Source organism: Amphibalanus amphitrite, unplaced genomic scaffold, assembly GCF_019059575.1.
Source record: "Amphibalanus amphitrite isolate SeventyFive unplaced genomic scaffold, NRLGWU_Aamphi_draft 001048F_arrow, whole genome shotgun sequence".
Lineage (NCBI taxonomy): Eukaryota > Metazoa > Arthropoda > Thecostraca > Balanomorpha > Balanidae > Amphibalanus > Amphibalanus amphitrite.
In genome coordinates this window covers 18,483-89,219 of record NW_024882542.1, presented here as the reverse complement: position 1 = coordinate 89,219, position 70,737 = coordinate 18,483, and the positions used below count along the sequence as shown (strand labels likewise).

Genomic DNA, 70,737 nt, shown 5'->3' with positions numbered 1-70,737 from the left:
GGCCAATATGACGTCACTCTGACGTCATTTCCGGCCAAACTATGGCATCTAGAAAGTTGAACTTTTAACGCTAGGTGTCAAATTAAAGGGACCCTCCCACCTTAACATTAGATTTGAGTTGAGATAGCCAAAATGGGGTCCCTGGCTCACAATACCGGTTTCGGCACTCACAACATCGAGAAATGCCTTAACTCGGAAATATTGAATTTCAAAATTGCAGCATTTTGATTCTGAGGGGCTAATGCTTAGGAATACCCCTCTGAATGTGTGACGTCAGCGCAAATATCTAACGATTTTTAAATGTTTGACTAAAACGTTTTGTAGCACGCGGTGGTATATGCTATTTGCGCGCAACATCTGCCGCAAACGCCGCACTTCTAAAATAAAGTCGCTAGAAACAGCGGAGATCCCAAAAAAGTAAACAAAAGTAAAAGTCTAATATCTTTAAAACCGGTGAATATTTTTCGGTGAAATTTGGTAGATATTCGTTTTCGCTCTTTCTGAACCGAGCGACATCACTTTCATGCCAATTCATAAACTTTTTTGAAGGTGGGAGGGTCCCTTTAATACCGCTGAAGGTGCCGCAAATTACGTGTTGATCCGTCAAACGGTTTAGAAGATATTGCCGAAAAGCGGTAGGGGGGCTTTGTAGAGACCCCCCCAGTCCTCAGTCATGCGTGAGTTAAGCAATAAACAGGTCAGATTAGGTTAGGTTATGTTATTTTTGGTTCGGCTTGGTTACAAAAAAGCATCTTCGGGCCTCGCTTGACGATTGGCTGATGGATGTGACGTCACTGACTGCGCAGGCCAATGGGCGCGGGCGTCAGGCTATGTATGTCGTCATCTCCCGCGACAACCAGCCTGTCAGCGCTGGAGGTGCGTAGCGGGTTATAACTTCGGAAAATTGCTTCCGGGCCGGGGGTGTTTGGACACCACCGTCACCACCACCCCCTCCCCCGTGGTTTTTCGAAGATAACTAAAAAATTCGGCACACCTGTTCATGCATCTTTTCCGCACGTGTTGTAAAAATTTCAGACCAAAGTCGCTCAAGGTCAGGTCACCGTCACGTCAAGTAACCTCACATAAAAAAGTTCAAATGCTCGTCATAGCTACACCGATGGAACGATCGACTTGAAACTTTCAGCGATTGATAACAGCAGCAATATGTGTAAAATGTACGCATCACAATTTCGATATCCGTGACTTAGGGTCAGGTCAATTTTGCGACCTCCTCAAAATCCCAAAATAAAATAAGTCAATGGGAGAAAATTGAAGGGCGTTTCTTTTGGACAAACTCAATTCTAGACACTCTCAAGCATCGGGATACGGGTAAATGTGACACACTGAGTTGGAAAATTGCACCCGTGACCCCTCCCTATATCCCCGAGGTTATCTGAGGTTATGAAAGGTCCCTAGCAGTTTTTTTGGCAATAACTTTTGATAGAGACATGCTAAAGCGATGAAAACGCCTCAGATGTGTTCAGGTCGACTACAAGGATCGAGTGATTTGCAACATGACCCTTTCCGGTCAGGTCATGACATTGAACTGAGGTCAAATTTTCAGGTTGACCTTTGAAGGTAAAATTATAGTTAATTCGACGCGTCTCGACGAGAGGAACACGTTGCTCTCAAAATAAATGCCTATCCTTCTTGAGTCAAAAGATATTGCAGAAGAACATTTTTTCGTAAAAACGGTTATTTTTCCAGTTTTCGCTCTCTGGATGTTGAACCGTTGACCTGAGGTCAAATCTGAGGTCACGATTCAGAAAAGGGCGTCAAAAGGGCCATCGAATGCTCTTTTCTTCGGCGCTATAGCTCTATTGGTTCCCGAGTTATGAGCCGGTGTTTCGAAAAATGTTGAAATAGGTAACATTTTACCTCTGATGACCTCTGGTGACCTGACCTAAAAATGACTGATGTATTTTCGCCCTGATTTTGGGCGTTCTTTCGAATGCCGATTACCGCGTGCCGCTACTTGGCTCATGGGAGCCGAGTTAGAAGGGGGTACCGCGATTGGCGCCGAGCACCGGCCCGGCGCGGGCTATGCTCCAGCCCGCCGGCCGCTTCCAAATCTCATACTCGGCCCGCAACGAAAAAAGGTTGCCAAGGCCGACTCCTGCTTTGTCATGCAGCGCGTGCCATGTTGTGCTCTCGTGACACCTCTCACGGCAACTCAGACATGCAGACGCCTCGTCTTCCGTCGGTAGATTCGGCCTCCATGAAGTCGTTAAGTCGGCAGACTCGCGGGATGTTATCGGAGAAGTAAAAGGGAGCCCCCAGCCGCCGCGCTGGCGGGTGCAGTGGCGCGGAGGCCCAGCGGCAGCCAGGCTGGGTTTGGCTCCTTGAGCCTCTCGCTCTGCAGTAAACATTCCATAGAAGAGCCCCTGGTTATCAGAATTGCTAAGTTAATTTATGTTAAGATAAAGCGCCATGGTAGCTACGTGTAGTGAACACGGCCAAGATAACCATATTCGCAGTCCTCGCATCCATAGTCGATTAATGTATTAATGCATAGTCGCTGGCGGGTGCAGTGGCGCGGAGGCCCAGCGGCAGCCAGGCTGGGTTTGGCTCCTTCTCTCGCTCTGCAGCAAACATTCCTTTGAAGGGCCCCTGGTTATCAGAATTGCTAAGTTAATTTATGTAGAGATGAAGCGCCATGGTAGCTACGTGTAGTGAACAGTGAACACGGCCAAGATAACCATATTCGCAGTCCTCTCATCCATAGTCGATTAATGCATATAGCAGTTTGAGGTCTGGAACTGGCCAATGTGTCCGTGTGGAGAGCTCTGGGGTGGACCTTGAACTGCCCCGACAGTCCCCCCACATTTTTACTCATTTGATTCATCGACAGGAGTGTATGCCCCTCCTTGAGAACGATCGCCACGAGGGCGGTCATCGGTTGATTTCTATGATGACGTCACTGGTGGCAGCTGGCTCCCAATGTCCCTACGGTGGCACCAAATGTCGACAAGTTTTAGGAAAGCTTCATTTTTCACTGTTGCCGTGGTCAGAATCGAGTACACGGTTCTGTTTATGGTAGGTATACATTACATTGCAATGAAAGTTTCACAGCATGACATCACCACTGTTCTAATGTCTAGTTCTAAAAAGCACGTATGGAATTTATCGGGAATAATTCACATGTTAAAATAAGGCGACGTTCGATTTTCTCAAGTTCAGTTTTTGGCCGTTTCGCTGGCTAAAACGCGTGCTTAGTCGAAGAACGTACTTGGAGCCAAACCGGTTTAAAAAAAAAATGAACTATAGCTATGAATGTCAACATTATCGTGCTGAACATAATTTTGTCCATACAGTCGAAGTTTTCAGTAAAAAAAGCATTTTAAATTTCATCGAGTGGGGCACATTATGTCACTCAACCGGAATCTCCTCATCTGTTCAAATTTGTTGAATTTGTGCATGCCGCCGTCTACCTCGCGGAGCCGAACTAAAATTTGCAATAGGCTTCACAGTTCACAGTTCACACCCAATCTCCCTCCCCCTTGATTCGTCTAAAAACATTTCAAGCGCGTTATAACGGGCTTCTAAAAAAAGTTAGACGATTTTATATAACTATTCTATTTGCGTCGGTTTGCGGGTTTTTTCAAGTGCTCAGTTTTTGCAGCGAGCTTTTTCTCTTAGGGCTTGCGAGATAGCCGCGGAACCACATATCTCTTAAGCATTGGCTTCAGACACAGGAATGCGGCTGATTCACGTGCGATTGTGAGTGAGGTACCCCCAGTGTGAAGATTCGGCTGTAGAATATGTAGTTTTAAATACGTAGTTTGACGTAGATCTCGGAAAAGTGAGATACCCCATATGCTTAACACAGAGCCGAACGGCGGCTGGCAGGTGGCCGGCTCTCGGGAGATCGGCAGCCGACACTCGAAAAATCGACAACCCGCCGCTGAATGCGCGTGCGGCAGTGCTGAGCCGAGTCGTTCCCACGGTCTGGCGGCCAGCTGGGTGGGGGCGGGGTGGGGAGTGGGGCGGCCGATTGCCAGCCGCTTCTCCACGGGCAGGTGCTGCCACCTGCGCAGTAGTTCCACTGGCGGCCGCCAGGCCCGTGCGGCAAGCGGGCCGTGCGCGGTAGTTCCGCCAGCGGCCGCCAGATGGATACCGCCGCGCGCGTCGTGTCTAACCTGACGAAGCTACAAAAAGTTAGATAACTTTAATAAGAGGAAAGGTAAAGCCACAATTCCAACGCTGAATGTTGGGCAAAAGCAAAGGGATCCAACACAGCCATCTGTATTTACTGTATTTACCCTTTTCAGTCAGCGATAAGCCCCAGCAATCGCACCGCTGCAAAACTCGCAAGCTGTTCACCGTGGAGGGTATTGCATTATAGCCACCCACCGGCTCTTTCATCCTAAGTGTAATCGCTTATTAGGTAGGACGCAAAAAGCAAGTGTGAAATGATAGGTAGGTGAAACAAAACACAAATTGGAATTAAACATAGTTCAAAGTTCAAACAATTCATTGAAAACAAATTAAATCGAACTGAGACCAATGGAAATTTGGAAGGTCTTTAGTCGTCTTAAGACGTTTGATTTCTGGGGGGGGGGGATAGAGTGCAAAGTTTTCCTACCAGACGAACTTGGAATTATCCCGAGGGGGTAGGGATGGGAGTCGAGTCGGGGGAACGGGGGGGGGGCGAGTAGAGTGGCAAGCTTTCCTACCCGACAAGTACCAAGCAAGTACGAAGTACTTTCGCAAGTACCAAGCAAGTACCAAGTACTTTTACAAGGACCAAGCAAGTACCAAGTACTTATGCAAATACCAAGCAAGTACCAAGTACTTTGGCAAATACCGAGTACTTATGCAAATACCAAGCAAGTAACAAGTACTTTGGCAAGTACCGAGTACTTTCGCAAGTACCAAGCAAGTACCAAGTACTTTTGCAAGTTCAGCAAGTTTTTCGCCAATATCGAAGCTTCTAGACGTCCGATCGTCACCGGAAAAACACCATTCGATCCCAAATTTTCTCCCGAATCTTTTTATGGCCAAAGCGACGCGGAGCGAGCCAAGATATCTTGTATAACTATTCTATTTGCGTCGGTTTGCGGGTTTTTTGAAACGCTCAGTTTTTGCAGCGAGCTTTTTCTCTTAGGGCCTGCGAGATAGCCGCGGAACCACATATCTCTTAAGCATTGGCCTCAGACACAGGAATGCGGCCGATTCACGTGACAAACTCGATGGCGGTCCCTCCATCCCGGAGAAATTCGCCGTCACTATATGCTTAACACAGAGCCGAGCGGCGGCTGACAGGTGGCCGGCTCGCGGGAGATCGGCAGCCGACACTCGAAAAATCGACAGCCCGCCGCTGAATGCACGAGCGAAAATGAGCGAGGTACCGCCGTTCCGGAGATCCAGGCACTGCAGCCGGCGGCCGGCCGGGGTCGCCGTAAATGCCCAGTCGGGGCAGGTGCTGCCACCTGTGCAGTCGTCCGGCCAGAGCCGCCGTGCGCGGTAGGTCCGCGTGCGGCCGCCAGAGGGATATCGTCACGCGCGTCGCTTCAAACCTTACGAATCTACAAAAAGTTAGCTAACTTTAATAAGAGAGACGGTAAAGCCACAATTCCAACGCTGAATGTTGGGCAAAAGCAAAGGGATCCAACACAGCCATCTGTATTTACTGTATTTACCCTTTTCAGTCAGCAATAAGCCCCAGCAATCGCACCGCTGTAAAACTCGCAAGCTGTTCACCGTGCAGGGTATTGCATTATAACCATCCACCGACTGATAACTTACAGGTATAACCGCAAGATAGGTAGGACGCGAAGGGCAAGTGGGGAAAAACAGGTAGGTAGGTGAATCGCATTTCACATAGCTAGGATGCACTTCTAATAGGTAGGTAAATCAGTTCAATTTGCAAGTAAATCATTGATAATTCAAAAAAGGATTCTGAGACCAAATTATTGATCGTCGTATGATTTAAACGTCAAAAAGTTACAAGTTTTTCGCGGTATTTAGGCAAGTAAATACCAAGTATTTTAGAACAAGTTCTTTGCGGTATTTAGGCAAGTAAATACCAAGTACTTTGGCAGGTTTTCAGCACATTAGCAAGTTTTCAGTACATTAACAAGTAGCAGGTGATACAGCAAGCTGGCAGGTATTCTGGCAAGTTTAACAAGTTTTTTCGCGAATATCTAAGCTTCTAGACGTCTAATCAACACGGGACGAACACCAATCGGTCCCAAATTTTCTCCTTAATCATTTTATGGCCAACGCGACGCGTAGCGAGCCAAGATATCTTGTATAACTATTCTATTTGCGTCGGTTTGCGGGTTTTTTGAAGCCGTCAGTTTTTGCAGCGAGCTTTTTCTCTTAGGGCCTGCGAGATAGCCGCGGAACCACATATCTCTTAAGCATTGGCTTCAGACACAGGAATGCGGCTGATTCACGTGCGATTGTGAGTGAGGTACCCCCAGTTTGAAGATTCGGCTGTAGAATATGTAGTTTTAAATGCGTAGTTTGACGTACATCTCAGAAAAGTGAAATACGGCCAGAAATGAGCGTGGGTACCTCCGTTCTAAGGATTCTGATCGGCGCCGATTGAAATAATTCGCCGTGATCTCGGCTTATTGACGACCGATTGACACGGGACAAACACCGATCGATACCTACCAAATGGCTGTGGGGGGGGGGGGGGGAGAAGAGTGGCAAGTTTTCCTACCCGACAAACCTGGAAATATCCCAAGGGGGGCGGGAGTAGAGTCGGGTGCGGAACTGGGGGGAGTAGAGTGGCAAGTTTTCCTACCCGACGAACCCGGAATTATCCCGAAGGGGGAGCGGGGGGAGAGTGGCAAATGGCTGTGGAGGGGGGGGGGGCGGGAGAAGAGTGGCAAGTTTTCCTACCCGACAAACCTGGAAATATCTCGAGGGGGGGGCGGAGTAGAGTCGGGTGTGGAACTGGGGGGGGGGCGGAGGGGAGTAGAGTGACAAGTTTTCCTACCCGACGAACCCGGAATTATTCCGAAGGGGGAGCGGGGGGAGAGTGGCAAGTTTTCTTACACGACGAACCCGGAATTATCCCGAAGAAGGGAGTAGAATGGCAAGTTTTTTAAGTACTGAGTACTTTCGCAAGTACCAAGCAAGTACCAAGTACTATTACAACTACCAAGCAAGTACCAAGTACTTTTGCAAATACCAAACAAGTACCAAGTACTTATGCAAATACCAAGCAAGTGCCAAGTACTTTGGCAAGTACCGAGTACTTTTGCAAGTACCAAGCAAGTACCAAGTACTTTTGCAAATTCAGCAAGTTTTTCGCGAATATCGAAGCTTCTAGACGTCCGATCATCACGGGACGAACACCAATCGGTCCCAAATTTTCTCCTTAATTATTTTATGGCCAACGCGACGCGTAGCGAGCCAAGATATCTTGTTTAATTATCCATTTGAGTAGGATTGCGGGTTTTTTGAAGCGCTGAGTTTTTGCAGCGAGCTTTTTCTCTTAGGGCTTGCGAGATACCCGCGGAACCACATATCTCTTAAGCATTGGCTTCAGACACAGGAATGCGGCTGAATCACGTGCGATTGTGAGTGAGGTACCCCCAGTGTGAAGATTCGGCTGTAGAATATGTAGTTATAAATACGTAGTTTGACGTAGATCTCGGAAAAGTGAGATACGGCCAGGAATGAGTGTGGGTACCTCCGTGCTGAAGATTGTTATCGGCACCGATTGAAATAATTCGCCGTGCATATCTCGACTTATTGACGACCGATTGACACGGGACAAACACCGATCGATACCAAATGGCTCTGGGGGGGGGGGGGATAGAGTGGCAAGTTTTCCTACCCGACGAACCCGGAATTATCCCGAGGGGGTAAGGGTGGGAGTAGAGTCGGGGGAACGGGGGGGGCACGTACCAAGTACTTTCGCAAGTACCAAGCAAGTACCAAGTACTTTTACAAGTACCAAGCAAGTACCAAGTACTTTTGCAAATACCAAGCAAGTACCAAGTACTTTGGCAAATACCGAGTACTTATGCAAATACCAAGCAAGTACCAAGTACCTTGGCAAGTACCAAGTACTTTGGCAAGTACCAAGCAAGTACCAAGTACTTTTGCAAGTTCAGCAAGTTTTCGCCAATATCGAAGCTTCTAGACGTCCGATCGTCACCGGAAAAACACCATTCGATCCCAAATTTTGTCCTTAATCATTTTATGGCCAACGCGACGCGGAGCGAGCCAAGATATCTTGTAACTAATCTATTTAAGGGTGTATCAGTGTAACAAAAAAAAATAATAAAATTGGGTATCACCTGAAAGCCTCATCAAAGACATTTCGTTTGAGGGGATTTCGACCCTCGGCAGTCGCCTTTCTGAGCCGCGCCGAGGTCATGTTCGAGATGACTCCCTTTTCGCTCCATGCACAGTTTAGCCCGGCGCAGCGCGACCTCTACTGCAGCACGACACACGGAAAGCTGCAGACGGCGCACCACTGACTTCACTGCATCCTTATGATCTTTGGGACTTTTTGGGTGGTTTCGGTACACCTGGGACTTGAGGTGATCCTATAGGAAAAAGTCCGGTGGGGTTGAGTTGGGAGAATTCGACAACCACCACGGTGTGTCTCCTCGAACCTCGAGATCACGCGCTGCCAGAAGCGCTCCCACAGCCCCTCCCGGTTTTCTTTAGCGGTATTGGCGTGCCATCGTCTTGCTGGAACCATTGGATCTTAACCCTCGCCGGCACACGGGCCATTTCGCGTCCTTCAACGGCACAAGGGGGGGGGGGTACGACCCCCTCGCGTTTGGCCCCTGATCGAGCTAGAGCTTCGCGGTAAAAACGAGCGTGTTGCTCGTTACGAGAGGAAGCCGATGATACCCAATTTTAAGGTCCTAGATCATCGGTTGACCTTCCAGGTCAGGCCAATGACCCAAAAGTCGGGAAAATCGGGACCTGTTAGAACGTCGTAAAGTGTGGCTGCCATGTTTTTTTTTCGGTATGCTGATCACGAATATCATGTTAGTTTTGATCACAGATGATGTCTTTATGCATTTCGGCCAGGTCGGGTCAGGTCAGGTCAGGTCAGGTCAACCAGTTGGGGTCGTGACGGATATTCTTAGTACGTGTCAACCGCCTCTGACAGCTTCGAAACATGTTACGAAGGCACCAAAACTACTTCGTAAATGTTCAAATGGCTGCTAAATTCGAATTCAGCTCCAAAAACTAGCCTAGAAATATGAAAACTCGAAAAAGTGAACCGAGGTCATCAAAGGTCAATGACCTGACCTTCAGGTGACCTTGACATACATCCTAATGCATGGGAGCAACCAGTGGCGTATCCAGGATCTTGAAAAGGGGGAGGCCAAACCTGCTCAAGGGGCCCCACCCTTACCTGAGGGGCCCCAGTGGTAGAATACTTAACCCACGCACAGGTGCGGTTCTTTGCCACTTTCGCCATGTGAGGGAGCCCTTTTAGGCACACTTGGCAATCTAAAAACTCTGAAGGCTCATTCTGGCCTCTGAAAGCCTCTCTTCGGCAACAGAGTGAACAACTCTGGCCTCAGCCGGCCCCATAATGGCCTCAGGAGATCCATACTATTGCTGACCTCCCACGGCCCCACGCTGGCTCTTGGGAGCCTTTGAGTCAGTCTGATGACCCTATGCCGCTCTCGAACCCACGCCGGTCGCTAGAAGCCCATGCTGCCCTCTGAGGGTTCCGCGCCGGCTTCTAAGGGCCAAGCTCCTACCTCAGAGAACTCAAACATGCATAAGATCTGAAGTATGGCTGCCGAGGCCCTCGAAGTGGCTCTAATGGCCCGACGCCAGCCTATGAAGGCCCCGTGCTGGCTTCTGAGGGCCCAGCACCAGCGTCTGAAGTCAGATGACAGCTGGCCCCACGCTGGCCTCAGAGGGTTCACGCTGGTCACAGAGGGCCTCACACTGGCCTCAGAGGCCAGAGGACTACACATTGTCTTCAAAGGGCCCCAAGCTGGTCTCAGTGGCCAGTGGGCCTCAACCTGACTTCAGAAGGCCCCACGTCGCTGGGCTTAGAAGACCCCAAGCTGGACATAGACAGCCCTACACTGAACATGAGGGTCCCACACTGGCCTTAGAAGGCCCCACACTGTCCTTAGAAAGCTTCCATGACAAAATATCGAAACGCAAAATATCGAAGCGCAAAATATCGAACGCAAATTATCGAAAGCAAAATATCGAAGTCGCAAATTATCGAAATCGCAAAATATCGAAATCGCAAAATATCGAATTGCAAAATATCGAAATCGCAAAATATCGAAATCGCAAAATATCGAATCGCAAAATATCGAATTGGAAAATATCGAAATCGCAAAATATCGAATAGCATAATATCGAAAGCAAAATATCGAAACGCAAACTATCGAAACGCAAAATATCGAAACGCAAAATATCGAAAGACAAAATATCGAAAGACAAATAATTGAAAGACAAAATATCGAACGCAGAATATCGAAAAGGCAACATATCGAACGCAAAATATCGAACAGACAAAATATCGAACGCAAAATATCGAAAAGGCAAAATATCGAACGCAAAATATCGAAAAGGCAAAATATCGAACGCAAAATATCGAAAAGACAAAATAACGAACGCAAAGTGTCGAAAAGGTAAAATATCGACTCGAAATGGCCCTCTGCGGACTCCTTAGAGCTTTGTCGAACTCATCGGGCCCTCTGTTATCTGTAGGCCTCAAAGAGCAATCAGCGGGTCCATGACAGACTTGGAAAACTCTGATATTTTTTGTAGATCTCAGCAGTGGCGGCGGAAGGTAATTTCGGATGGGGGTGCAAAGTTTTCTCAAGGGGCCCCTCTGGAAGTTTCGCCCCCCCCCTATATTTTTTAGAGTGATTATCATTGCTTTATGAAAAACGAAGATTTTGGAAAACTATCCCCAAACACACAAGTTCTGCAAAATATTTGAAATTACAGTGTACCTATCTCAAATAAAGCATAACGAAGCAAATGCAGCTAGTTTTTATCATCTAATCTTGTTTTAGTCTAGCAACCACCCTCAGCATCTCAACCCACTTTTCTGGATCCGCAGTAGACCATTAAAGGCCCTACGAGACCGTTCTTAGAAGACCGTGTTTAAAAGCCCCTTGGAAACCGACCCCTTAGAGGCTCCTCCAGAGACCTACATGACTCCCCGGACCGAATGAGCCCTCCGACCAGGGTCGGTCCCTCAGAAGTTGCTGAAGGGTTTCAGAAAGCAGTATACTCGTAGGCTCGAAAGGCTTTTGATGGCTCTCAGAGACTGACATCGGACCCAAAAAAAAACTGTATGGAGACCCTCCAAAGCCGGGATGGCCACCAGGAGCCGATGTTTAGCCTAAAAAAGCCAGTATGGAGGACTGAATAGAGGAAAGGACTAGGAGTCTCAGTGGGGCCTTCAGGAGCAAGCGTTTGGGGTCCCAAAAGTATGTGTGGGGTCGAAGAGGCAGGAAGGCCCCTGGAGCGTGCACGGGGTGGGACCCCGTGCGCTAGCGAGGTGGGAGCTAGCGTGTGAGCCCAAATATTCGACTGGCGGCTACTAGAACCTGCATGGGGATTCTTAGAAGCCGCTTAGACCGGTATTATAATGAGTCATGAGTCCCAAGAGTCGATGTAGGGGCCCTAAAAGCCGGTGTAGGGCCCATGGCCCCATAAGTTCCGGCGTTGGAACTCTCAGAGGCCGGCGAAAGGGGAACCAAGAGCGGATAAAGTGATTCAACAAGCCGACATTTGGCCTCAGAATCAGTGTGGAAATCCAGGAGTCCATGCGTGAGCTCTCGGAGACCTTCGTAGGGCCCACAAAGGTCGTTCTGATTGCCCTCTGAATCTGAACTCTTTGCGGAGCCCTTAGAGGCCAGCATGTCCCCTGACACCTGCCTGCGTTGATTTGAGACCCTCCGAGACCCTCCGAAAACTCTGGGTTGGATCCGCCTATGTTTGATAGCCCCGGAAGATCTGTCGAGCGAAACCTAATGTCGACAGAGTTCGACAGAGCTCTAAGGAGTCCGCAGAGGGCCATTTGAAGTCGATATTTTACTTTTTCGACGCTTTGCGTTCGTTATTTTGTCATTTCGATATTTTGCGTTCGATATTTTGCCTTTTCGATATTCTGCGTTCGATATTCTGCCTTTTCGATATTTTGCGTTCGATATTTTGTCTGTTCGATATTTTGCGTTCGATATTTTGTCTTTTCGATATTCTGCGTTCGATATTTTGTCTTCGATATTCTGCGTTCCATATTTTGCCTTTTCGATATTTTGCCTTTCGATATTTTGTCTGTTCGATATTTTGCGTTCGATATTTTGTCTTTTCGATATTCTGCGTTCGATATTTTGCCTTTTCGATATTTTGTCTTTCGATATTTTGTCTTTCGATGTTTTGTCTTTCGATATTTTGTCTTTCAATATTTTGTCTTTCGATATTTTGCGTTTCGATATTTTGCTTTCGATATTATGCTATTCGATATTTTGCGAGTTCGATACCTATTTTGCAAATCGATATAATGCAATGCGATATTTTGCGATGTCGATATTTTGCGATGTCGATATTTTGCGGTTCGATATTTTGCGATTTCGATATTTTGCACATTCGATATTTTGCTTTCGATGTTCTGCCACTTCGATAATTTGTCTTCGATATTTTGCTATTCGATATTTTGCTTTTCGATATTTTGTCCGGAACCCCCTTAGAAAGCCCCACAATGGACTTAAAGAGCCCCACGCTGACCTTAGAGGGCTCCCCGGCTGGCCTTAGAGGGCTGCGCGCTGGCTCCTTAGGGTTCCACGCCAGCGTCAAAGGGTCCCACCCACGCCCAAGTCTAAGCTTCTGGAGGACCGCCGAAGCGGCCTCTGAGGGCCCCACGCTAGCCTCTGGGGCTCGGCCTCAGCCTCTGAGGGCCCTGAGACGGCCTATGAGGGCCCTACGCCGGCCTCTGAGGGCCATCAAACGGCAAAATTAAGATAGTTTGACGTAGGTAGTTGACTTTATTTAATGACTTAATGACGTAATGACTTTATTTAAGTTTGGGCCAGTACTTCGGATAAGGCCCTGAAGACCGTTTCTCTTGGGACACCCAAGCATGTACGTACCCAGGATTTCGCCCAGGAGGGGGCAACCTGCTCTCGAAGGGGCCCCGGGTTACCTGGGGGCCACTGACAACCCAGGCAGGGACGTATCCAGAACATTTCGATGGCGGGGGATTGGGCACAGTGGGTCCGGTTCTCCTTGCGGACGGGCCCCTCTGTCTGTCTGTCTCACTGTCTGCCTGTCTGTCTGTCTGTCTAAGCCCTGAGAAAATGTGGAAAATTGGCAGATAAAGTATCATTTTGCCTGAGCAATGTGCATAAAATGCACGGTCTTTTATGAAGAAGCGAAACGAGCGAGCCCCTCAGAGTCGCCGGTGTTGGTCCCTCAGACGTGTCTGTGAAAGGCCGTCAGATGCGCTGGTGTGGGGCCCACACAGGCGCCGTTGGGCCCACACGGTGCCGGCCTTAGGGCTTAGAGACGCTGGTAGGGGCCGTCATAGGCATGTATGGGGCCCTGAAAGTTACTAGTGGCTCTTCATAGGCCGGCAAGGGAACCTCAGATGCCGGTAAGAGGCCCTCAGAGTCGCTGGTAAGTGGCCGTTAGATGCGCTGGTATAGGGCCCTCGGAGGCGCCTGTGAGCGGCCCTTCAGAGCCGCCGATGTAGGCCGTTAAGAGGCGCTGGTGTGGGACCCTTAGAGGTGGCGATGAGGGCCCTCCCAGGCGCCATTCTGAGGGCCCTCAGAAACACTGGTGTGGGCCGTGGGGGCATAACAAACAGGTGTGGGGCCCGTACAGCTGATCTCTCATTAGCCTTCAAGGACCCTCAGAGGCCGGCAAGGTCCTTCAGAACCTGGGGTGGGGCCCTTCTGGAGATAAGTGTGGCTACATAAGAGCCCATGACGTGTCCTCAAAAAGCCCCATGGTGTCCTTTCACTCCTTTCCAGTTGAAGCGTGGCCAGCGCGGACCCTCTGTCAATTGGCACCGTAGGGCCCCTCGGGCCCGAGGGGACCCTAAACCATATAAAGGACACGTGTCCCCTCGTCCCCTGGCTATGCCATTGAATCCAAGTGATCAGGGGCCCTTTAGGTAATCAGGGGCCTCCCAGGTGACTGCAGGGGCTTTTCAATTGATCAGGGGCCCACCAGGTTACCGTGACCAGGGGACCCTCTGATAATCAGGGGCCAGTTATACCAGGGGCTCCTCGGGCAACTAAGGGCCTTCATGTGACTGCAAGAGGTACTCCCCGGGTAAACATGGCCCCTCAGGTGACCAGGACTTCTTCAGATGACTGGCCAGGGGCCATCCAGTGGTCAGGGGCCCATGGGTAACTAGGGGCCCCTCAGATAACCAGGGGCCCCTTAGGTAACCAGAGGCCCCTCGGGTAACCAGGGGCCCCTCAGGTAAACAGGGGTCCCGTGACCAGGGGCACTCAGGTAACCAGGCCCCCTCAGATAACCAGGGGCCCCTCAGGTGACCAGGGGCCCCTCGGATAGCCAGGGGTCCCTTAGACAACCAGGAACCTCTCAGACAACCAGGGGCCCCTCAGATAACCAGGGGCCCCTCAGGTAACTAGGGGCTCGTCAGATAACCAGGGGCTCCTCAGGTGACCAGGGGGACCCTCAGGTAACCAGGGGCCCCTCAGGTAGCCAGGGGCTCTCAGGTAGTTAGGGGCCCTCTGTGTTCGTCACTGTGATAGATATCGCTCTTTGGTATTAGTTTTTCTTCCGAGTAAAAGACGTTCTGTCTGGTACTGGAATTAAGGCAGGGAGACCCAAAACGCCTTCGTCATGCTGGTCCCCCTGAGTTATCCTTGGACCTCAGGGGCCCCCGAGGCCCCCTTGGGTACGTCACTGCACTCAAGAGACCCAAAGGGCCCACTTGCATGTCTGATCCCAAAGGGGGAGGCCATGGCCTCTTGGCCTCCCCCCTGGATACGCCACTGGGAGCAACATCAAATCACATGTTTGAACGCTTGAAACCACGAAAAGACTGCAAACGCGCGGCTAATGCGAGCCGACATACGCCGAATCGCTATTCCGGCCAAACATGGACTCGGAAAATAGGTCACAGGTCAAAGGTCATTTGGGTCAGGGTCATGAAATTTTCAGGGTAGGTGTAAAATTGATCAACGCGAGGGTACTGAAAGTTTCGTCGCGATCGGCCGCTTTTACGCCAGTTATTCGCGAAAAACCATGGGGGGCTGCATCACCCCCCCCCCCCCCTGTGCCGACGAGGGTTAAAGGTAGTGTGCCAGCTTTCTTGGACCGTATGGAGTTAATGGCCCAGATAAGGAGAACCGGATTTTTAGAACTTATCCATACCTTCAAAACTCATGGAAACGTCTTAAATTCTTCAAATTTTGAGTACCCCAGTGCGAAATTCGCCCCGACGGGTTGTCGGTCGTACCCCAACCACATTTCACACCACTATGAACAATAAATGCACACACTGAAATCGCTATTACCGATATGCTCATCCAATCAAGTTTCGATAAACCCGTTCATCATCATCTCCTGCGGTTTCGAACACGCCTGTTAGGTGGCTTCTGATGCTCGTCGAGGTCGGAATTTCCAAATACGCGTGGTGCGTCGGGCCGCGCGCTCTGACTTCGGCCAAGAAAAATGCGTCAGCTGATCATTGTCATTTCTGCCACTTGCGTGTGGTGAAATTGGGTCATAACTTATAAGACGGCTTTTTCATATCAATTATTTTACATAAAATCATATTTCAAACCATAAATAATGTTCGACAGCCAAATAAAAGAAACAATACCAATACGGGCTTACAGTTTAAGGCTCGACATTGTGTTGTCTACGATTAGACAGCTGATAACTCATTCCCGTACGTCGTATGGTCGTAACACTATAATGACCTTTGCTTATTGTCACAAGTGCGCCGCATTCGCGATTGTTGCCCGACGCCTGTTTGCAGGTGAGCCCACTACAGTTGTTATACATATCTAAAAACCGAAAAACTTTTAGGCGAAAAAGGCACTATTCCAGGCCCATTTTTGATTTTTTTTGCGATATTAGGTAAAAACAGAAGCTTCTTATTCTAGGAAAAATAAAATGGGAAATCTTTCAAAGGTGGCACACTACCTTTAACCCGCGCACCGACGGGGGGGGGGCGGATATCCGCCCCCCCCTGAGGTTTTTCGCGAATAGCGGGAAAACCGCGGCGCGCAGCGCCGCGAAATTTGGTATGACTATTCTCTCATCAATTTTACACATGGTTTGCAAGTTTGAACCTCCTAACTTTTAAGGTCAGGTCACCAGGTCACTTTGAATGACCCAACCTCAAGTCACTTTTTTGCAACTTTGTCACCGTGCCAGAGCTACAGTAGATGTCGGAGGCCTTTGAAAGTCGCAGGATGTTATTAGGTCATTAGTAGCTACAATTTGTATATCTCGGAATTTTGATGTCGGTGACCTAAGGTCAGGTCAATTTCGCGACCTCCCCATTATAAGTCAATGGGGGAAAAATCAACTCCCTGTTTTTACCACTAAAACGGGTCGGAATGGCCCCATATACCATACATGACTTCACATACGATCAACCTTCACTACCTTGAGGTCTGTTTTGCTGTTGGGCAGCTGTAAGGTCATGTGACGTCATCAAAGGTCACCAAAGGTTTTTTGCCAATAACTCCTTACAGGAACAAGATACAGCCGCGCGGATGGTCTCAATGTGTTCAGCTCGTCAAGACGCATCGAATGATATACATGATGACCTCGAGGTCACGTGACCTGAGGTCAACCTTTGACCTTGACCTTTCGAGGTCAACATATATATCATTCGATGCGGATTGACGAGAGGATCACGATGATGCCCTTAGTTTGTTCCTATCTTGACTACTTCGAAAGTTATTCGAGAAAAACCCTCTCCATATCTAGCGCCGCCATTTTGACTTTTTCGACCCTTGTGACGTCATCTTTGACCTGACCTGAAAATGACCTTAGTAAAAATTGTAGACCTTGTCCGTGCGTATCCGATGCCGTTTACCGCTTGTCGCTACCTTGCTTCGTTCTCGAGATCTCAGGGGGGGCGGTCATCCGCCCCCCCCCCCCCCCCCACCCGTCGGTACTAAGTTGGCGCAGACCCCCGTCGGTGCGCGGGTTAAGCTTTACCGGATCTCTGCTCATCCTAATACTGCAGAACCCTCCAAAACGTCGCCAGAGCCACCCGATATCGCTGACCATTGACAGTCTGAGTAGCGTAGCTCTCACACGAGTGGTGTTCGCCGTGGGCCTTTGATTTGGTCTATGGCCGCCGGTGTGTTCCTTGAATTGCGTGAACCTATTGTTAACACTTTCTCGAGCCAGAAACTTGTCAATAATGTGAAAAACTTTGTTTCAAGATGGTGCTTCTCTGTCCTTCAGTTTTTGCGGATCTTCCGTTATATCGAACCGACCGACCTAGTCTGCGAAAAATCTGGTTGTCATTACTCGGGGTTACATGAGCAGAGTTAATACGTATTACAAACGGACTACAATGGTGAGCGAATAGGAAAATCCGTTCCTGATATGCATTTACTTGCTCATGTAACCCCGGTAATTCTCTATAAATTATACGAAGATGAGTGGAAAACACAAGTGAAACATTCCAGGGGCACTGGATGGCATGCGGTGATAAACCATTACTGACAGAATCTGTCCCTGCAGGTGACAGAAACTACCCCGTATATGTGGCAGCTTCTGTCAGATGACGCGTCGACGCATAACCGACTCTAGCGTCGAAACCAATTGAGATACAACCGGAACACCATCGGGGCATTTGAAGCTCTTGCTGTAGGGCAGTGGTCGGCAGGTCATTCGGTGTCGTGCCCCCTTTTTGGGCGCCAGGCAGGGCCATTACCCCCACCTACCAGACCCCATTGCTGAAACAACTAAGTTTACTGAAATTCCATACCGTCCTGGAACTCTTTGGGTATTTGTGCATTTCCAATGCATCAAATTTAAAACATGACACTTCCTCCACAAAACATTTAATGCCTATATCCCAGTAGCGGCGGAACACCTTCAATTAAGGGGGAGGGGGGAGCACTGCCGACTTTTGGTCCCATTCTTTCCATGCAACGCCCATAGGGCTAATGTTAAAATGCAAAAATCAAAGGGTGCACGGTAGGGTGTTCCATTTTCCCCAACTTCAGCATTGGCCGACATTTCGATGTCGCCCCATAACCTTGCCATATATCCATGATGTGTGCAAAAACCCAGCTCGATTGAACAATATTTAGATGTCGCGCTCTTTTGAAACTTTTCTGTATGCTAGTTTCATGAAGAATGAAGCTAACACTCGTAGTATCTCAAAGTATTGGCTTGAGCTGCTCCGCGTGCAGATGATTGCGTTCCTGCGAAAGGTTTTCCATGACGGAAGCAACCCACGCGAGGACTACGAGGAGCTTCTCCGTCTGTGCCTCGTGTTCCTCGGAGGAAGTGAGGGACAGGTCCGGTTTCGAGCTCCTGGTGCCTATCATCAAGCTATGTAGATGGATGGCCAAAGCCATCTACGCCGTCAAGATGACGCTCTTCATCGACCAACTTGAGCTGCCAGCTCGCGTTCAACAAGGCCTCCGTCAAGTGGCACTGTTCGTGAGCCTCTTGTAGTCAAGCACTGGCACGAGGCGCTGATTCCGGAGTACGCCCCGAAGAACGATCTGGTGCTCCTGCAGGCCCTCAACGATTATCGCGACGAGGAAGTCAGCCCACAGGCTACCAAGGCCCTAACCCGCCATCTCTGGTACCTTTCAGAAGACCTCATCGCGTTGGCTTTCTTCGACGACAGAGTCGAGGATGAGGAGAAGAAGCGGATGCTGGAGAACCTGGTGAAGCCTGCGTCCAAGAAGGCACTGAAGCGGCTCGATGGGAAAGGATTGCGTGTGGATAACACCACTACCCTGAGCAACTTCGTCACTAGTCGCAGCAAACGGTTGTTCGAGCTGCTGGCGGATCGGGAAGATCATCCCCAGAACTTGATCAAGGACGAGGCACTGAAGAACCGCATCAGGGCCCTGAAGGTGGTGAATGACAGCGTTGAGCGCGGGATCGCCCTCATCAAGCAGTTCGCTGGCGCTGTTAAGGATGAGGAACAGCGCCAGTACCTCCTTCGCGTCGTCCAGCTTCACCGCAGCCAGGTTCCCAAGCGGACCAAGGCCGCCTGCTCGGCCTTCTCACTCTAGAGTGCTATGGCGGTCATGAGCGCGACATCTAAATATCGTCCGATTTTGTTCAACGAGGTGTCAATCGCTTTCATTTGAAGTAAGAATACAGGGCAAAATCGAAATGACGATGTGTTTTGATTTTGAATTTTTCCATAGTAATATGGAACACCCTAGTGCACGGTGCCCCGGTGCCCTCCCCGTTCCGCCGCCTATGCTATATCCCATTAACCCTTGTACGTATAGGGGCGGCGGATGGTTTTTCGTTAAAAGCTCACGTAAAAGGCATTGGATCACGACCAAATTGTACCCTCGAGCCCATCATTTTTTTTCGCCAGCCCGGAAAATATCATGACCTGAGACCAGTTTTACCAACAGAAAAATAACCGCCTGCCGGAATTTTTGCCTCAAGACCGCTTCACATACGGAGCGTAAACGCGATGGGCTCGTAAGCGGATAGGGCTTTACCGTTTACGCTCCATATGTGAAACGATCTTTAGGCAAAAATTCCGGCAGGCGGCTATTTTTCTGTTGGTAAAACTGGCCCCTGGACCCATAACGACCGTTGGCTTATGAGCTTTTTCTGGAGATCATCTTGAGCCATAAAATCTCACTTCAAGAAGTTATAGCGGGTCCCGATTTTCTCGACACTTATCATTGCCCTCTTGAATGAGACGGAATGACCAAAGACCTTAACCCTCGCCCTGGCAGGGGGGGGGTCGATGCGACCCCCCCCCTAAGGTTTTTCGAAGATAGCGTAAAAACGGCGGCGCGCAGCGCCGCCAAATTTGGCACAGCCTATGGGGCAACCTTTTTACATATGACCTGAAAATTTCAGGTCCGGGTGACCTTGGGTCAGGTCACCAGGTCAGAAAAACCGGTACAAGGTCATGGTCAAATTTCAATTTTCTTTTTGCACCTGTCCAACTCACAGTTTTGCACTGATTTCCTTCAAACTTTCAGGATGTGCTAAGTTCACCGAGTTGTATAACATATAGTTCGGGTTTTTTGAGGTCACTGACCTGAGGTCAGTTAGAGGTCATTACGTCGTAATGTTAAGCCTATGGGAAAATACTAAATTCGGAAAATACTGGAGATATCCGCTTCGTTTTATCACTTTTGTGCTTTGAAACCACAGTACTTAACAGCAGGTCACTTGGTGCTTCTTTGTTTGGTGTACTTATCCATGGGTCAGGTCAAATGAGGTCAACTGAGGTCAAATGACGTTTTTGCCAATAACTTGGCACATAATGACGCTAGAGCTTAAGAAATGGTATCATTGTGTTCCTGGTGATCAGCCGAATCGAATGATATGCAATATGATGCAATTTGGTCAACTTTAACTTAATTTATTAATTTAAGTTTACTTAAAATTTAAGAAAAACTTTAAGTACACTTAAGCAAGCTAAAAAGTATATCATTCGACGCGCCTTGACGTGCTGAGTTCACTGGTGCTTTTCTTTTTGCTCTATCTTAATTAGATCAAAAGTTATAAGCGAAAAACTTTTGACCTGTTTTTAGCGAAATTTTTACATTTATACCCCCAAAACCCCCCTAAATATTGACCTAGAGCAACCAAATTTGCACAGGGGCGAGAACTCCAGGGGGCCCACCTACCTACCAAATTTGGTGTTTCTAGGTGCCATAGGAGCCAATCGCGAGGGGGGGGGGTCGCATCGACCCCCCCCCCCTGCCAGGCCGTGTTATGAAAAATGCCCTGCCAGGGCGAGGGTTAAAGGGACCCTCCCACCTTAACAATAGATTTGAGTTGAGATAGCCAAAATGGGGTCCCTGGCTCACAATTACCGGTTTCGGCACTCACAACATCGAGAAATGCCTTAAATCGGAAATATTGAATTTCAAAATTGCAGCATTTTGATTCAGAGGGGCTAATGCTTAGGAATACCCCTCTGAATGTGTGACGTCAGCGCAGATATCTAACGATTTTTAAATGTTTGACTAAAACGTTTTGTAGCACGCGGTGGTATATGCTATTTGCGCGCAACGTCTGCCGCAAACGCCGCACTTCTAAAATAAAGTCGCTAGAAACAGCGGAGATCCCAAAAAAGTAAACAAAAGTAAAAGTCTAATATCTTGAAAACCGGTGAATATTTTTCGGTGAAATTTGGTAGATATTCGTTTTCGCTCTTTCTGAACCGAGCGACATCACTTTCATGCCAATTCATAAACTTTTTTGAAGGTGGGAGGGTCCCTTTAAAAATGGGCAGCAGCGGCTTCCTATTGTCACGGGTAGCACGCTCGTTTTTTTATGCACAGCTCCATATCAGAGTCCGAGAGGCCGCGGGAGTCCGATCGACTCCTCCCCCTTACGTTAGCGGCTGTTGAAACGCCAACAGACGGGCGACGGTTAAAAGTTGCAGCTGCTTTTGAACGACTGTACGGAGGGGTGAGATGGTGAGGCGAGCAGGTACGTGAAAATTGGTATCTAATCAATGTGTGCTGTGCCTTTGGCCTGGGCTAATCTTTGAACCCTGGGATGCAACAGTCACGATGGCTCCATCACTGAAGCTACAAACTCTAAAAAGATAGGCTTTCTCAGAATCCCTCATTACCCCCACCGAAAGGGCTCCATTACCCCCAAAGGGGGCATGCCCCACCAGTTGCCGACCCCTGCTGTAGGGAATATATCAGGAAAGAATCAAACACCAGCTGTTGAAAGTGTGGGCGCCAGAGCCAATTTTGTAAAAAGTGACACTAACCGTGTTTACATAGGGTTCCCTTAATATAACTATTCTATTTGCGTCGGTTTGCGGGTTTTTTGAAACGCTCAGTTTTTGCAGCGAGCTTTTTCTCTTAGGGCCTGCGAGATAGCCGCGGAACCACATATCTCTTAAGCATTGGCCTCAGACACAGGAATGCGGCCGATTCACGTGACAAACTCGATGGCGGTCCCTCCATCCCGGAGAAATTCGCCGTCACTATATGCTTAACACAGAGCCGAGCGGCGGCTGACAGGTGGCCGGCTCGCGGGAGATCGGCAGCCGACACTCGAAAAATCGACAGCCCGCCGCTGAATGCACGAGCGAAAATGAGCGAGGTACCGCCGTTCCGGAGATCCAGGCACTGCAGCCGGCGGCCGGCCGGGGTCGCCGTAAATGCCCAGTCGGGGCAGGTGCTGCCACCTGTGCAGTCGTCCGGCCAGAGCCGCCGTGCGCGGTAGGTCCGCGTGCGGCCGCCAGAGGGATATCGTCACGCGCGTCGCTTCAAACCTTACGAATCTACAAAAAGTTAGCTAACTTTAATAAGAGAGACGGTAAAGCCACAATTCCAACGCTGAATGTTGGGCAAAAGCAAAGGGATCCAACACAGCCATCTGTATTTACTGTATTTACCCTTTTCAGTCAGCAATAAGCCCCAGCAATCGCACCGCTGTAAAACTCGCAAGCTGTTCACCGTGCAGGGTATTGCATTATAACCATCCACCGACTGATAACTTACAGGTATAACCGCAAGATAGGTAGGACGCGAAGGGCAAGTGGGGAAAAACAGGTAGGTAGGTGAATCGCATTTCACATAGCTAGGATGCACTTCTAATAGGTAGGTAAATCAGTTCAATTTGCAAGTAAATCATTGATAATTCAAAAAAGGATTCTGAGACCAAATTATTGATCGTCGTATGATTTAAACGTCAAAAAGTTACAAGTTTTTCGCGGTATTTAGGCAAGTAAATACCAAGTATTTTAGAACAAGTTCTTTGCGGTATTTAGGCAAGTAAATACCAAGTACTTTGGCAGGTTTTCAGCACATTAGCAAGTTTTCAGTACATTAACAAGTAGCAGGTGATACAGCAAGCTGGCAGGTATTCTGGCAAGTTTAACAAGTTTTTTCGCGAATATCTAAGCTTCTAGACGTCTAATCAACACGGGACGAACACCAATCGGTCCCAAATTTTCTCCTTAATCATTTTATGGCCAACGCGACGCGTAGCGAGCCAAGATATCTTGTATAACTATTCTATTTGCGTCGGTTTGCGGGTTTTTTGAAGCCGTCAGTTTTTGCAGCGAGCTTTTTCTCTTAGGGCCTGCGAGATAGCCGCGGAACCACATATCTCTTAAGCATTGGCTTCAGACACAGGAATGCGGCTGATTCACGTGCGATTGTGAGTGAGGTACCCCCAGTTTGAAGATTCGGCTGTAGAATATGTAGTTTTAAATGCGTAGTTTGACGTACATCTCAGAAAAGTGAAATACGGCCAGAAATGAGCGTGGGTACCTCCGTTCTAAGGATTCTGATCGGCGCCGATTGAAATAATTCGCCGTGATCTCGGCTTATTGACGACCGATTGACACGGGACAAACACCGATCGATACCTACCAAATGGCTGTGGGGGGGGGGGGAGAAGAGTGGCAAGTTTTCCTACCCGACAAACCTGGAAATATCCCAAGGGGGGCGGGAGTAGAGTCGGGTGCGGAACTGGGGGGAGTAGAGTGGCAAGTTTTCCTACCCGACGAACCCGGAATTATCCCGAAGGGGGAGCGGGGGGAGAGTGGCAAATGGCTGTGGAGGGGGGGGGGGGGCGGGAGAAGAGTGGCAAGTTTTCCTACCCGACAAACCTGGAAATATCTCGAGGGGGGGGCGGAGTAGAGTCGGGTGTGGAACTGGGGGGGGGGGCGGAGGGGAGTAGAGTGACAAGTTTTCCTACCCGACGAACCCGGAATTATTCCGAAGGGGGAGCGGGGGGAGAGTGGCAAGTTTTCTTACACGACGAACCCGGAATTATCCCGAAGAAGGGAGTAGAATGGCAAGTTTTTTAAGTACTGAGTACTTTCGCAAGTACCAAGCAAGTACCAAGTACTATTACAACTACCAAGCAAGTACCAAGTACTTTTGCAAATACCAAACAAGTACCAAGTACTTATGCAAATACCAAGCAAGTGCCAAGTACTTTGGCAAGTACCGAGTACTTTTGCAAGTACCAAGCAAGTACCAAGTACTTTTGCAAATTCAGCAAGTTTTTCGCGAATATCGAAGCTTCTAGACGTCCGATCATCACGGGACGAACACCAATCGGTCCCAAATTTTCTCCTTAATTATTTTATGGCCAACGCGACGCGTAGCGAGCCAAGATATCTTGTTTAATTATCCATTTGAGTAGGATTGCGGGTTTTTTGAAGCGCTGAGTTTTTGCAGCGAGCTTTTTCTCTTAGGGCTTGCGAGATACCCGCGGAACCACATATCTCTTAAGCATTGGCTTCAGACACAGGAATGCGGCTGAATCACGTGCGATTGTGAGTGAGGTACCCCCAGTGTGAAGATTCGGCTGTAGAATATGTAGTTATAAATACGTAGTTTGACGTAGATCTCGGAAAAGTGAGATACGGCCAGGAATGAGTGTGGGTACCTCCGTGCTGAAGATTGTTATCGGCACCGATTGAAATAATTCGCCGTGCATATCTCGACTTATTGACGACCGATTGACACGGGACAAACACCGATCGATACCAAATGGCTCTGGGGGGGGGGGATAGAGTGGCAAGTTTTCCTACCCGACGAACCCGGAATTATCCCGAGGGGGTAAGGGTGGGAGTAGAGTCGGGGGAACGGGGGGGGCACGTACCAAGTACTTTCGCAAGTACCAAGCAAGTACCAAGTACTTTTACAAGTACCAAGCAAGTACCAAGTACTTTTGCAAATACCAAGCAAGTACCAAGTACTTTGGCAAATACCGAGTACTTATGCAAATACCAAGCAAGTACCAAGTACCTTGGCAAGTACCAAGTACTTTGGCAAGTACCAAGCAAGTACCAAGTACTTTTGCAAGTTCAGCAAGTTTTCGCCAATATCGAAGCTTCTAGACGTCCGATCGTCACCGGAAAAACACCATTCGATCCCAAATTTTGTCCTTAATCATTTTATGGCCAACGCGACGCGGAGCGAGCCAAGATATCTTGTATAACTATTCTATTTGCGTCGGTTTGCGGGTTTTTTGAAGTGCTCAGTTTTTGCAGCGAGCTTTTTCTCTTAGGGCTTGCGAGATAGCCGCGGAACCACATATCTCTTAAGCATTGGCTTCAGACACAGGAATGCGGCTGATTCACGTGCGATTGTGAGTGAGGTACCCCCAGTGTGAAGATTCGGCTGTAGAATATGTAGTTTTAAATACGTAGTTTGACGTAGATCTCGGAAAAGTGAGATACCCCATATGCTTAACACAGAGCCGAACGGCGGCTGACAGGTGGCCGGCTCTCGGGAGATCGGCAGCCGACACTCGAAAAATCGACAACCCGCCGCTGAATGCGCGTGCGGCAGTGCTGAGCCGAGTCGTTCCCACGGTCTGGCGGCCAGCTGGGTGGGGGCGGGGTGGGGAGTGGGGCGGCCGATTGCCAGCCGCTTCTCCACGGGCAGGTGCTGCCACCTGCGCAGTAGTTCCACTGGCGGCCGCCAGGCCCGTGCGGCAAGCGGGCCGTGCGCGGTAGTTCCGCCAGCGGCCGCCAGATGGATACCGCCGCGCGCGTCGTGTCTAACCTGACGAAGCTACAAAAAGTTAGATAACTTTAATAAGAGGGACGGTAAAGCCACAATTCCAACGCTGAATGTTGGGCAAAAGCAAAGGGATCCAACACAGCCATCGGTATTTACTGTATTTACCCTTTTCAGTCAGCGATAAGCCCCAGCAATCGCACCGCTGCAAAACTCGCAAGCTGTTCACCGTGCAGGGTATTGCATTATAACCACCCACCGGCTCCATCACCGTGAGTGTAATCGCTTATTAGGTAGGACGCAAAAAGAAAATGAGAAGCGATCGGTAAGTGAAACAAAATACTACATGGAATTGAGCATAACTTAAATTGCAAACAATTCATTGAAAACAAATTAAAACGAACTGAGACCAATGGAAATTTGGAAGATCTTTGATCGTCTTAATACGTTTGATTTCTGGGGGGGGGGATGGAGTGGAAAGTTTTCCTGCCCGACGAACCCGGAATTATCCCGAGGATTGCATTATAACCACCCACCGGCTCTTTCAACGTAAGCTTAAGCGCATGATAGGTAGGACGCAAAAAACAAGTGTGAAATGGTAGGTTGGTGAAACAAAATACGAATTGGAGTTGAACGTAACACAAATTGCAATCAATTCATTGAAAACAAATCAAAACGAACTGAGACCAAGGGAAATTTAGAAGGTGTTTGGTATTCTTAAGACGTCTGATTTAAACGTCGGAAAGGAACAAGTTCTTTGCGGTATTTAGGCAAGTAAATACCAAGTATTTTAGAACAACTTCTTTGCGGTATTTAGGCAAGTAAATACCTTTGGCAGGTTTTCAGTACATTAGCAAGTTTTCAGTACAATACCAAGTAGCAGGTGATACAGCAAGCTGGCAGGTATTTTGGCAAGCTCAACAAGTTTTTCGCGAATATCTAAGCTTCTAGACGTCCGATCAACACGGGACAAACACCAATCGGTCCCAAATTTTCTCCTTAATCATTTTATGGCCAACGCGACGCGTAGCGAGCCAAGATATCTTGTATAACTATTCTATTTGCGTCGGTTTGCGGGTTTTTTGAAGTGCTCAGTTTTTGCAGCGAGCTTTTTCTCTTAGGGCCTGCGAGATAGCCGCGGAACCACATATCTCTTAAGCATTGGCTTCAGACACAGGAATGCGGCTGATTCACGTGCTTTTGTGAGCGAGGTGCTTCCCTCCGGGAGAAATTCGCCGTCCCCATATGCTTAACACAGAGCCGAGCGGCGGCTGACAGGTGGCCGGCTCTCGGGAGATCGGCAGCCGACACTCGAAAAATCGACAAGCCGCCACTGAATGCGCGTGCGAAAATGAGCGAGGTACCGCCGTTCCGGAGATCCGGCAGCAGACGGCCGGCCGGGGCCGCCGTAAATGCCCAGTCGGGGCAGGTGCTGCCACCTGTGCAGTCGGCCGGCCAGAGCCGCCGTGCGCGGTAGTTCCGCGTGCGGCCTCCAGAGGGATATCGTTACGCGCGTCGCTTCAAACCTTACGAATCTACAAAAAGTTAAATAACTTTAATAAGATAGACGATAAAGCCACAATTCCAACGCTGAATGTTGGGCAAAAGCAAAGGGATCCAACACAACCATCTGTATTTACTGTATTTACCCTTTTCAGTCAGCCATAAGCCTCAGCAATCGCACCGCTGTAAAACTCGCAAGCTGCTCACCGTGCAGGGTATTCCATTATAACCACCCACCGGTTCACACCATGCTGATATAACCGCAGAATAGGTAGGAGGCTATTAGCAAGTGGGAATAAATAATATAGATAGGTGAACAACATCACAAAGTGGCAAGAAATTCAACTCAAAATGCAAGCAGTTCATTGAAAGTCAGCAAAGCGATATGAGGCCAAGTCAAATTCGAAGAATCATTGGTCGTTCTCTGATTTAAACCTCGGAAAGTAACAAGTTTTTCGCGGTATTTAGGCAAGTAAATACCAAGTATTTTAGAACAAGTTCTTTGCGGTATTTAGGCAAGTAAATACCACGTACTTTGGCAGGTTTTCAGTACCTTAGCAAGTTTTCAGTACATTACCAAGTAGCAGGTGATACAGCAAGCTGGCAGGTATTCTGGCAAGTTCAACAAGTTTTTCGCGAATATCTAAGCTTCTAGACGTCCGATCAACACGGGACGAACACCAATCGGTCCCAAATTTTCTTCCTAATCATTTTATGGCCAACGCGACGCGTAGCGAGCCAAGATATCTTAGTTTTTCGCGAATATCTAAGCTTCTAGACGTCCGATCAACACGGGACGAACACCAATCGGTCCCAAATTTTCTTCCTAATCATTTTATGGCCAACGCGACGCGTAGCGAGCCAAGATATCTTGTATAACTATTCTATTTGCGTCGGTTTGCGGGTTTTTTCAAGTGCTCAGTTTTTGCAGCGAGCTTTTTCTCTTAGGGCTTGCGAGATAGCCGCGGAACCACATATCTCTTAAGCATTGGCTTCAGACACAGGAATGCGGCTGATTCACGTGCGATTGTGAGTGAGGTACCCCCAGTGTGAAGATTCGGCTGTAGAATATGTAGTTTTAAATACGTAGTTTGACGTAGATCTCGGAAAAGTGAGATACCCCATATGCTTAACACAGAGCCGAACGGCGGCTGACAGGTGGCCGGCTCTCGGGAGATCGGCAGCCGACACTCGAAAAATCGACAACCCGCCGCTGAATGCGCGTGCGGCAGTGCTGAGCCGAGTCGTTCCCACGGTCTGGCGGCCAGCTGGGTGGGGGCGGGGTGGGGAGTGGGGCGGCCGATTGCCAGCCGCTTCTCCACGGGCAGGTGCTGCCACCTGCGCAGTAGTTCCACTGGCGGCCGCCAGGCCCGTGCGGCAAGCGGGCCGTGCGCGGTAGTTCCGCCAGCGGCCGCCAGATGGATACCGCCGCGCGCGTCGTGTCTAACCTGACGAAGCTACAAAAAGTTAGATAACTTTAATAAGAGGGACGGTAAAGCCACAATTCCAACGCTGAATGTTGGGCAAAAGCAAAGGGATCCAACACAGCCATCGGTATTTACTGTATTTACCCTTTTCAGTCAGCGATAAGCCCCAGCAATCGCACCGCTGCAAAACTCGCAAGCTGTTCACCGTGCAGGGTATTGCATTATAACCACCCACCGGCTCCATCACCGTGAGTGTAATCGCTTATTAGGTAGGACGCAAAAAGAAAATGAGAAGCGATCGGTAAGTGAAACAAAATACTACATGGAATTGAGCATAACTTAAATTGCAAACAATTCATTGAAAACAAATTAAAACGAACTGAGACCAATGGAAATTTGGAAGATCTTTGATCGTCTTAATACGTTTGATTTCTGGGGGGGGGGATGGAGTGGAAAGTTTTCCTGCCCGACGAACCCGGAATTATCCCGAGGATTGCATTATAACCACCCACCGGCTCTTTCAACGTAAGCTTAAGCGCATGATAGGTAGGACGCAAAAAACAAGTGTGAAATGGTAGGTTGGTGAAACAAAATACGAATTGGAGTTGAACGTAACACAAATTGCAATCAATTCATTGAAAACAAATCAAAACGAACTGAGACCAAGGGAAATTTAGAAGGTGTTTGGTATTCTTAAGACGTCTGATTTAAACGTCGGAAAGGAACAAGTTCTTTGCGGTATTTAGGCAAGTAAATACCAAGTATTTTAGAACAACTTCTTTGCGGTATTTAGGCAAGTAAATACCTTTGGCAGGTTTTCAGTACATTAGCAAGTTTTCAGTACAATACCAAGTAGCAGGTGATACAGCAAGCTGGCAGGTATTTTGGCAAGCTCAACAAGTTTTTCGCGAATATCTAAGCTTCTAGACGTCCGATCAACACGGGACAAACACCAATCGGTCCCAAATTTTCTCCTTAATCATTTTATGGCCAACGCGACGCGTAGCGAGCCAAGATATCTTGTCTTCCCCTATTTGTCTCTTAAATGTCCCTTATAAAGGAATCCTCTGTCTCCTTTACCTCGCTTCACTACAAATATGGCGCAACTAAGTCATTCTAGAAGCAGTTTGCAATTTTTACTTACCTTTAGGGCTCTCCCAAATAGCTTCCAGACTAGACACTAAGGTAAAAGTGATAGCACATGAAAGCTCAAAGCAAGAAAAATCAGAAAACCATCTGGCATTTAACATACTTTAGACGGCTGAGCTATTATTCAAGTAGATGTAATCACATCCACGGCAATATCAGAACACCGCACCTGTCGAATTTCTGCCTTGACTTTGTGCCCCACTCTCCCCTACACAGTATACCACTATATATGGCCTTGAGTATACCTACTGTGTAGGCACGCCCGGCACGCCCAAGGCACGCCTTGCCTAAACAGGCCTTGCCTAACCATACGGTAGGGTGGTGAAGGGACTTGGAAAGGACAACGTAAGCAAACCGTCAACTTTCACGTGACAAAATCTGTCCTGCGACATCCGTGAATAAAGAAAGTCTTAGATAACATACGCTAGAAGTCACCGATTGCATTTCAGTAAGTCCGCACAATCACAGACACACACACGTACAAAACATGCTGTAACTGTTGATAAAAACAGTAAGTACACATTCCTCGGAGCATTTCATGACCTTTCTGAGGACAGCGGCTTCATGACGAGATCAACAAACTGCCCTCCATGTCACGATAATGCGAAACACCGTGGCGTTATCCGATACACGAGCGGTGACTCTTCTTAGTATTGTCGTCAGTTCTTTACACCCATTTGACGATATAGTAGTTCTTCTTTCCTGAAAGAAAACAGAGTATTCGTCAAATGACATTATCTTATAGTTCGATAGGGTTATGGGCTGAAATGATTTTTATTGAGACTTGAGAGCACATGATGTGTTACAATAGACTTCGATGGAGCACGACGAAAAGCTACAGGAACCATTCAACATCCATATACAGCGAACGGCTCGGGATAATTTATTCACACATGAGCTTAAGGTAGACTTGGATAGTGCATATAGGTGCACAGGCGAAATTGTACAAATATCAACACAGCTGGTATAAACTAAAAACGACTCGCATGGACTCGACATGTACATCGAGCCAATTCACAATTCAAGAACCCCGACGTTACCCGCGCTCACTGACCCCGTTCCTGACTGGCTATCAGTGACCGTCCCTCCCATACAGTCGGTGAGGACTGTTAGTGTTACCACAGCAGCTACTGTCCCGGCGGGCTGACCGTGGGAGCGGCTCGGTACCCCGCCCACCGGGACGGGCTCAGCCGAGGGGGAACACCATCTGGTGATCAACTCAGTCCCCCTCCACGATATCACCTCATCTCACCGCCCTGGAATGGTCTAAAACACACCCGCACCGTCCACCCCAGCCAGGTCACGTGACTCACCGACTCTCAGCAGCGTTAGGCCGCTGGGCAGCACGTGACTATCGGCCGTCACCACCTCCTCGGCGGACGTGACTCGGCGCTGGTTGATGTGGAAGCCGCCCGCACTTATAATTCGCGCCGCGTCCGCTGCGGGGCAGCACCGTCGGTCAGACGGGGAGAGGGCGTCCGGAACGTTACAAAGGGAACGGATAACACAGCTGCTACTTGGACATCTTAAAATTGCAGCTTATTGCTCATACCACATATTTTTTCCTAAATCACGTAGCTTTCAATGGCATTACCAAAAAAATTAATACCGCCTCAAGAAACAAAACGAAATGCAATCAATCAACTGAAACATGACAAAGCTTTGGATAGGCAATATTTAATGCTTTTCTCTTAAGAAAAAAAAGTGATAGCGACGTGGCAGCCTACCTTCCGTCCTAAAGCACTTTGCAGCCATCGCCAGGTCTAGTGTGGTCATTCCCGACCGCAGAGATAGATCGGCGACCGGCGAGTGGCGAAACATGGAGCGCAGCTCAGCGTCCGCCAGCGACACTAGAGCTTCCGGATCCCGCGAATAGATGGCGTTGGTGACGCGCTTGGCCGAGCGCAGCCCCTCCTCCCCGTGTACCAGAGTGGTGACACTCTCAGCCAGCTTTTTCTGCGCGTGACGAGACTCCGGCTTCTCCTGTGGGATAGAAGAGGACCTCAGATAATCCTTCAGCGATAGAAATAAAATCTTATTTCGATTTCAAACAAGACAGTTCACTCCATAAGCATTAACCCGCGCCCTGCTGGGGGGGGGGGGGTGTTTGAACACCCCCCTTGTGGTTTTTCGCGAATATCTCAAAAACGGCGGCGCGGAGCGCCGCCATTTTTGGTACACCTTATCATACATCAATTCTACACATGTTGTGAAAATTTCAGACCAAGGTCATTCAAGGTCAGGTCACCAGGTCACTTGAAGTGACCTCACCTCATAACAAGTTTCAATGTCTGTCATAGCTACACCGAGTGACCGATCGCTTTCTTTCAGCGATTGCTAAGAGCAACAGCATGTACAAAATGTATATCTCAGAATTTTGATATCGATGACCTAAGGTCAGGTCAATTTTGCGACCTCCCCATTATAAGTCAATGGGAGAAAATTGAAATGCGCCTCTTTTGGACGAAAGACATTATAAACACTCCCAAACACCGAATTACAAGTGGTTTAGACACACTGAACATGAAAATGGTGTCCGTGACCCTTGTTTATGCCCTGAGGTCATCTTAGGTCACGAATGGTATCTAACAGTTTTTCGCAAATAACTTTTGATAGAGGCATGCTAGAGCGATGAAAACGCCTTAGATGTATTCAGCTCGACGATACGGATCGACTGATATGCAGCATGACCCTTTCAGGTCAGGTCATGACCTTGACCTGAGGTCAAATTTTCAAGTTGACCTTTTAAGGTCATGTTATAGTTCATTCGATGCGTCTTGACGAGAGGAACACGATGCCGGTAAAAGTAAGCTCGTACAAGGCTTGGGTCAAAAGTTATTGCAGAAAAACTGTTTCCGAAAAAAAAAAATCGGCTACTTTTGCAGTTTTTGCCCCCTGCAGGCAAAACCGTTGACGTTAGGTCAAATCTGAGATAATTACTCAGAAAGGGCATTAATAGGGCTATCGAATGCGCTTTTCCGCGGCGCCGTAGCTCTATTGGTTCCCGAGTTATGCGTTGGCTTCTTGGAAATTTTCGATATTTGACCTGGAAATCGGCGAAATTTTGCCTTCAATGACCTCTGGTGACCTGACCTTTGACCTGACCAAAAACTTGACCGAAGTGATTTCGTCATTATTTTTGACGCTCTTTCGAACGCCGCCTTCCGCGTATCGCTACGTGGCCCAGGAGCCGAGTTACAAGGGGGGGTTGTTCAAACACCCCCCCCCCCTCCAGCAGGGCGTGGAAATCCAGGACCCCCAGCCGGGCGCGGGTTAAGCACCTCTTAACTATCATAACAAAAAATATCAAACACACAAAACAACAAACAAATCAAACATTTCACAAGATACCGATTTAGTAGCCGCGACTCCTCACGTGATGTTTTTCCATGATGGCCGCCACCTGGGCCGGCGGGTAGAACGTAAACAGCAGCAGCAGTCGCTCCGCCTCGCCGTCGGGTCGGCGCACAAAGTACTGGTACAGGTCGAACGGCGAGGTGCGCTGCGGGTCCAGCCACACCGTGTTGCCGGCCGACTTCCCCAGCTTGGCGCCCTCCTCTGACGTGATGAGGGGCACCGACAGACCTGGCAGGGGGGGGGGGGTAATCTATTGTTAGAGGGAGGGGTACGTGATGTATGACATGAATCCACGAAAACATCTGGATACTCTAATGAATTAATGGACATCAATATGCCTCAAAATGCCCCATAACTGAGTTCACGAAGATATTCTGTGCTCAAAAGTATGCCTTTGACATATGATCTACGCTTCTATAACGGTGGTCTGAGCCCGTTCTTCTGATACACGTGGCTTCCCGGCTACTTTCTGAGCTATGTGCGTGCCTTTGACCGCGTCGCGCCGCCACTGCGGAGGAGCTCTCACCAAACACGTCGACCTCCTCGTCTGTGGTGCCGGTAATGAGCTCGTAGCCGGAGACCATGTTACCCCGCTGGTCGGCGCCGCCCACCTGTGTGACGTCACCGGAACATTGGTCACGTGACGCCAGCGCTCGGGGAGCTGGTACAAAAATCACGTGACATCGGTCGGACTGGTCTGAGTGTGGGTGCAGAGGTCACGTGACACCGGTCGGAGTGTGGGTGCAGAGGTCAAGTGACACCGCTGTGTTTGCACGGTACGGAGGTCGCGTGATATTATGGTGAACTGCTGATTAAGATGCCTCGAAAATTGCTATTTTTCCACTCCGGGACAGCTCCTCCATCCCTCTCTAAATCCTCCATTCGTATTCTTCTCTAACCTCCGCCAATTCCATATCGCCCTCTGGATCCCCGCCCCTACCTGCCGACCCTACCATATCCCTCTCCCTGCCTCTCCCACCCTGATCCTGGCTCCTGTTATTCCTTCATCCCTCCGTCCCTTCCCCTCTGGTCTGTACCCCTCCATCCCTCGCCGCTCCCGTCCCTTGCCTGGAAGGCGCAGCCGTGCCGCCGCCACAGGTAGAGCCAGTCATACGCCTGGAACACCTGGTAGGTGAACTCGGTGAAGCTCATGCCGTCAGAGCTCTGGAGGCGCGACTGGACCGACGCCCGAGACAACATGTTGGACATCCGAAACCTGGCGACCGGGGAGGGGGGGGGGGGGTGCAGCTGTCAGAGTTCGGGAACGTGAGCCAGGGCCGGCAGAGGTCACAAGGAGGGAGTCACCTTTCGGTGACCGTGCAACTGGATTGTTTATGCTTATCAGTTGTTTGGTGTTTTGTTGTAGCTGAGTAAGTAAAGCGACATCTTCTCTTTTTCTCCTAATGAAAATGTAATTGAACACTCACAATGAATTCACAGCTGAAAGCAAAAAACAAAATAAGCACTAAGCCATTAAAAAAAAAAATAGAGGCTAGGACGACTAATAAATATTTAGATTTGTATAACTGCTATCCATATGCATAACTGACCTCTTTTTATTATCACCAGCTGATATAATATGGGTTAAGCTGAGAGAAAAAACGTAGCCTAGTGTTCTAACATTTCCGAAGCAAATATAGTTATGCGTGTATGGTTTCCATTGAAGATCTATGTAGTTTAATGTTCAGTCGTATTATCACCTGCGTCCGATGATGGCGAGAAAATCCACCAGCGAATACTGCGAGTACCACTCCATGTTGTTCAATACCCTGCACACGGAGAGCAAACGCGATAAACAACCACCTTGAAACATTGAATACAACAAACGATCGTCGTAAAAAGAGAACACAACAAGCACCATTGAAGGAGTATGTATATACAACGTTACATTTATGCCGATGTTCCACAAGTTCGAGTACCTGAGAGGCGGCAGCGGGTCCGTTTCGCCACGCTCTCGCCAAAAGTGCCGCTCGTGGTTGGAGAACACGCGGCGCAGGTTCTCCTCGATGGCCGAGGAGTTCTTTTCGACGGTCTCGGCCTCCATCGCGGAGCGCTCAGTCCGGCGGCCGCTGGGGTCGCCGATCTGACCCGTGGCGCCACCTATCTGGCCGTGAATGAACTTGTAATGTCTCTGGCTTCCACTTAAGTCCAGGCACAAATGGCTTTCATAATTCAGTGAAAAGGTGTTCAGAGTATTGATATCAGTGGCGGATCTACGTTGGGGCAAAATGGGCAATTGCCCCCCCTAAACGGAAAACCTCTGGGCAAACATATCTTTTTGCCCCCCCCCCCCCCCTAAAAAAACTACAACTTGAATACTAAAAATATGGTGTTTGAAAAGAAAATGTGAAATAAATGGAGGACTAGAAGGTTGTCATATTCGTGATATTAAGTTGTGAGCTGATAAAAAGTCCTCCGCCCCATGAATGTCAGTCCATCATCCATCAGCAGTGCTACTACTGCTACTGCTACCATAAAAAAAAAATAACGCGATTTATTGAAACCTTGAACCAAGTAAACAAACCGTCAACAGCAGACCGCCAGACGCCAGTGGGGTCAGGGGTCACCACACTGGTGAGCGGTTGGACAGTGGTGGGTTTGCATGGGTATATAAGAAGTGTTTGCATAATAAGAACTAGTTGAGTGAACGATATGGTTGAGCTACTGCCGCTGTGTCACTCAGTGATGGCCAGAAAGAACGGTGTACTGCGTGCCTTTGAGAACAAGTGCGAGATAGGTTTCTGAGAGGAATAACATAAAGAAGATTACCAATCGCGGCTTTTTCATGAGCCATACCGTTATCTAACGGGGACAAACACAGAAAGGCTCAGTCAGAGCTTTTGGTTTGCGAGGTGTTGGAGAAGCTCAGTATGTTGTGGGAACTTAACGCTGTTCAGTGTGATTCCGTTGGCTGTTGCGCTGTGGTCCTATGTAGTCTGTAGAAGCATCGTTTATCTCCTCTCGAAAGTAACACTTATTACGGAGCGAGCGAAGCGAGCGTAGTCTTTCCTTAGATTAACGGAAATTTCTGAGTATGAGCGGCCGGCCGGCCGGCCGTGGTCACGATTCTACGACGCTTATATCTCAGCAACCACTTGACAGATTTACACGCGGTAATTTTTGTAGGGTAGCTTCATTCCTTCTACCAAGTATTGGACTATTCCCGATGCATGTGGGTGACCCCTTATGCACGTGCCACGTGCAAAACGAAGAGGTGTCACTTTTGTAATTGTTGCAATATCTCGCTAACTACTTGGCCGATTGCGCTGAAAGTTGGCATGTAGGTAGGCACCCACTAGGCAATGCATATCCATGTGCCAGAGTTGGGGTGCTGCTGCACGTGCGCACGTGCAGGGGTCGATTCCAGATCTCGAGAACGGCTGGACCGATGGCGCTCAAATCTGGCATATGGCTAGGGACCGGTTAGTAGGGTGCCGTGCACAAGTCAGTTGGGACCCATTTTGCACGTGCGCACGTGCAGGGTGCCGCTTCCAGATCTCGAGAACGGCTGGGCCGATTGTGCCCAAATTTGGTACATCGCTAGAGACCGGTTAGTAGGGTGCCGTGCACAAGTCAGGTGGAGGTACCCCCTCGAAATTTCGCACGTGCAAGTCTCACCCTCTCGCTCGCTCCGTTAGTCGCCCCAAAAGGCGTTATACTGGTTGTCTATATAGGGCCTTGTACTGGTTGTATAATTTTGCTAGCTCGCAAAGTTTAGTCCCAAAGTTAACCCGCGCCCAGATGGGGTCTGCCGAGCAACGCGGTCTGATGGGGGGGGGGGCCATTTTGGCCCCCCCTCAGATCTCGAGAACCACGCAACATAGCGACAAGCGGTAAACGGTGTTGGATAGCCCCAACGGGGAACTACCTTGTGACCCAATTTCATTGACCTCGGTCAAACCGATGACGTCACAGGTCAGGTCAAAGGTCGAATTTTCACCGTTTACAGACATTTCAAGAAATGCGTTGTAAAATCGAGTAAAATGCATTTCATTGAAAATCATCGGTGGAGAAATGTTCTTCAAACACATATTTTGCTATTTGAGGTCACTGATACCAGGTCAGGTCACAGAGGTCAGGTCACTGGGGGGGTCACAATATGAAAGTGTTGTGTGATACATGTTTTATGGTCCATTTTACATGACAAATGCGATTATGTGGGTCAGACAGACTTTAGGGCCAGCTTAGGTCACGTTTTGTTCAAGGTCAGGTCAAGGTCAGGTCAAGGTCAGGTCAAATTAGGTCAAATTTCAAAGTTGATATTTTTGCATAAAATGGGTATCGATTCGATGCAGCTCGTCACGGGGAGTTCAATGGTGGTCTCCGTTTTGCGCTACGAGGTCTAGAATTGCTAAAAATTGAGTTCAAAAATTTGACGTAATCAATTTTTAACAGTTTTTTTTTTGCTATAACTCGGCCAAAAAAAGAGGTATCGATCTAAAATTTGGTATGTATATCGAAGAGCGTAGGGACTATCACATATATTCCGGTTTTTTCGAAATTCGAAAAAAAATTGGAAATTTTTTGAGTTTTTCTAAAAAAATCAATTTTTTTGATTTTTGGGGCTCAAAATCCCAAAATTTCGAAAATCTGAGATAGCAGTTTTGTAGCGCCGTGTTTTCTCTACACAACCACATAAAGAACTTTAAAATTGCTTGTTAACTGTAGAATTGGTGAGCGTTTCAAGATGTCATGTTTTTTGCTCATTTTTGCTCGAACATGACCTCAGTTTGACCTCAATAACTCCTGACCTGAGGTGACCTGCGACTTGAAATTTTGTGTGAAGGTGTCAAATTGATGCCCGGTAAGGTACCCAAAATTTGGCGGCGCTGCGCGCCGCCGTTTTCTCGCTATTTAAGAAAAACCACAGGGGGGGGGGGCCAAAATGGCCCCCCCATCAGGGCGCGGGTTAAGGAATGTTCATTGTAATTGCATCAATAAATGCAGGACCGAAAACAAATGCGCTGTTCTTCGTCTATTTCTTGTTGGGATTCTTAATCGACTGATCTCATTTTCTATTACCGGAAACAACTGTTCATACGTTTAACTACGTGGCAACCCTGACTGCGTATAGTATCGCAGGTACGCTGATGTGGCCTTTGGTCGTGGGCATTTACACATGAACCTGCTGCTGCGACCCTTATCGGTCTCCGGATACAGAAGCCCTTGAGAACCGGCGCGGGCGGACCTTTCGGACGAGGTCTTGCCGAGGTGATGCGGGAGGTAGAGGACGGACCCAAGACGGACCGTCCATAGCGCCGGTGAGCTATTCTCTAACTATCTCCCGGAGTCAGGGTGGCTGCAATTTTTTTTGCGCTGCCCTGGCTTGGCCGGACTGACAAAAATGTAAAAAATAAAAAAAAGTAATTCCCGAAATCCGAGGAGAAAAATAGGGGTAGCTCGTTTTTTTTTTTGTTCCTAAGACTGGACGTTTGAAATTCTCGCCGACTTGCCTGGCGGCGCAATGTTTGCCCCCCCCTAAACTCAAATCCTAGATCCGCCACTGATTGATATAAAAATTACTAAAAAAATGAATGTGTCAAGGTGAAAAACAATCCATGGCAATTGGACACATCATCACTTAGGGCTATGCAAACACATTTTACACCACTTGGACATATTTTTGGACCACCACAAACTGGATCTTTTCCAATGAGAAATATACTAGCTAACTCAGACAGAAACTTTAAATTACATCGGATGATGAATGGCAGGCATCAACTCACCACAGCAATGACATCATGTCCTGCCCTCTGACAGTGCAGCAGGGCCACCAGAACGAGCAGGTTTCCCACGTGGAGGGAGTCGGCCGTGGGGTCGAAGCCACTGTAGAAGCACTGCTCTGACGAGTTCAGCACATCCTGCAGACGGCTGCTGAAAGAGAGTCTAAGAAGGTCAAATGTGCAACATATGAAAGCATTAATTCAATCTTATGTGATGTTGAGAAATAATAATGGATAACTTTTACATCGTGATAGATTCAATCTACAAGCCTACCTACTGATCACTGACCTAATAACCAATAGCACCTACCAATTACCATAAATTTTTTAGGAAATACATATGACATGTATTGCACAAAAAGGACCTCAATCAAACCAAGGAAAAATAATATTTAACACCATAAAATTTCAAAATGGATATGTAAGCAGAAAATTATTTAAATCTTACCCGTCATCTGGAAATATTTCAGACAGCAGTCCCCTCTCTTGGAGGTGTCTCAGACTTCTTGTGGAGTATGCTCTGGTTATGGTGTTGCTGCCATGAGTGGAACAGGAAGCAGCACAGCTCCGCAGAGTTGACCTCAAACCCAGCCTCAGCAGCAAGCGCAACATGCTGAAACTAGACAAAAATGTTTATCATCAATTCAGTTTCGAAAATATTGAAGATGATTTTAAAAAAATCCCCTTAAATCAGGATATTTGTTACAAAGTATCATATCATTTACATATTCGCAATAATGTCAGACCTCCATTAATCAGGCCAACATACATGTACTCACGTGCTTTACTTTTACATTCAAAAATTAGTAAAATCAGTGTGTGGAACGGAGAAAAAGTGTGTGAATAAAATGCAACAAAGAAACATGGATTATTAAGTGCACCTATAAATGAGGAATAAAAATAAAATATTACCTAGCACTTGGGAACGTATCCAGGTATATACCTACCTAGCTAACAAGTAGTAGACAAAATTGATTCAAATCAAATCAAATCGGTGATAATGGCATACAGCGACGCAGCATCGCTTCGAGCAAGTTTTCGAGCCTTGCAGCTTGATACCTGTTTTTATCAGCACGCTGCTGGCTCCTACGAAGCTGCTCACCCTCATGTCTCGGCATATCATTGGTGAACAGTATGACTCACCTGAATATACACCAATGAGAGGCCGCGTAACGTCAGCAGCCTGGGAGCATGCGGATAAAAAACACCTCAGGTTTGGCTTGTATTTTGTACTAGTAGCGTCGGAAATGTCGTTTATCAAGGGCGCCAAAAATATTCTTTTGTAGGTATATGGATTTCCCAAAACATGGGCTTTCAAAGTTTTTCTCTTTTTTAATTGATTTGGCATTAAAAAATGACTTGCTTGAAAACGCTCAGCCATGCGTCGCTTACACTGTCGCTTACCTTCAGAGCCACGAGCATAGATATAGAGACGAGGCTACGTAAACGCCGGTCGCCACTCGCCGGTCTACCTACATGAACCGGTCCCCGGAGATCAGGCACGTAGCCAGGATTTTCCAATTTTAGTTTTTTCGGCTTCAGGGCCGGGGGGGCATGGCACATGTGGTCCCCATGGCTACGTCCCTGCCGGATATAGGCCTCTGGCCTACGATACCTAAAGTTTTTTTTTTACAGTCGCAAGGCTCTGGCCCCTGTCCTGTGCCCACGGCTGTAGAACTTTAGCATGAGCCGTGATGGTCTCCCATCTCCTCTCCGGATCCCTTTTAGAGATCCTCAGTACGGCGATCACAGTCTTCTGATAGACAGCGCACCAGGGTGGCCGCCGTGGCTGTCCAAACTCCAATCCACCATGAGATGGTGTTACCTCTCAATAAAGGATTGGGGCCATGGGTTGACCATTTTCGAGACCTAGGCCAGGTCCTGACCTATCACGAAGCGGGTTTGTTTAAAGGAAATAGTTCACTTTCACGAAATTATTTTTTTTGCAACGGATTTATGATTTTTTATGTTCAAAATAATCAGCAAAGAAAATAAAAAACCTTTTTATAACAAAAGATTATTTTCTATATTTTGATATAGGAAGAACTTTTCAGTTTCTGTAAGGCACAGTCGATCCAGTATGAAAAGAGCATGGGTCCCGAAAATTCTTCAGAAACAGAGAAATTATCGCAGCCACCGGCATTTGGGCGATCTGCTCGATCTGATAATGTTCCCCTGAATGTCCTAATTGATCAGTACGAGAATTTCTCTAGAGTTCTCGTAGATAATTTCTCTAGTTTCTGAATAATTTTCGGGACCCATGCTCTTTTCATACTGGATGGAAATATATGCAAGGCACACATCCTCAACGCAAGACACCTTTTCGGGACGAGAAATAGAATATCTTTGCCTAGGGTGATCGTTGGGCTGTAAAAGCTCCTGATTTGTGCTCGTCTCAGCCCAAGCTACGGAACTGCTATTCCAGTTCAAAACCCATGTTAAAAAGTGAACTATTTCCTTTAATGGTTTATCAGATGAAGTCAAAGGTCAGGTCGATTAGCAAGCGGTGCTCCGTGCTGCGATGTTAAGTGATTGGCATTTTCTCACAAAGTCAGGGATTCATCAATCATCATGTCCCGAGGTCTCTACAATGTTTAGTAAAGCCGATGCACTCGAGTAATACTAAACCAACTATCGAGTTAGTTATTCGACAAATTATAACTTTCGATTTTAGTTTTATTCCAGGTTTTAAATCAAGCTGCAATGTCGCAATATTATAAAATATAGACGGTTAAGGCTGAAACAGACTCTTTCCGCGTTCAGGAAATCGCATGCGAGAGACTATTCAAATACATTACCTATAATTCTTCCCGCATCAATCGCATCCGGGAGGTGCGTGCGATTGATGCGAGCGTGCTTCCATGTATTTGAATAGGCTCTCGCATGCGATTTCCTGACTGCGGAAAGAGTCTGTTTCAGGCATTAGACAGAGCTCAGTATAAAAGAGCTTGTTGCATAGGCTCCGACCCCAACTGGGCGATCCGGCCATTCCGGGCTGAACCGGGAAAAAGTGTGCCAGTCACCGTTTCCAGACAAAGCCAGTGTCTGACACATTCGACTGGCCTCCGTACTTGCCGCTGCTGAACCGCCAGCCGAGGACCATACCCGGGTCAGCAGTCTCTTTTGTTTGTTTTGAATTGTATTAGGCCCTTTCGATCTGACGAGACCATTGCAGGGCCGGAAGGATGATAGGAATTAGGGGGAGACATTGGTCTGGTCGAGCACCCTGGTGAGTTGCTGGGGCTGAGCCTGTCCAGAGGACAGGCCACCCAGCCCCCAATCACTCACCGCACTCGGCTACGGGCGGTGCTCGGCTGGCAATCCCGCATGGGATAAAGGTGCCCGTCCAGCCCGGATCAGGGGGTTGCGGCGGGGGGGGGGGGGGAGAAGGATTTGACTATCCTGAGGATGGGAACGACGGAACGATGAGCAGTCTCGTAAACGGCCGAGATGTTCCACCAACTGAGCTGCCAATTTTCAACAGTATATGCATGCGGAAATGAAATATGGTGTGAGCTACGTGCATCAAAACATATGGATCGTTACCCAAAGAGAAAGTAACTTTCGATTCGTATAATGCAACGTTTATGGCTATGCTCATTGCTCTGCTCACCATGTCCAAGTAACTGAATCTCCGTATTTAGGTATAACCCTCGCCGGACCTATTGGTTTTCTACATACGCGCCGGCCGAGGGGGGGGGGCGGGTACGACCCCCCCCTCACCGTTTCGCCCCTGGTGGAGCTAGCGCGTCGCGGAAAAAACGAGCGTGTGCGCCGTTACGAGACGCAGAGATTGGTACCCGATTTTAAGGTCCTAGGTCAACCGGTGACCTCTGAGGTCAGGTCAAGTGCCCCAAGGTACGGTTCAGTTTTTGGTGAATAACTTCGCAAAAAACGGCCGCAGAGCGCCGATTTTGGCAGCGTCGTGTTCGTCTCGCTCAGGCGCGTCGAATGGTATACTTTTTGTCCGGGTCAGGTCAACTTGGGGTGTTGACCTCAGGTCAAGGTCAGGTCAGCACCCCCAGGTCACGAAGTTGGTCGAAAGAGGTCATGTCGCATATCATTCGATTCGGCAGGTCTTCCTGAGTCCATTGGTGGCTTTTCCGACTCGCTAGCTCAATTTGATCAAGAGTTATTGACGAAAAACTAATATGACCTTGATGACGTCATAAATGACGTCACGCAAGGTCAACAATGCAAAAGTGACGCATCTTACCTTGCAAGGAGTGCATAAAATCACGATTCTGTGTGCTTGAGATAGTTGGAGATCGTTCCCGGCGCCAGAATAGCAGTTTTCATTTTTCCCCATTGACTTATAATGGTGAGGTCACGAAAATGACCTGACCTCATATGACCTTTAGGAAAAATCCGAGATATACAAGTTGTGGGACTCATAATGGATACTAGATCCTGCAAGTTTCATTTCCCTGTGACATCTCCTCTGGCAGTGAGGGCGTTGCGAAGTTGCGACATCTGAAGACCGTGCAGAGGTTCACTTATGACGTCATAGGTCAGTGACCTGACCTGACCCAAAAATGCGGTTGGTGTCAAAAGATGCGGCTTGGATCAAAGGTCAGGTATGCCAAGTTTCAGCTCTCTATCGCCAGCGTGTTCGGAGCTATCGCGAAAAAACCCTATGGGGGGGGGGGGCGGCACCCGCCCCCCCCCTCGGCCGGCGAGGGATAACATTCGTTTTCTTTCATTTTTAGCGCAGAGGACCAGGCTAGGCTGCCAGTGAAAGGGAGCATTCAAAAATAGATCAACCCACTTCCCCGCGTCACCCCTGTCCTTTCTCGGGGTGCAGGGGGTGGTCTGACCTGATTCACACCATTCTGTGCCGGCACGAAAACACGGCTGGCCGGCACCAACTGCCGCACGCGCAGGGGGGGGGGGGGGTGTTTTGACGGCTCCCGGCCTCTCGCGGACGTCCCAGAAGGGCCCTGTCCGCCGTCCGCGGCGCGGCCAGGGGCTATTTTTTCGCCGCGGTAGTGAGGCAGGTGTTATCACGAGGTGTGTGCGATGCGAGGGGCGGGGGGGGGGGGTTCGGTGGCACGGCGGGTTTGACACAGCGTCAGGCGCGGCGGTCGGTTAGTGTTATGGAAATACAATAGTTCGTGTCCAACATCGCTAAATGAGTGACTGTGCATACCTAACCAAATATCATGTTGATAATAGCTGTTTTCACGACGGCCATCTGGTACACATTTGATGCAGATTAGGTGCAGACTTAATGTAGAATTGGGCAAATTAGGTTCATTGTGTTTCTTAAAAGTTATCAGTTGGGGTTCCACAGATGCTCATACCCTTCGTTTTTCACATTATTGGACGTTATTTTCGATTAACCCGCACCCCACTGGGGTCTGCGTATGTATAACACGCCCTACTGGGGGGGGGGGGGGGAAGGGGCTAGCAGATTGTCAAAATTCAAATGACTTCTGATAGCCCCAGAAAAACCGTTGGGCGAAACCTAATTTCATTGACCTCGAGGTCACCGATGACGTCACAGGTCAGGTCAAAGATAAAATTATCGATGTTTGCCGTATTCACATTTTGGGCTCTGGCCGCCGGCTAACATGTCAAAAAGGGCTTATTTTTGGTTTACGCACTTGTGAACAGATGCTTTAGATACCCTGAGGGTATCAAACTTTTACTTCGATTTCCAGGTCAGGGTCAGTTCATCACAGGTCACGGAAATCTTTTATCATGAATCGGTTACGTAACACATGTTTTATGGTCCATTTAAACCATAGATTTCGAATTCGGTGTCGTTTATGTTATTCGAGGTTATTTTGACTTTAACCCTCGCCGGTCGAGGGGGTGGGGGGTGCCGCCCCCCTCCCCCCATAGGGTTTTCCTCGCGATAGCTCCGAACACGCTGGGGATAGAGAGCTGAAACTTGGCATACCTGACCTTTGATTCAAGCCGGATCTTTTGACACCAACCGCATTTTTGGTTCAGGTCAGATCACTGACCTATGACGTCATAAGTGAACCTCTGCACGGTCTTCAGATGTCGCAACTTCGCAACGCCCTCACTGCCAGAGGAGATGTCACAGGGAAATGAAACTTGCGGGATCTAGTATCCATTATGAGTCTCACAACTTGTATATCTCGGATTTTTCCTTAAGGTCATATGAGGTCAGGTCATTTTCGTGACCTCACTATTATAAGTCAAGGGGAAAAAATGAAAACTGCTATTCTGGCGCCTGGAACGATCTCCAACTATCTCAAGCACACATAATCGTGATTTGATGCACTCCTTGGAAGGTTAGATGCGTCACTTTTGCAATGTTAACCTTGCGTGACGTCATTTATGACGTCATCAAGGTCATATTAGTTTTTCGTCAATAACTTTTGATCAAATTGAGCTAGCGAGTCGGGGAAGCCACCAATGGACTCAGGAAGACCTGCCAAATCGAATGATATGCGACATGACCTCTTTCGACCAACTTCGTGACCTGGGGGTGCTGACCTGACCTTGACCTGAGGTCAACACCCCAAGTTGACCTGACCCGAACAAAAAGTATATCATTCGACGCACCTGAGCGAGGTAAACACGATGGTGCCAAAATCGCGGCTCTGCGGCCGTTTTTTTGCGAAGTAATTCACCAAAAACTGAACCGTACCTTGGGGCACTTGACGTGACCTCAGAGGTCACCAGTTGACCTAGGACCTTAAAATCGGGTACCAATCTCTGCGTCTCGTAACGGCGCTCACGCTCACACGCTCGTTTTTTTCCGCGACGCGCTAGCTCCACCAGGAGCGAAACGGCGAGGGGGGTCGTACCCGCCCCCCCCCCCCTCGGCCAGCGCGTACATATGTAGAAAACCAATAGGTCCGGCGAGGGTTAATTTAGCTGAGGATAGGCCACTTCAAGGTTAAAAAATGTCAAATTTCAAAACATAAATTTTTCAGCAAAAAAAGGTAACTATCGGATGCAGTTCGAGCTCAGGAACACGATGGTGCTTTTTACATCGGTATGCGATGTCAAATACGTACTGAAAAAAAAAAATTGAAAAAATCATGATAGTGAATTTTTTGCTATGATGCGTATAACGTGGCTTTTTTAGATATCTGTCTAAAAATTGCTGGAGTATATCATGGGCGTCTGTCTGGAGTATATCATGGGCGTCCTACATTTTGAAATTGAATATAAATAATTTTCAAAATTTAAAAGATTTTGAAAATCCAATATAACAGTTTGATAGCATAGTATAGGTATTTTGAGTCTTCTCAAGCAAAGACATTGGATCTAGCTTAAAAACTGAGCTCTTGAGAGCAATTACCGCAGTTAAATGTTTTGTATCGAAATCGGCCGAACATGACGTCACTCTGACGTCATTTCTGGCCGACCTATGGTAGCTACGAAGTGCATATTTAGACACAAGGTGCCAAATTGATGCAGCCGAAGGTACTTAAAGTTTCGCGTCGATATGTCTAGCAGTTTAGACGTTACTACAGAAAAACAAAAGGGGAGCTATGAACAGACCCTCCCCCAGTGGGGCGTGGGTTAAAACACTGAAATAAATTCATGATATCATGATATGAATATTTTTCAAAGCTGATAAGGTAAATATTTGGTCAAATTAGGTGCATTCACCGGGTAGTCCGCCGTGAAAACGGCTAACAAGTCAACTCTCCACACGGAAATGGAGTCAGGTTTCAGCTGGCCACTGTGTTTTCGCGGGCAATACGGCCTCACGACCAGCGCAGCCGCAGACTCCACTGATACTCAGCTCCGGTCGCGTACAGGGTGGCTGTGGATGGGCCACAGGGAGGCTATTTCAGGTCAGCGGCAGAGGACACGGAGGGCCTGTCTCAGAGACTATTTTTAGCTTGCAGTAGAGGCTATTATGGGCCGGAAGAGGTGAAAATCTGGGCTGGTAGCAGGGTCGCACAAACATGGTGCGGGCCGAGATGCGGTCTCTATTGACTTACCTCCCCCTCCCTTCCTCCCTCCCCAACCGTCCCAGTCACTCGGACACCACCCCACATTCCCACCCTTCCTCGCTGCCCCCACGCCCGTCCCCAGATTCCAATCAGCCCGCTCCCCCCCCTCCACCAGTCCTCAGCTGGGACCACCCCTCCCCCTTCCCCGGCAGACGTTAGGGCTTCCCACAGTCCCACACCCGACCGACGCAAACCATCGCGCCTGGACGCGAGAGAGAGGGAGAGAGAGAGAGAGAGAGAGAGAGAGAGAGAGAGAGAGAGGGGGAGAGAAAGAGAGAGAAAGAGAAAGAGAGAAAGAGAGAGAAAAAGAGAAAGAGAAAGAGAGAGAGAGAGAGAGAGAAAAGGAGAGAGAGCTGAAACTTGGCATACCTGACCTTTGATTCAAGCCGAATCTTTTAGTTTTGACACCAACCGCATTTTCGGGTCAGGTCAGGTCACTGACCTATGACGTCATAAGTGAATCTCTGCACGGTCTTCAGATGTCACAACTTCGCAACTAGTATCCATTAGGAGTCTCACAACTTGTATATTTCGTATTTTTCCTAAAGGTCATATGAGGTCATGTCATTTTCGTGATCTCACTATTATAAGTCAATGGGGAAATATGAAAGCTGCTATTCTGGCGCCGGGAACGATCTCCAACTATCTCAAGCACATAGAATCATCGTGATTTCGTGCACTCCTTGCAAGGTTCGATGCGTCATTTGTGCAATGTTGACCTTGCGTGACGTCATTTATGACGTCATTAGCTCCACCTACGCGCTAGCCTCCGCGACGCGCTAGCTCCACCAGGGGTAAAACGGCGAGGAGGGTCGTACCCCGCCCTCTCGGCCGGCGCGTATGTGGAAAACCAATAGGTCCGGCGAGGGATAACTTGATGTTTTTTAATCTCTGTAGTGATTGAGCATTGAGCAAGGAGCATGACAGTTTCATAATATACAAGTTTTAATGACCAGGGGCCGTATTCACGTCGACTTCGTAAGTCGATTTTCTTTCGTAAGTATAATTTGGTATTCACGTCGACACTTCTTAAGTTTTTATCGACGGAGTTCACGTGAATAAAAAAATTTGCTTAAGAAATAGGTCAAACTTAAGAAAATTCTTACGAAAATGATCGACGTGAATACGGCCCCAGACCTCCTTGAAATGAACAATATATAAAAAGGTTAAGTATTTATTCGTTGGTATTCGTTGCTATTCGATAATATATGTAAATACACGAAAAAGTGATGAATTTTCGGTCACGGTTTCGGTAGGACCTTCTGATCTAATTCTGTTTTTTTTTCTGCTTTGAGTACAATGAAAACATGTTTCCTAACCAACACATCTGCAAATAAGTTTCTTTTTCCTACCTAGCACATGCATATTACACGGCGACCTCTTCCTGAGACATACCTAAATACCAGACAGCTTTGCTTTTTCGAATTCACCCAAATATGTGTTTAATGTTCAAACATTAAATGCGTTCTGGTGCCGCAATTCAAAACACAGCTTCCGCTTATTCGACACAGGAGCTATATCGTTTGAACTTTGAGACATTTGCAAGCGGGGGCTGTTTAATGAAACATAAGAAATGCGAAGCCATAAATTTGCCTTTCTGTCTGAAAAGCCCAATTTGCGTCATTATTCTGCTCAGCTCACGGGCAGCAGCAGCAGAAGCAGACCCCTTCCTTTCTTTCCCGGCCCAGAAAGGCAGGTGTTCGCGGTGCGCCCCGGGTCATTTCAGACCAGTCCATATAAGGGCCGGCAGCCGGCCCCGTCTCATCATTTATCCTGGGGAAGCGGAGCTCGCTAGTGCTGCTTCATCTTCTCTGCTGTCGGTATGTGTGTTCGGTCGACGTGGCTGCTAGGCTCTCACATGGCAGTGGGGCAGCAAATTAAATTATACATGTAACTGTAGAGCTGTAAAATCTGTAAAATAACTGTACTGTGCGTAACGGTGTGGAGAGTTCCATTAGGGTTTAATGAGTTGTGTGTTAGGGTGCACGGTGTTATGTTTGCTTGTTGGTTATCAATATTGCAGCATCAAAGTTTTATCTTATATTTTTCGGTGATTTTAACCGGAGATGATTTGAAAAAGTGGTTGTGAAGATGCAGTCTGGGTAGCAGGCCTAACTTTTTTCTTATGTCTAAGCCAAGTTATGGAAAAAAACTCAAGCTAACTAGTCATTGATGCTCACTATTGTTTTTCAGCTTTGTTGCCACCATCGCCATCACCATGAGCCCCTCGACGTCCCTGCTGCTGCTGCTGCTGGCCTCCTGCGTCCTGGCCATGCCCACCGACCACCTCGAGGCCTCCGGACTGGGTCCTGTCGAAGCTGAAGGAGATGAGACCGTCGTGGTGGAAGCCGGTGATGCCAACATGGCCACAGGAGATGCCGCCTTTGCCAGCAACTTTGGATCAGATGATAAAGGAGGCGTCAGTACGTCATTTAGCGTGACAGCCTCGGTGAGTATCTGTATTTACAAATTCCAAACATCGCTTCTAAGGATGATACTTAGTTTGATTTTATCAATCCCGATTTACTAACGCTTTGATTCATTTGATGATTTTTGCAGTGCGTTGCTCGATAACTCAGAAACCAAATTCCTGCAGATTTATTTAACAGTAACACAGTTAAAGAATTTGAGCACTTAAGCAAGCTGGAGCGAGCTGTTTTCTTTTCATCTTGTCCGTTTGCTGTGTGTGACGCGCGTGCTGTCTTTCGCAGGGCTCCAGCGCCGGTAGCTCGTTCAGTGCCAACGCAGCTACATCCGGTGTCGTACAGACAGACGGCCAGGCTTTCGTTGTGGACGGCGTCAGTGCGGAGTCAGCACAGATTGCCAACCCGGCATCGTTTGTTTAGAGAGCTCGAAACTGCTCAGGCGAGCTCGTCTTTCTGGAACTTTTCCTGTGGACTGTTTGTCAGTGATGTCTCTTGAAATACATACACGTCGAAAGGGATGTTTTGTGTGTGAACACTGGACAGATGGGTATCTCATCCCAAGCGAGTTTTGGTGCCTTTTCTGTCAAAGTTACAGGATGCGCATAACGTTTATTATTATTATTTTTTTTGCGAGTTTCCGGAATGAGTCTCTTAATCAATTGATCAGTAGATTGTGATGTAAGGCAGAATATACATTCTTGGACGATACCGCGAAAACTCGAGACAGAAATATTTCGTCGCGGTAGAGTCCTAGATATTATTTCCTGTATGTTTCTTAATATCGGTCGTTATCTGCTTAAAAAAGGCCGAAATATGCATAAATAAAATACAGTAACATTAACTACACGTTAGGTACTGAAATACTGGCAGTTCTAATTACTTAACAGTGCAGCAAAGCTTACAAATTTTCTTTAAAACAGAAGCCCTCGATGAACAAGCTATCCAAGAAAACCATCCAAGAAAACGTCTCGCGCAAAGTTTCTTGGATGGCTGGATTGCATTGCAAGACTGCATCAAACATACAGGAATCAATTTAATTGAGGTGTGAGTGATAAAAGTATAGTTTTATTAAAAAATATGCATCGGTAAAACAGCAGCGTAACAGGCGAGAGGGAGAGGGAGGGAGAGAGAGAGAGAGAGAGAGAGAGAGAGAGAGAGAGAGAGAGAGAGAGAGAGAGAGAGAGAGAGAGAGAGAAAGAAAGAGAGAGAAAGAGAGAGAGAGAGAGAGAGAGAGAGAGAGAGAGAGAGAGAGAGAGAGAGAGAGAGAGAGAGAGAGAGAGAGAGAGAGAGAGAGAGAGAGAGCTCGGCCTCGCTCAAAAATCCAGGAAGGACTGCGGTGCGGTCTTGAAAATTTATTTACAACGGCATCGTTCAGTTTGATGTAACACACCGGAGACTGCAGCCAAACATACGATCATAACGCACTGGAGACTGCAGCCAAACATACGACAATAACTCACTGGAGACTGCAGCCGAGCATACGACAATAACACACCGGAGACTGCAGCAGAGCATACAACAATTACACACTGGAGACTGCAGCAGAGCATACGACAATAACACACTGGAGACTACAGCACAGCATACAAGTTACAACAATAGCACATTGGAGACTGCAGCCGAGCATACGACAATAACACACCGGAGACTGCAGCCGAGCATGCAACAATAACACACTGGAGACTGCAGCACAGCATACAACAATAACACACTGGAGACTACATCACAGCATACAAGTTACAACAATAGCACGCTGGAGACTGCAGCCGAGCATGCAACAATAGCACTAGGTACTTGTTAAGACGAAACACACGATAATAGATAGCATTTTGGGACTGGCAGAAAGCGAATGAGCACGCATGGTCATAGAGTATATTTTGGGGTGTAATTTCTTATTACAAAATAGTCCATGAGTAGCATTTAGCACGTCCTGAAGACAAGTCGCAGATAAGAAGTGACCAGTATTTTATTTTATTATATTCTTCTGCTACCAGCACCTCCGCTCATTCCGGAACGGTGCTCAGCTACGTCGCCGCGGTGTATGTCGAGAACCCCGCTGCTCTGAAATTACAGTTCTCGGGCCAATCAGGGATGGACATGTTCAAAGGGTACCACTACAGTAAGTGTTCCCCGGGTCTGCTATGGCTCGACTCGAGTTCTCATCTGTCAATATTTCATTAGAAAAACGTCACGCTCTTCATTTGTGTCGTATTTTTGAACGATTTTGCATGATTGTTTAACAAGTTGTTTTGCCCACATATCGGCATCTACCCTCATGGTTTTCCTATAATTAGCGGAATCAGAGGCCACTCTGTGGTTGTTCCTCTCTCCTCTTCTCGCCGAAATATAAATGACGGTGTTTTTTACGGAGCGAGCGGAGTCTTTCCTTAGATTAACCCGCGCCCCGCTGGGGGGGGGGGGGGGGCAGAATCTGCCCCCCTCCCGTTTTTTGCCAATCACTTCTAAACGCGTTACGCCAGCGACGTCAAACTTTCAGTACCTTATCATACATCGATTTGACACGTTCCCTGAAAATTTGAGCGAAATCCGTTGGAAAATTTTTGAGAAATTGACGTTTTTTGTGACGTCATGTTCGCCATTTTCGCCTCAAAAACGGCAAAATTTCAAACGCCGCTAACATTTTCATTTTTAAAGGAATCAAGACGTAACAAAAAGTTTATACGTGATTCTACTTTGTCTATCAAATGGCTATCTCGGTTTTTAAAAGTTTGGATTTTGGCCCAATTTTTTTTTTTTAAACTGACTTTTTTGGGAAAATTATTATAAAATCCAAAATTTTGAGTGTATCGAAAAAACCGGAATATATGTCAGAGAAGTAGTCTATGTGCAACTATATACCAATTTTTAGAAAAATCGGTTCAAAAATGTGGGAGTTATTCAAAATTTTATGACGTCACGAAACACAAAAAAAATGAAAAAATGATTTTTTGGAAGTTCTAGACCTCGTACGGAAACAAAAATAGCACCATTCGATTCGCCGTGAAAAACTGCATCAGATAGACACCTTTGTAGGCCTTAACAACCAGCTTCAAAATTTGACCTCACTTGACCTGACCTTGACCTGACCTCGACCTGAAATTCATCCAGAGGTGGTCCATATCACTTATTGAGTGTGCCTATTGAATTCTATGAGTAAAATGACCCATAAAACATGTGTCGCACATGCCTTTTTCTATATTTTGTTTTTGGTGACCTGACCTGACCTGACCTTGACCTTGACCTTTGAATGACATTTTATGCAACGAATATTGTCTTGGTAGTCTAAGAACAGGTTTTGGGCAATCAGTCTCAGTCCATTTTCCGGCAACTACGGTGCAAGGCCGATACTGTAGAAACTTACATTTTGTACCCTTGACCTGACCTTGACCTGACCTCTGACCTACTTAAGCAAAAAATATGAGCTCTTTAGATCCGCCTTGTTGAGAGCTTTCGATTGCCGTTTTCCCCGTCTTTCTACGACCATCGGTTCGGAAGTTAGACAGGGGGGCAGAATCTGCCCCCCCCCCCCCCCAGCAGGGCGCGTATGGCTGAATAGCCCAGCGGGGCGCGGGTTAACGGAAATTTCTGAGTATGAGCGGCCAGCCGGCCGTGCGGACGCTTTTGCAACGCATATATCTCAGCAACCACTTGACCGATTTACACGCGGTAATTTTTGTAGGGTAAATTCATTCCTTCTACCAAGTATTAGACTATTCCCGATGCATGTGGGTGACCCCTTATGCACGTGCCACGTGCAAAACAAAGAGGTGTCAGTTTTCAACAATTGCAATATCTCGGTAATTACTGTGCCGATTGCGCTGAAAGTTGGCATTTAGGTAGGCAGTAGGCACCCACTAGGCAATGCATATCCATGTACCACAGTTGGGGTGCTGCTGCACGTGCGCACGTGCAGGGGTCGATTCCAGATCTCGAGAACGGCTCGACCGATTGCGCTCAAATTTGGTACATACACTGATAGGGACCCGTTAGTAGGGTGCCGTGCAAAAGTCAGTCGGGACCCATTTTGCACGTGTGCACGTGCAGGGTGCCGCTTCCAGATCTCGAGAACGGCTGGGCCGATTGTGCTCAAATTTGGCACATCGCCAGAAACCGGTTAATAGGGTGCCGTGCACAAGTCAGTTGGAGGTACCCCCTCGCAATTTCGCACGTGCAAGGCCCACCCTGTCGCTCGCTCCGTTAGTCGCCCCAAAAAGCGCTATACTGGTGAATGGACGGTGATAAAGTGTTGTTGTTTGGCTGGGACTCAACTCAACTAATAAAGAAACGCTCAAAGATAACGTTTGCACTAAACAATACTTCTTGTAGCTATTGCAATGGTGAGGCTCAATGAGTGCAAGTTATTCACCAATGGCAAAGCAATCGTCTGTAAATTAAGCAACATCCATTTATAAGGATGATGCTGGCGTGGTTTGCTGGATATCAGATTTTTATACTCAAGCCGGCTTGGCATGGGGTCGAGGAAAACATCTAATAATACACATCAGTCATCACACGCTTTGTCGTATTCCGCACCCTTCTCACACTGGCCATTGCACAGTTCTGTCACCAATTTGACCTTTATACCTACTACAGTGCTCATATTTCACCATTTATGGGGAACAAACGAGAGCACCGCCCTCTTACAAACGTTCCGTCTATGGCAGACATCGTAGCAGCACAGGTCACGGTGGGTGGGACACTGGGAGTCGTACGAGCAGGTCAGCAGTGCCGTGACCTCCAGGGTGACCTCCGGGGTCACGGGGTCACCGGACCGGCAACCGCTGGTCTGGGAGGGGCACTCCACTGAAACGGGAACAGGTAGAGGGACATTTACATACACATTACGTTACGGTGAGATAGATCGTCAGTACATAACTAAAAAAATCATAAAATATGTTTAGTTAGCTAACAATTAAGTAGTGCCGAAAATCAGCGAAAGTTCAATTAGCTGACAACATTCGAATGAGGCCACATGTCATTAGTAACATCTTAGTTGCTTTTCACACTAATCCAATCAAATCAACCTGTTGCCTGATGCCCATTTTTCAGCCTACTATTCGCTTTCAGTCCCATGTAACATTCCCGGAAGGTTCTGGACTTACTGTGTGTAGCCCCTGCAGCACCGGGAAGACAGCAATAGTACCAGTGTTTGGGTGGGTAGAGCTGATAGTCCGAACGAGGGCAGAAGTACCTGAGAAAGTATTAATTTGTTTAGCAATTTGAAAGACTATAACGCTGAACATGGTTCGCTGGGGATCTTATACGCAGTGAATACTCTGGAAAAGGAAATTTATGGTACGGGAGCTAAATGGGCAAGCACAACTAAAGTGATATAAGCTTCCAAGTATCTATAATAAAATTGAAGTGCGTTACGAGGTGCTATTCTTCCATGATAGATAATGAGGTGCAATGCTAAATTACTCGACAATTACCAATAGTGTCTGCTTTCGATGCTGTAATCATTTGACCAGCAATCTCCCTGTCCGAAATCACCCATCGCATACCTACCAACATCAACGTCGCCAGTCTCTCACCTACAGAGCACCCTGGCCGGGAAGTATGCTCCTCGCTCTGCCTCTGCCGGGTAGAGTGGGGAGTAGGTGGACCAGGCTGTCCGGAGGTGCTCTGGGACTGAACCGTCCGACCGGTCCTCCAGGCTGCGGGTCAGCCTGATGTGAGCCGGCTGCTGCCGGTGCTGTAGCACATGGGGGAGGCGATGCTGCAGGACGTGGTGGAGGTGGTGGAACTGAATGTGCTGATGGTGAAGCTGGAGACGAGGATGGTGATGATGGTGACCGAGGGAGCTATTTTCATGTTTCTGCAGGTGGTGCTGCTGATTGAGATCCTTACGGTCTAGTTGGTGCTGCTGCCGCTGCTGCTGTAGCTTCTCAAATTGCTGACGCTGTTGTACCACGGCAGGCCTCGCTCCCACGTCAGCATGAGCTGTCGCCAAAGTCCGGGAGACACTCGTAGTGCAGAACAGTCTGATTATCATCGCCAGTCCGATGGACGGAAGCATCGTCTGTCGTTTCCAGCTAGCTGGGAGAAAAGAGATAAATGGCGTGGTCACAGCCTTGGGACGAATCGAAGGCGGTGCACACTGCACAATCTCTCGTTTTCTGTATTCAATCCTCTTGCTTATAAAGTCTTGTTTCTCTTGCCGCCACAGTCTTGTTCTCTTCCTTGTGCTATCGTCTCTCTCCTGTTGGTGCTACAGCTTCTCTTCCAATTGGTGCCACCGTCTCGTTTCTCCTGTTGGTGCCACTGTCTCTCTTCAGTCTTCTGTTGGTGTAGCCGTCAGTCTCTCGCTGGTGCTACGGTCTCTCTCGCAGGTGCCACCGTATCGTTCCTCCTGTTGGTGCTCCCTTTCGTTGGTGCTACCATCTCCTCCATCCCCGAGTCACCAACTGCCGCCTGCCTCCAGACCTCTCTCCGTACCGGCGGCTGACCTAGTGACCCTGACATGACCCCCCCCCTCCCGGCATAAGGCACACGCATTGCTTCAGGCGACTGACGTCATCCGTTTTTTGTTGGTGACGTCATCACTCGTCACAATGGGTATGTAATGAATGGGTGGCTGTTTTTACGGAATCGGGAGAGCACGCAGACTAGATGAAATGATTCGTGTTCGTTCTTTGCTGTAATCCAAAATTCAGTAATTCAAAGGATTTTATTGCACTATTACAGTCACCACGGCAATAAGCTACCAGTAACATTTCACGTGTTCAATGTAAAGGACAAAGGTAAATAAGCGTTCAAATCTAGTTCACGGAATATATTCTGCTAATAAAAACGACCCAATCTGCCGCCTCATTCTTTTTCGATGTCATGCAACCGCGGCGGCACGGACTGAATGGGCGGGCGGTGTGACGCTTCGCTGCCGCACGCGCCGTGCCATCGTTTTTGCTCGTGCATTTTCAGCGATCGTCTCCGGCGACCTTTTTATGTTCGTTGCCTTCTGAAAGCATTGCCGTAGGTAATGATGCCACGTACAGCAGGCAAGGCGACTGTGTATGCGTGGCAAGTGACCGAGATATCCCTTTGGGCAGGTACTGGCTTATGTCATTCACAATACATACACACAACAACCGAAAAAACTTTAGAAGTGGACTAAAAGTATATTATTAAAGATGGATAACAATAGAAAAAAATAAGTGTAGAATTATTTATTCTTAAAGTTATTTTCAAAAGATACGATTTGAAGGTGCCTCTTCATGAAATAAGCCTATATTGGTAATTATTTACAGCCTGGGGTGTCAATGCCAGCTGCGCCAGTCTATGTAGATTGCAGAAGTGCTGTCGGGCACTCACTTCAGCCGTATAGCCCGAGGTGGAGGGGGGGGGGGGGTTGATAGGAGCAATAGCTTTTCTGCGGGCAAAATTGGCCCACTGGAGGAAATGATGAAAAAAAATATTTTGCGACAACAATTAACATTTCAGAGATATATTTAGAAGAGATAGTGAGGAACCTATTCCTTTTTGAAGTAGGCCTAAGGTTTTACCTAACACTCTTCATGCCCCCCCCCCCCAAAATATTCTGTTTTTCACTGTTACTTTAGGGCTTAGAGGACAGGCTGGGTCATGAGGACCTCAAGCAAGTTGAATCGACCCACATAGGCGGCGGAACGGGGAGGGCACCGGGGCACCGTGCCCCCCTTTGATTTTGGCATTTTAACATTAGCCCTATGGGCGTTGCATGGAAAGAATGGGACCTAAAGTCGGCAGTGCCCCCCCCCCTTGCTTGAGGGTGTTCCGCCGCTGCTGGCGACCCATATGCAACATGGCCTTTTCTGTGACCTTGACCTGAGGTCAAATTTTCAGATTTTCTTTTCATGTCAGCTTATAGGTATGGTTCATTCGGCGTGTCTCGATGAGAGAATTGTGATGCCAATAAAAGTAACGTAACACAAGCTGGTTGTTTAAAAAGTTATTACAGAAGATGACGTCATCCCAAAACGTCAGACTTAGCTTGGGCGTTGGGCAATGGCATTGACCTTAGTTAATCTGGGCCTCGGCTCACGCAGGGAATAGGGACTCCTTCATCCGCATGGCTCGCGGTTCACACTTAACCCGCGCCCGGCTGGGGGTCCTGGATTTCCACGCCCTGCTGGGGGGGGGGTGTGTTTGAACACCCCCCTCTAAATCGGCTCCTGGGCCACGTAGCGATACGCAGAAGGCGGCGTTGGAAAGAGCGCCAAAAATAATGACGAAATCACTTCAGTCACTTTTTTGGTCAGGTCAAAGGTCAGGTAACCAGAAGTCATTGAATGCAAAATTTCGCCGATTTTCAGGTCGAATGTCGACAATTTCCAGGAAGCCAACGCATAACTCGGGAACCAATAGAGCTAAAGCGCCGCGGAAAAGTGCATTCGATAGCCCTATTAGCGCCCTTTCTGAGTAGTTCTCTCAGATTTGACCTAACGTCAACGGTTTTGCCTGCAGGGGGCAAAAACTGCAAAAATAACCGATTTTTTCGGAAACAGTTTTTCTGCAATAATTTTTGACCCAAGCCTTGTACGAGCTTACTTTTACCGGCATCGTGTTTCTCTCGTCAAGACGCATCGAATTAACTATATCTTGACCTTGAAAGGTCAACTTGAAAATTTGACCTCACGTCAAGGTCATGACCTGACCGGAAAAGGTCATGTTGCATATCAGTCGATCCGTATCGTCGAGCTGAACACATCTAAGGCGTTTTCATCGCTCTAGCATGCCTCTATCAAGAGTTATTTGCGAAAAACTGTTAGACACCATTCGTGACCTGAGATGACCTCAGGGGCATAAATAGGGGTCACGGACACCATTTTCATGTTCAGTGTGTTTAAACCACTTGTAATTCAGTGTTTGGGAGTGTTTATAATGTGTTTCGTCCAAAAGAGGCGCATTTCAATTTTCTCCCATTGACTTATAATGGGGAGGTCGCAAAATTGACCTGACCTTAGGTCACCGATATCAAAATTCTGAGATATACATTTTATAGATACTGTTACTCTTATCAATCGCTGAAAGTTTCAAAGCGATCGGTCACTCGGTGTAGCAATGGCAGACATTGAAACTTTTTATGAGGTGAGGTCACTTCAAGTGACCTGGTGACCTGACCTTGAATGACCTTGGTCTGAAATTTTCACAACATGTGTAGAATTGATGTATGATAAAATGTACCAAAAACGGCGGCGCTCTGCGCCGCCGTTTTTGAGATATTTCCGAAAAACCACAAGGGGGGTGTTCAAACACCCCCCAGCAGGGCGCGGGTTAAGCATATTGCACGGTGGCGCTGGCGGTGCGGTTTCAGCATCAAGATTACGTACAAAAAAGACGTATATTGAGGCACAGAGCAGCATACTTTAATAAATCCAACCGCCGGGTTTCAAAGCCCTCTGGTCTTCGTCATCTGAGGGATTGAAATATACAGAAATGAGAAAGATTACCTACATATCTAAGCGCTGAAGAGGATTTATTAAAACATGCTGCTCTGTGCCTCAATATACGTCTTTTTGTTATTCTACACCAGAGCAATGAACAGTTCTATCAAGATAAGGTACTTTCTGTTTCAAATTACCAATAATTGACGGGAAAATGTAAAGTGAAGTTGTTACTTTGTTTGGTAGCAGTGAGCTTGATCTGGTGTAATTCCTGTTTTACATATTTGGCTTCGTAGAGACAAACATTGGCCGCCTTTGTTATTGTTGCTTGAAGCTATACATAAAGCATTAGCAAATTAGTTCTCTATATAGGTACCGTGTAGCAAATATTTTGGTATTCATATGGAAAGTTGCAATATTCTATCGCAGATATATAGGTATTAAAGGTGCTAACTAAAAAGTCGTGACTTTTTGCTGATACCCAGCCTATAGAGTTCAGTGCCCAGCCTAAATAAAAGTCTTGTATTTATAGTTGAGGAAAATGGAGGAATCAAATGCAGAAAACGTCAAATGGTAAGGATTGATGTATTTATTCTTACAAAACATTGAATTGAAAGCATTGTGTATTTGTATTGATTAAGTTTGAGTAAGTAGGCAAGGTGCTAGGGTCTTTTGTGTAAGCAATCTATCTATTTACCAAAGTAACTCATTTAGATAGTTCATTGCTGTTTTCTTTAAAGTAGGTACCTTCCTCACAGTTCTGTAGAATTTGTTTACTGAAGCTGTGCTCCAGGTTCCAAGTTAAACAAACTTCTTTTTAACCACAACTGTAATAAATCAATTATCATCCAGACACGAAACTGAATAGAACAGATAATTATTTAGCAGTTGAAGTGTTTTACATAGATATAGGTAGGTACCTATCAATATACATATTTCCTGCATTTTCTAAGAACTTGTTGCGTTATTTTGCCTTTCTTCAAAACTGACACTCATTTACTCAATTTCAGCTACTTCCGTGTAAAAGACTACAGGGCAGAGAGGACCGTGCCTTATGCGGCAAAGACAGACATCCATCCACTCACCAGCGTAAATGTTAGTGCATCACATTTATAGGATGTAATTCAAAGTTAAAAGGTCATGAAATATTAAATATTAAGTAGTTGCCATTTTTATTTGATCCTTCAGCCTGTTGATAAATGGACAGCAGTGTTGTTTACTGCTTACCACTTGGTAGAAATAAATGACTTGTAACGTGATATTTTTTGGTCCTGCATAACACTAATTCTGAGCCTTAATGTGAAAAACTGTCGATGTAGAATAAAAATCCCTTTCCACCCCGATTCCAAAGACCTGGAGAAGCGATGGTGGGCCGTACGCTCACGTTCCGCCCCTACCTCGTCAGGCGGGTGGTGTAGGTGGCGCCACCAGTCGGCCGGATGGTGGCGCTAGTGTCGGCGATCCGCTGACCCGGCTGATGGAGGGCAGCGACCCACTGTCGGCGCTGGCCGCCCTCGACATCGCCCAGGAGCCCGAGCAGGTCAGCTGTGACGTCATACATCACCGGAGATGGTGCTTCTTGAGAGACGCTATTACATGTTCTATTTGAAGTTTGTGTCTTGAAATGATAAGATAATCAGCCTAAGAACGTAATCTCGGAAGACATCCCGCGCTCTCAAATCTCTCCACTTTCAATATTGTTGTTATTCACTATTCTCCGCCATGACACTCATCGGTCAGCCCGTGTAGTCACGTGATCACAGCTTGCCAACACCGGTAACACCACGTGACCTTCGGCAGGCGGCGCCGGATCGTCGTTCTGGCGCGCCAGCGGACGACTGGCCGGCCCGCCGGCGCGCCATTTTGGCTCAGTTCACCACCTCGCAGCTGGTGACGGTCACCACTCGCGCTGGTGACGCCGGCGCCGACACCGGTCAGTTGGTGATGAAATTTGTGATACAGTTTGTGCCGCCGCTAGGGGCTCTTGCCTCTTATGGTGTCGGGGCGGGTGCTTAGTTTGTACGTTGGCCGATGGAGGCGCTAGTGCTATCGGTGGTATTGGTGGTTAGTTTGTAGATTAGCCGATAGAGGCGCTAGTGCCTGGTGAGTCGGTTGGACGGGCTGCTTAGCTCATGATGCCGGCGCTAAGGGCCGTAGGCCGCTAGGGGCGCTTGTGTTTCCAGCAATATCCAATCTTGTCACTGTGTAATGTAGACTGACCGGCCGACTCGTACTGGCCACGGCTGTCGTGGAGGTAAACGAGCCAAATGGGAGGGGGACTGCAGGTAGGGGAAGTGAGCACTTCTAGCTGTGTGCGCCTGTGGCTCACCTCACCTGTGGTATTCTCCCAATTACCTACTCTTCCTCTCCCTCCCTCTCTCCCCCTCCCTCTCCCTCTCCCTCTCCCTCTCCCTCCCTCTCTCTCTCTCCCTCTCCCTCCCTCCCTCCCTCCCTCCCTCCCTCCCTCTCTCCCTCTCCCTCCCTCCCTCCCTCCCTCCCTCTCCCCTCTCTCCCCCTCTCACACACCCCATCTCCCCCAGTATCTGCTCGTCCGGCCAGCCGCTCCCGGGCCCGTCTGGCCCAGTTGGAGACGGACAAAGACGACGCAGCCGGCAAGGAGCAGTTCACACAGCAGGAGTTCATAGGTCAGTGACCTGGCGGGAGGTCAGAGGTCAGTGACCTGACGGCAGGTCAGAGGTCAGTGACCTGGCGGGAGGTCAGAGGTCAGTGACCTGACGGCAGGTCAGAGGTCAGTGACACGACGGGAGGTCAGAGGTCAGTGACCTGACGAGAGGTCAGACCAGAGGTCAGTGACCTGGCGGGAGGTCAGAGGTCAGTAACGCGACGGGAGGTCAGACCAGAGGTCAGTGACCTGGCGGGAGGTCAGAGGTCAGTGACCTGGCGGGAGTTTGGGGCGGTGACTCAGTTCATAGGTCAGTGATCTGACTGGCTATAAGACAGTAACCTGGAAGGAGGTCATATTATGTCAGTGACCCAACCAAGTCATAAGTTAGTGACCTGGCATCTGTATCTGGCGTCATATCCTGTATCTGGCGTCATATCATGTATCTGACGTCACCCCCCGTTGTCCCGCCAGCCCACACTGGCCGTCTGAGAAAGCAGCTCCAGCAGGCGTGGCAGGCGGACCAGCGGGTGCGCGCCCTCAAACTGGTCATACAGGTATGTGCGGGCCTCTGTTCTACACTGTATACCAGCGGGACGGGGCCCTCAAACTGGTCATACAGGTATGTGCGGGCCTCTGTTCTACAGTGTATACCGGCGGGACGGGGCCCTCAAACTGGTCATACAGGTATGTGCCGGGCCTCTGTTCTACACTATACATATACCAGCGGGTGCGGGCCCTCAAACTGGTCATACAGGTATGTACTGGGGCAAAACCGCCTGCAATAGTTAACCTCGTACTAGCTGCCATCCATGATAATACCCGCAATTGTATGTACTACATTGTACTACTGTCTCCTGGTCATAAGTACAGCGGGCCAGGGCCATCAAACTGGTCTTGCAGGTATCGAGGAAGGGCATGTCGCGTAGTTCCTGCGCCTGCATATTGCCGAGCATATTGCATAATAGTGATGCCTCGCACCACACACTCACACTATATTTCAGCCCTCACACTCGATTACACGCAAATGTCAAAATATCGTGTAAAACATCAATTACGAAACACCGACGTGTAGAGGCTTTACAAAAGCTTTCTGTTTCTGATTGATGTGTACTAACCTACATCACAGGTCTGATCATCTCTCTCTCTCCCTCTCTCTCTCTCTCTCTCTCTCTCTCTCTCTCTGTCTCTGTCTCTGTCTCTGTCTCTGTCTCTGTCTCTGTCTCTCTCTGTCTCTGTCTCTGTCTCTGTCTCTGTCTCTGTCTCTGTCTCTGTCTCTGTCTCTGTCTCTGTCTCTGTCTGTCTCTCTCTCTCTCTCTCTCTCTCTCTCTCTCTCTCTCTCTCTCTCTCTCTCTCTCTCTCTCTCTCTCTCTCTCTCTCTCTCCCTCTCTCTCGCTCTCTCTCTCTCTCTGTCTCTGTCTCTGTCTCTGTCTCTGTCTCTGTCTCTGTCTCTGTCTCTCTCTCTCTCTCTCTCTCTCTCTCTCTCTCTCTCTCTCTCTCTCTCTCTCTCTCTCCCTCTCCCTCTCCCTCTCCCTCTTTCTCTCTCCGACAGGCCTGTAAGCTGCTGGAGGAGGTGGGTTCCGCCCAGTTCTACCCCACAGTGTTTGTCCTGGTGACAGACATCCTGGATGTGTTTGGGACGCTCGTCTACAACAGAGTCACCACCAAGGATAAGGAGCAGGGGTAAGGATCTGAGGGGTACGGCAGATTCACCCTAGGGATAAGGAATGGGGAGATTCACATACAAAGGCAGGGAAGGGATATGTATGTAACTGAGGGGCACAATGTAGGGGGTCCCCTAATGTTGAGCTGAGGTAATAAGCTGAGAATTATAAGTACACAAAGATTTAATTGGGTGTGTGCGTGCGTGCTGCTTGTTAGTGTGCGTGCGTGCGTGCTGCTTGTTAGTGTGTTCGTGCGTGCGTGCTCATGTGCAAGCTCAGCTCATAACGGCTTTATTCTGCGGCGACTGCGCACGACGTTTGTCCAACGCCTGGTGGCGCCGTGCCGTGAAACAGGGCCCCGGGAACTGCAGGTCGGCAGCTGGACTCGAGAGCCGTCGCACTTGTGTTAATTGTGTACAATTATGGCTCTTCTCACCTGCCCGTTGCCCTATAGCGCGAACAGCATTGCTGTGACCCTATGGCTGACCCCGTCCGGTGTCAGTTCACCAGCGGCGCCACCTGGTGGTGACCTGGTGACCGAGGCCGGCCGCGAGACGTGCCGCAACTGGTTCTACAAGATCGCCTCCATTCGAGAGCTGGTGGCTCGGCTCTACGTGGAGATGGCTGTCCTGCGCTGCTACGACCTCCTGCAGCCCGGGTGAGAAAAGGGCGGGACTTGTGGGGAGAGTGGGCGGGGCTTTTATGGGGAGTAGGCGGGGCTTGTGTGAAAGGAAGGCGTGGCTTGTATGGAGAGTAGATGGGGAATAGGTGGGAGCTGTTAAGAGAATAGGCTGGGGCTTGGACGGAGAGTGTGCGGGGCTTAAACGGAGAGTGGGCGGGGCCGACTGTCCGACTGACTGAGAGAAGTCGGCCCTGAGTCTGACCGACTGAACTGGTGGACTTTGCTCGCTGACGCCTCTCAAAGATCTCGGTCTGTTTAGCCTCACTTTTTTGGAAGTCTTTGCACTCTCTTCATCTATGTCCGGGTCACTGGCGGATCCAGGCTTGCGTTTTTTGGGGGGGGGGGGCCAACTCATGCAGGAGCCAAACCTAGGGTACCCCCAAATCCTGTTTTCTCATCGGATTTAGGCCACTTATTTTTCGTCACAGCCCTGACACTATGAATTTTTTGTTAACTAAAAAGAAAAATATATAAATGGTAGCCCACCCGACCCATGCCTTTATATTACTTTGTGAACACTTACCATTGTTTTTATCGACCAGTTAAAGGGACCCTCCCACATTAATATTAGATTTGAGCTGAGATAGCCAAAATGGGGTCCCTGGCTCACAATTACCGGTTTCGGCACGCACTCACAACATCGAGAAATGCCTTAAATCGGAAATATTGAATTTCAAAATTGCAGCATTTTGATTCAGAGGGGCTAATGCTTTTGGATACCCCTCTGAATGTGTGACGTCAGCGGAGATCAATTGATTTTTTAATATTTTACTAAAACGTTTGGTAGCATGCGGTGGTATAGGCTGCTTTGCGCGCAACAAATGCCGCACTTTCAAATAAAGTCGCTAGGAACAGCAGCGGATATCCCAAAAAGTAAACAAAAATAAAAGTCTCATCTCTTGAAAACCGGTGAATATTTTTCGATAAAATTTGGTAGATATTCGTTTTCGCCCTTTCTGAACCTAGCGACATCACTTTCATGCCAATTCATTAACTTTTTTTGAAGGTGAGAGGGTCTCTTTAACCCGCTTCGAGTCAGTGCTTGGGTCCCTTTGCGGGCCGGGAGGTGGTAAAACAGCCCTGTCTAACTCGGCTCCTGGGCCACGCCCTGATTGAACTATGTTTCATTATCGTTTGGGGGAGGGGGAAAACGGGCCACTTTAGGCCTCTGGGAAGGGGGCATGGCCCTAAATGCCCCCTCCCTGGATCCGCCAGTGTAAGAAGAGACCATTGGAGCTGCAGTTGGGTACCTCAGACATCAGGGTACGCCCTCAGATGTATGTATAGGACTCGCATGGAGACCTCTTATGCTATAGTGTACTGAAAGGACCCAAAGGAGCCTGTCTATATGGGCTCCCGGAGATAGACGTGGGCCCTCAGGAGCCCGCCAGAGCCCCAATGAGGGATAAGTGAGGGATACCAAGTGCCTGCAATTGCATATTGCATAAGCCATAACGCCTTTACAAATCAATATATTATGCATCAGTGGCAGATCCAAGGGGGGCCACATGGGTCATGACCCCCTTGGTGCCCGGGGGCACCACAGGCCTGTCAGGGGCACCACCGGCCTAGTAGGGGCACCACCAGCCCGCCAGGGGCACCACAGGCCTAGCAAGGGCACCACGGGCCTGTGAGGGGCCCCACAGGCTTGTCAGGGGCACCCCAGGTCTGTCAGGGACACCAGAGACCTGCCAGGGGCGCCGCCGGCCTCGCAGGGGCACCATGGGCCTGTCAGGGACACCAGAGGCCAAGCAGGGGTACCACAGGCCTTACAGGGGCACCACCGGCCTTGCAGGGGCACCTTGGGCCTGTCAGGGGCACCACAGTCCTGTCAGGGCCCAGGGGCACCAGCGGCCTAGCAGGGGCACCACAGGCCTGCCAGGGGCACCACCGGTCTAGCAGGGGCACCATGGGCCTGTCAGGGGCCCCACCGGCCTCGCAGGGGGCACCACCGGCCTCGCAGGCATCACGGCATCACGCAGGGGCACCTTGGGCCTGTCGGGGGCATCACGGGCCTGTTGGGGGCACTTTAGGCTTGTCAGGGGCACCACAGTCCTGTCAGGTCCCAGGGGCATCAGCAGCCTAGCAGGGGCACCCTAGGCCCGCCAGAGGTACAGCCCACCGCTAAAGTAATGTAGGGTTTTACCAAACTCAACGGTTGGCTTTGACTGGCGATTGTTTAATGCGAAGTGATTGAAAAGAAGATGTCAATAGCTAAAGTTGCAGCTGCAAGGGTGACGATACATATAAGCTACATTCAAAGTTTCATTGTAGTCTGGCTAATCGTTCCTAAGCTTCAGAAGCAGAACATACCCATGACTGAAACCCCACATTACTTCTGCTGTGGACTGTGCCACAGGCCTGCCAGGGTCCAGGGGCACCACAGGCCTAGCAAGGGCACCACGGGCCTGTCAGGGGCACCTCAGGCTCCCGTGCCCCCCCCCCCCCTCCCCCCCAGATCCGCCAGTGATGCCACACCACGCGAAACACCGCCAACTACCAGCTGCCGCGCCATAAACACGTGCCAACAACAGTCTTTTTTTTAAGGTCGACTCCGCTCGCGCAACTTTTGACTGACCCTCACTGCTACTATATTGCTTCCATATTATGCTCTGGAAAGCTTTACTTCACCAAGTGGCTAAAAACCTCCATCAAGGTATATTTTCTTAGCAATTTTTCTGGCGTTTTTGGGGGGGGGCCAAACAGGCCACTTGAGGCCTTTGGGGGGGGGGGGCCATGGCCCCCGTGGCCCCCCCCTGGATCCGCCAGTGGTCCGGGTCCCTCTTCCTCGCTTCCTCTCCCCCTTGTTCAGCTGTGTCGGCGGTGTCCCCGCTCCCACTTCCAGTCTTCATCGCGCCGGTCACGGCGCCCTGCTCCTCTCCCGCTCCGTCCTTGTCCTCTCTGTCTTCCTCCTCCTCTCCCTCTCCGTCTGTGTCCTTTCTATCTTCCTCCTTTCCCTCTCCGTCTGTGTCCTTTCTATCTTCCTCTTCCTCCTCTCCCTCGCTGTCCGTGTCCCGGCCATGCTCGGCGAACCAGTCGGGCTCCCTGCAGCGCGCCGGCAGCGACTCCCACCGGAAGGTGTCGAGGAACCGCTCCGACCAGAGGCGGCCCTCCACCGCCGCCGGGTACAGCCGGCAGCACAAGTTCCTCGGGTTAATCTTCCCTTCATTATCCGGATCCGTCGGGTAGGGGTCGTCGAGTTTGCGCTTCCAGCAGCACCAGAGCATCTGCTGCGCGTCCAGAGGGAGGTTCAGCAGGTGGCGCATCAGCGGCGCCTGGCTCGAGCTCAGCAGACCAGCCAACAGCAGCTGGATGGCGCGCGGCAGCAGCACTCGTAGCCTTAACATTGCTAATTTTTCGATACCCAACGCACCTTTTTCGAAACCTTTGTCACACCACAGGTTGATCTCAGGAGAGAAAAAGCATGGCAGAGCACTCCGCTCAGCACACTCCAAATTTACGACCCGTTTGGACCAGGTAAATGGGCATCTTCAGCATCCTATCAACCAAGTCTTTGCTCGGCTGCCCCGACGGTCGCTCTCGGTTCACGAACTCGTCACTGACCCTCCCGGAGTACTTGAGACAGGGGACGAGGTCAATGCTGTCACCAATGAGGGTTACTCCAATGTTCGGCCCGATATAGTTTGTAACGCTCTCCACATATCCTTCCATAGCTTTGGCTATATGTGATTTGAGATATTCTAATGTGAATTCACGTCCGACAGAGGTGTCGCCCTCCCGCCGGAGAACCTGATTGATGTACACGAAACCCGGCTTATCTGTGACTTCCTCTACATGGAGGGTCAAAGTGTTGTCGGAGCTGTCTGCTCCTGTGCTGCCTGTTCCATTGGATTTATTTTCCACGGTGGCGGAACCGTTCTGTTTTGTTTGGGAGCCAACCGCCTCTCTGTCGGAGGACTCACTGAAACGTGACGTCTTCTCTGAAGAGTTAGAGCTGCCAGAGTCCCTCAGCCGCAGCGGTCCTTTGTCCCATTTCACTGGTCTGGCTAGAAGCATGAAGTCAATGTCAGATGCATTAACGAATGTAAGAGCAGATGGTGCGGTATCGCTTGATGATTCTCCCTCCCCTGTCGCCATCCGCTCCTCTCTCCTGTCAATCCAATGCGGCATGGCAAAGCCGTCTTCACTCACCCACTCAAACGCTTCAACTGTTTTAGCATCATCGTATGGGTCATACTTGGTGACATGCACCTCAGTACCTTCACTTACGCTTCCCGAAACAAATATATCCTGGATCTCGGGTTTGTACACATTTGCCAACTCAGGATTACCCAGATAATTAGAAGAGTCGAAAAGGCTGGATTCTTTTATGTCTGCTTGTTGGTCGGATTCAATGTCACGTAACACGTCTTTAAACCGTTGCTGGTAATCATGCGCCCGATGTCTGCTGTGTGACTCGGAGAGGAGTTGCTCCCTCCATCGTAGGACTCGCCCTACAGCTGAGGCCATTTCAGCCAGTGACCGCGGAGTATCCATTACTCTCCGGATTCCCTCCAACTCAGGAGCAGTCGCACAGATCTCCCCGGGTTTCTGGGGATGGGAGTCTTTTGTGTTGTGATCAGGAGAGTAAACCGTGACCTGCTTCACAACAGGCTGCCTAACCTCTGTGAAAGCTCCCATCGTGAGCCCTAAGGGGTGACTGATTTCTCTTTCATGATCGAGGTTTGACTTGATGATGTTGCTTGCAGCGACTCTCTTGTAAATCAGCCCTAAAAGGGTGTTCAAATTCTCAGCCTTGGTGGCGAACGGGCATGTGTAGGCACACATGCCACCGTGAATCGCTCTTTTGAGATCTCGTAGCCTTTCCCTGGTACGTTCAGGCAGCTGATCCTCTGGTTGATTTTGTTCGTCTGTTTGAGCCGGCCGTCCAGTTGGACTTTCATTGCAGTCCATTCGAACCCGCTCTACCTCCATTGTTTTGGCGGCAGTTCTGGCTGCATCGACGGATGTGTTGAAGCCAGCTTTACATCGAGACACATAACCAAGTATGAAAGGAAACACTTGGCTTCCATCAATGAGCTGTCGTATTTCCTGCATCTTTATCTCGAGCCGCAGTTCTTCCCTGTCCACGGTCTCCTCGCCAGTGGACGTGCTGCACTCGGCCTGCCCCGGCTCACCTCCGTTCAGCAGGTCCCGGTACAGTGCCAGAACACACGCCTCCTCACTCGGCAGCACACCTCCGCCCAGCACGCTCCTGTACGTTTCTCTGGTGCTTATCTCCTCAAAGGGTCTCCACTCCTCGAGTTTTGGGAAGGCCTTGGAGCGCGCCAGCGCCACCCGCGCGGCCGCCTTCTCAGCAGGATCGTCGTCCGGTGCTTCCAACACCCGAGTCAGAGCCGCTATACGCTCATCGAGATTGGCGTTTAGCGCCTCAAGAGACAGGGAACGACTATCCTTCTCAATGGACTCATCGTTCCTGGAGCCTCCTACCTCGGGTTTTTCGGTCTGTGGTACCGCACGCAGGGCGGCAACCAGCGCCCTAGCCGGCCTGGGTTTCTGGTGGATATCCGGTGAGACAGTCATGGCGGCGTCCAGTGCGGCAGCCGGTATTTCTCCGCTCAAATCCGTCTGACAGGTCCGCGGCAGCCTCGTCATGGCCAGAACCTTGATGACGTCGTCAAACATTTTCAGTCCCCTCGTTGCCCGTCTGTACAGATACGTCCTCTGGCTGAACAGACACCCGTCTGTAGAGCGGTGTCCGGACTGGCGCCTCAGCAGCTGTGGTATCTGTCGGCCTCCGTGCTGCAACCAGGACATTGTCTCACTTCATGTCCAGTCTTCAAACGGTACTTTTAGACTTACATCACTACTTGAAGACTCAGTCAGCGCCTCCAAACTTGAGTTATATCCACTCGCTGGCCACAACCTATAATACAGTCTGGAGTCAGTGCCTCAATCTCCAGTCCCTGGTATTAAGGACCTCCAGTCTCCAGTAAGTACTTCCGATGTTAAGTAAGTACCTTCAGTCTCTAGCAACTAGCTCCAGTCTCCAGTAGGTTCCTCCAGTCTCCAGTAGGTTCCTCCAGTCTCCAGTAGGTTCCTCCAGTCTTCAGAAAGAACCTCAGTTATGCAGTATGTGCCTCCAGTCTCCAGTACGTATCTCCAGCACGAAATATATAGCTTCCAGTCTCCGCACTCTCCAGTAAGACCCTCCAGTCTCCAGTAAGAGCCTCCACTTTCCAATCTTCAGTAGGTAAGTACCTCCAATCTCAGCTCCAGTCTCGTCACTACTAGTTCAGTCTCCTCGCTGGAGTCGAGGAGAGAACACGTCCTCCCCTCCTGCGTCCGCTCACACCACTGAAGGCACAGCCGCGGGAGGTCTATGGCCTTGGGCGCGCCGGCTCCGACTCACATGGCGACGCGCTGCGCTGTTATTGCAAACACGGCCCGTGTATTTCTCGGGCCAGCCCCTGCCGAGTCGTTGTCCTTAGCTCGATCCCGGGTGGTGGCCCGACTGTCACTGGCGGATCCAGCTCAGATTTTTGGGAGGGGCAAACAATAACAATTTATCAGTTCTTCAATTTATTTCAATAAATTGAATAGGTATGTACTTTATTACGGAGCGAGCGAAGCGAGCGGAGTCTTACGTAGAATAACGGAAATTTCTGAGTATGAGCGGCCGGCCGGCCGGCCGTGGTCACGATTCTACGACGCTTATATCTCAGCAACCACTTGACCGATTTACATGCGGTAATTTTTGTATGGTAGCTTCATTCCTTCTGCCAAGTATTGGACTATTCCCGATGCATGTGGGTGACCCCTTATGCACGTGCCACGTGCAAAACGAAGAGGTGTCACTTTTGTAATAGTTGCAATATCTCGGTAACTACTGGGCCGATTGCGCTGAAAGTTGGCATGTAGGTAGGCACCCACTAGGCAATGTATATCCATGTGCCAGAGTTGGGGTGCTGCTGCACGTGCGCACGTGCAGGGGTCGGTTCCAGATCTCGAGAACGGCTGGACCGATTGCGCTCAAATTTGGTACACGGTTACGGAGCAGTTAGTAGGGTGCCGTGCACAAGTCAGTTGGGACCCATTTTGCACGTGCGCACGTGCAGGGTGCCGCTTCCAGATCTCGAGAACGGCTGGGCCGATTGTGCTCAAATTTGGCATATCGCTAGAGACCGGTTAGTAGTGTGCCGTGCACAAGTCAGTTGGAGGTACCCCCTCGCAATTTCGCACGTGCAAGGCCCACCCTCTCGCTCGCTCCGTTAATCGCCCCAAAAGGCGTTATACTGGTTCAATTT

At 48.8% G+C, this 70,737-nt stretch overlaps 3 protein-coding genes across 9 annotated transcripts; 2 read left to right on the top strand and 1 right to left on the bottom strand.

Moving 5' to 3' along the window:
* Positions 1-30,108: 30,108 nt before the first annotated feature.
* Positions 30,109-39,878, bottom strand: LOC122369555 (tyrosine--tRNA ligase, mitochondrial-like). 7 transcript variants are annotated; one of them, XM_043344385.1, is made up of 11 exons: positions 39,866-39,878; positions 39,212-39,382; positions 38,767-38,914; positions 34,960-35,144; positions 34,741-34,809; positions 34,109-34,256; positions 33,567-33,651; positions 33,060-33,268; positions 31,411-31,666; positions 30,997-31,122; positions 30,109-30,385 (listed from the first exon to the last, which is right to left on the bottom strand). In XM_043344385.1, exons 2-11 carry the CDS (start codon positions 39,373-39,375, stop codon positions 30,351-30,353), a joined length of 1,425 nt encoding a protein of 474 aa, XP_043200320.1. In that variant the 5' UTR covers positions 39,376-39,382; positions 39,866-39,878; the 3' UTR covers positions 30,109-30,350. The 7 variants fall into 7 exon arrangements, with proteins under 7 accessions (XP_043200320.1, XP_043200318.1, XP_043200324.1 ...); XM_043344383.1 differs by lacking the exon at positions 39,866-39,878 and adding an exon at positions 39,711-39,808; XM_043344389.1 differs by lacking the exon at positions 39,866-39,878 and adding an exon at positions 39,773-39,804 and having other exon boundaries at positions 38,767-38,911.
* An 8,498-nt stretch (positions 39,879-48,376) lies between these two features.
* Positions 48,377-49,656, top strand: LOC122369554. The gene is made up of 3 exons (XM_043344381.1): positions 48,377-48,532; positions 48,906-49,161; positions 49,424-49,656. The coding sequence occupies exons 2-3, from the start codon at positions 48,931-48,933 to the stop codon at positions 49,556-49,558; spliced, it is 366 nt and encodes a 121-aa protein (XP_043200316.1). The 5' UTR covers positions 48,377-48,532; positions 48,906-48,930; the 3' UTR covers positions 49,559-49,656.
* A 9,201-nt stretch (positions 49,657-58,857) lies between these two features.
* On the top strand, positions 58,858-63,449 carry LOC122369552 (VPS35 endosomal protein-sorting factor-like). Its single transcript, XM_043344379.1, has 8 exons — positions 58,858-59,073; positions 59,511-59,595; positions 59,906-60,040; positions 60,301-60,433; positions 61,041-61,145; positions 61,598-61,680; positions 62,676-62,806; positions 63,290-63,449. Exons 1-8 carry the CDS (start codon positions 59,042-59,044, stop codon positions 63,447-63,449), a joined length of 864 nt encoding a protein of 287 aa, XP_043200314.1. The 5' UTR covers positions 58,858-59,041.
* The last annotated feature ends 7,288 nt before the right edge of the window (positions 63,450-70,737 follow it).

Coding starts and splice junctions, on each gene's coding strand:
- LOC122369552 (XM_043344379.1), top strand. CDS start 59,042: ATGGAGGAATCAAATGCAGAAAACGTCAAATG. Junction 59,596..59,905: donor ATCCACTCACCAGCGTAAAT/GTTAGTGCATCA, acceptor CTACCTCGTCAG/GCGGGTGGTGTAGGTGGCGC. Junction 62,807..63,289: donor ACCAAGGATAAGGAGCAGGG/GTAAGGATCTGA, acceptor GTCCGGTGTCAG/TTCACCAGCGGCGCCACCTG.
- LOC122369555 (XM_043344385.1), bottom strand. CDS start 39,375: ATGTTGCGCTTGCTGCTGAGGCTGGGTTTGAGGTCAACTCTGCGGAGC. Junction 38,915..39,211: donor GAAATATTTCCAGATGACGG/GTAAGATTTAAA, acceptor ACTCTCTTTCAG/CAGCCGTCTGCAGGATGTGC. Junction 35,145..38,766: donor GACATGATGTCATTGCTGTG/GTGAGTTGATGC, acceptor ATTCACGGCCAG/ATAGGTGGCGCCACGGGTCA.
- LOC122369554 (XM_043344381.1), top strand. CDS start 48,931: ATGAGCCCCTCGACGTCCCTGCTGCTGCTGCTGCTGGCCTCCTGCGTC. Junction 49,162..49,423: donor CATTTAGCGTGACAGCCTCG/GTGAGTATCTGT, acceptor TGTCTTTCGCAG/GGCTCCAGCGCCGGTAGCTC.